The sequence below is a fragment of the Chenopodium album genome, chromosome 20, assembly GCF_948465745.1.
Source record: "Chenopodium album chromosome 20, dcCheAlbu1.1, whole genome shotgun sequence".
NCBI lineage: Eukaryota > Viridiplantae > Streptophyta > Magnoliopsida > Caryophyllales > Amaranthaceae > Chenopodium > Chenopodium album.
The window spans coordinates 5504874-5573400 of NC_137853.1; the positions used below are offsets into that span (position 1 = coordinate 5504874).

The 68527-nt window shown below is 33.7% G+C and overlaps 6 protein-coding genes across 7 annotated transcripts in view; 4 read left to right on the forward strand and 2 right to left on the reverse strand.

Moving 5' to 3' along the window:
* LOC145598676 (mitochondrial inner membrane protein OXA1-like) overlaps window positions 1-1929 on the forward strand; it is an 11419-nt gene extending 9490 nt beyond the window's left edge. Inside the window, exons 9-10 of the mRNA XM_081655057.1 lie at window positions 736-790; window positions 1270-1929. Of these exons, the coding sequence (XP_081511183.1) occupies window positions 736-790; window positions 1270-1538 (324 nt within the window). The 3' untranslated portion in view covers window positions 1539-1929. The remainder of the gene's footprint in view (window positions 1-735; window positions 791-1269) is intronic.
* Window positions 1930-3401: 1472 nt separating this feature from the next.
* LOC145599121 (uncharacterized) lies at window positions 3402-6800 on the forward strand. Of its 2 annotated transcripts, XM_081655531.1 has the most exons (3): window positions 3447-3505; window positions 3719-3783; window positions 5906-6800. In XM_081655531.1, exons 2-3 carry the CDS (start codon window positions 3770-3772, stop codon window positions 6537-6539), a joined length of 648 nt encoding a protein of 215 aa, XP_081511657.1. In that variant the 5' UTR covers window positions 3447-3505; window positions 3719-3769; the 3' UTR covers window positions 6540-6800. The 2 variants fall into 2 exon arrangements, with proteins under 2 accessions (XP_081511658.1, XP_081511657.1); XM_081655532.1 differs by lacking the exon at window positions 3719-3783 and having other exon boundaries at window positions 3402-3505.
* Window positions 6801-11376: 4576 nt separating this feature from the next.
* Window positions 11377-20536, forward strand: LOC145596502 (long chain acyl-CoA synthetase 4-like). Its single transcript, XM_081652678.1, has 19 exons — window positions 11377-11721; window positions 14004-14067; window positions 14173-14262; window positions 14634-14690; window positions 14955-15003; window positions 15212-15288; window positions 15586-15625; window positions 15706-15800; window positions 16466-16633; window positions 16737-16847; window positions 16958-17045; window positions 17124-17190; window positions 17397-17472; window positions 17569-17686; window positions 18563-18808; window positions 18901-19040; window positions 19522-19704; window positions 19790-19909; window positions 20123-20536. Exons 1-19 carry the CDS (start codon window positions 11567-11569, stop codon window positions 20156-20158), a joined length of 1980 nt encoding a protein of 659 aa, XP_081508804.1. The 5' UTR covers window positions 11377-11566; the 3' UTR covers window positions 20159-20536.
* A 501-nt stretch (window positions 20537-21037) lies between these two features.
* LOC145596673 (uncharacterized) lies at window positions 21038-29671 on the reverse strand. Its single transcript, XM_081652892.1, has 6 exons — window positions 29430-29671; window positions 23715-23869; window positions 22961-23178; window positions 22231-22840; window positions 21624-22145; window positions 21038-21513 (listed from the first exon to the last, which is right to left on the reverse strand). The coding sequence occupies exons 1-6, from the start codon at window positions 29606-29608 to the stop codon at window positions 21407-21409; spliced, it is 1791 nt and encodes a 596-aa protein (XP_081509018.1). The 5' UTR covers window positions 29609-29671; the 3' UTR covers window positions 21038-21406.
* A 5053-nt stretch (window positions 29672-34724) lies between these two features.
* On the forward strand, window positions 34725-37049 carry LOC145598925 (putative protein phosphatase 2C 8). The gene is made up of 2 exons (XM_081655328.1): window positions 34725-35318; window positions 36403-37049. Exons 1-2 carry the CDS (start codon window positions 34830-34832, stop codon window positions 36730-36732), a joined length of 819 nt encoding a protein of 272 aa, XP_081511454.1. The 5' UTR covers window positions 34725-34829; the 3' UTR covers window positions 36733-37049.
* Window positions 37050-38050: 1001 nt separating this feature from the next.
* LOC145599451 (endoglucanase 6-like) lies at window positions 38051-45247 on the reverse strand. Its single transcript, XM_081655834.1, has 9 exons — window positions 44802-45247; window positions 44377-44589; window positions 43010-43210; window positions 40753-40842; window positions 40061-40225; window positions 39650-39934; window positions 39183-39528; window positions 38961-39092; window positions 38051-38841 (listed from the first exon to the last, which is right to left on the reverse strand). The coding sequence occupies exons 1-9, from the start codon at window positions 44997-44999 to the stop codon at window positions 38543-38545; spliced, it is 1929 nt and encodes a 642-aa protein (XP_081511960.1). The 5' UTR covers window positions 45000-45247; the 3' UTR covers window positions 38051-38542.
* Between the last annotated feature and the right edge of the window lie 23280 nt (window positions 45248-68527).

Genomic DNA, 68527 nt, shown 5'->3' on the forward strand with positions numbered 1-68527 from the left:
TCTTGGGGTGGTTTTGATTTGTAGATGCTTCAGATAGCAATTGGTGTGCGACAAAAGCAACTGGGTTTATTACCTGCAGGAGTGCATATATTCATCTAGTGTTTGACTGTAAAAATGTTTTAATTTATATTGTGCTTTGTTTACTTGAAGCTATGCATAGTTCATAGCTGTTCTCTTAAACAGTACATTTCCCAGATATTTCTTTGGCATGTAGTGTGTGAGGTTCTTGTTAGTTATCTGGACTTGCCATGTTATTTATGTTGATATGTTCCGAGTACTTGGTTCATGCTTTACTAGTTTCTGATCTCCAAATTAACTTTCAAAGAAAATGGGTTTGGATTAATTACAAAAACCATTCATAGTCGTGTGGAATATACATGTTTGTCAATTTCTATACATCAATGAGATGTCTATATTGTATGGTGTATGTACTCTTTGATCTTTAGCTATCAAGTAGGCAACTATACTCACTCATCTTATGATTTATAATAAATATTTGTCGCTACCTTTGTTAGCATTCTGAAGTTTGAGCTTGGTTGAAGACATGTACAGTGAGTAGTTTTAGATGAGAACAACTACACAATTGTAATCTCAAAGATAATAACTGTCTTTGTTAAAGCTATAAACTCTAGTGTATTATTTATCTGGTATAAGATATCTACTGTTATGTATTACTCCGACATATCCATTATTAACGGGACATGTGAGTAATAAATTTCATGCATTTCTGAGCAGGCTATATTTTGTTATTGGATCACTTCTAATTGCTTCTCCTTCGCATATGGAGCTGGTATGTTTTCCATTCTTTTCTGTCTACTGTACAGGCGTAATGTATTTTTCATGTTTTTGCTCTTTCATTAGAATCACTTTATCTGGTCTAAAATCGATTGTCACATTGCCTTAATCTCTTTATCAAGGTCATGGTATGATTTATACAAAAAGACCCTTCATTGCTGTTGTGCTATATTTTTCCTCTCTTCTCCACTTAATTTTATTATTTTAGTGGTCACCCGTCACTAATTTGTTAGAAAATCTAATCATAAACCATTACAATAATATGAAAGATAACTTTTCTAGACCACCAAAAAAACCAAATAAGCATATGTGAGTATTAGATATACCACAGTGTAATCTCATACTACACTCATTATTATCTTGTTAGAACTATATAAGACTAGTCATTTCTTCTGTTTAAAATTGTGTGATAAATGTAAACTCTCATCTCATGACATAATCTTTGTGACATGTTTGTAAATCTAATTTCTACAGTGCTTAAAATCCCTGGTGTAAAGAAGTCCTTGGGAGTCCCAGATATACCAGTGCCACCTCCTGGCACAGAACAAAAAACATCTGGCTTTTCTCTCTTAGAAGCGCTAAAACAAGCCACTGCACCCCCAAAAGCTCCTGCTGCATTACCCGCAGCTGCTGATCAAGCAAAATCTATCGGTGAAAAAACATCATCATCGGCAGATCTGAGTCAACGCCTTAAAAGTTTAGAGAGAAAAGTGAAGCAGAAAAAGAAAAACAAGAAGCGATGATGGTGTTCTCTGCTCTAATTTCTGTCATCTTGATTTTTGGTATAATTTGAATTTTCATCCACCTTATACTATAGAATAAGTGTATCATTATTAGGGAGAGTAGCAAGATTTTGCCCTATAGAAATTAGAATACTACAGGCTTTCTTATTGATGGGTTTGAAGAACAAGCAGTCGGAGCGTATATCATGATGTATCTGTCTGTTGAGGTGGTTTTTACAGACAGCAGGCGGATATATCTGAGCATTTTGTTTTGGCTATAAATCTTATTATATAATTATTATTGCTGTTTTCTCTTCTTTTTGTTAGTTGTGTTTGGATTTATTATAGTTTTCAATGCAAATGAAATGTAACACTCTCGATTAATAAATATGAAAAGCATATTCATGTGTAATTTGATATACTTTTATATATTTTTTTAGGAAATATTGCGAAGAACTACCATATAAATGCCGAGTTTTGAGAACAACTACCATTTAAATCTTTTTTTTTTTTTTTTTTTTTTGAAAAAACTACCACAAAACATAAAAAGTTTGAATAGGACTATCTTATCAAGTTTTCCGGCTAGAATCTCAGGTTATGGGCCCTAATCTCTTCATTTCAATCGATTTAGGACGAGAGAAGAAGCAAAATTGTTTGGCAAACTCAATTGAAGATAATTTATATCTAACTTGCCTTGTAATTGACACAATTTCTCAATTGAATCTTCAAATTAGGGTTAATGGTAAAAAAAAAAAAATAAAAAATAAAAAGGGGGGGGGGGGATTTGAGGCAATTGTTTTGTATTATCCAATCTAGGGTTCATTACTCATTTTTGTTATGTATTTTAAGCAATTAATTAACTTTAACCATGATGAGATTAGGGTTTTAATTTTTTTAACATAAGCAACAAGGGGGAAACGAAGATTAGCAGTTATAAATAGAGGATAGAGAAATAACTTTAGGAAGGGAATTATTAATTGGTGGCCCCACAGTCGAAAATTCTAGCCGAAAAACTTGATAAGGTAGTGCTAAAACTTTTTATGTTTTTGTGGTAGTTTTTTCAAAAAAAAAAAAAAAAAAGTTTATATGGTAGTTGTTTTCATAACTCGTCATTTAAATGGTAGTTCTTCGCAAAATTTTCTTTTTTTACAATACCTGTGTAAAGATAGCTATGTTTACACTTGTGTAATGAAATTGTGCCTAAGTTGATTGGGACTAGCAAAAGAAATTAGAAATAGAGTATTTTTAAATTGGAAAGTAATTGTGCTTTTCTTAACTAAAAATTATACTCTTGTTATAATTGACATTCTCCCTTTGGCATGAATTGTAAAGACATAATAGTAATAGATGGGAATTATAAAATGAGTTGTTTAAGGTAAAAGTTAGTGAGTATGATAACTAAAATGTAATAATTGTGGTCTTTTGTCATTTGTATTAGTATGTCAATTATTCTGAACATTTAAAAGAAAAAAGTGTGTCAATTATTTTGAAATGAAAGGGGCTTGAAATTGATGTACATCGGTAAATTATGCTTTTAGTAAAAGAATAAAGTACATTACAAAACAAAAGAAGATACTTCATTCCCTAATTTTTTTACTACCTTTATTTTATATTATTTGCAACAATTATACAATTCTTTTTATTTTTATTTTTTTGAAGAAACAATTATACTACAAATATTCCAAAGTTGCGAGTAATTTGGACCGGAGGTAATACAATTTTTACTCACACAGTCAAACTTTATATCAAATAGTTGTACTGAAAATTATACGTAGTATGAGACGGAGCAACAATGAAAATGAAGCTGACCATTGATATTATCTAATCGACGGTTGATATTATACGCGTGCATTAATCTTCTCCTTATGTTTTCCTTTGAATCTTCACACTTATACGCTCCCTCTCCCTTCTCCATTGAAGGGCGTACTCTGAGTATCCCCATTGAAGTGGCTTCTTAGCTTCTCTTTTCCATTAAAGGAGCTTCTGAGGTAACACAATCTTTCTATTTTCTTTCAGTAATCGAATATCAGTTTCACAATCTAGGGTTTAATTTCTCACTGTCGTTGATGTAATTGATTGTATAGTTAATTTAGGATAAATGATGAACTTACGAAGGAAATCATTGTAATTTCACTTTGCACCTATAATGTAGATTGTAGAATTTGGATTATGGTATTTGATTGCAAATTATGGTTCTGCAGACTTTGAATTGAACTACCTACCTAAAATTTCAGTCCGCCAATTATGTGTGTATGAAGTATTTCATGTAAGTATGAATTTATGATAGATTTTTCATTTCTTTCTTTTTGTTAGGAGTTATATTTCTTCGATGAATTTTGTCTTTATTTTATTATTCAACTAATGTAGAATTTGAGATTGTTATTTGTTAGTTAGTTATTGGGATTGTTCGAAATTTCAGTGACTAGCCAATGAGTTAATTATGAAATGTTGGAGGAGTTTGATTGCCAAATTTTCTTCCCTGGTCATTTTAAGGAATTGGATTAAAATTTTGATGTCTTTGACATGCCACGCGGTATCGTTTTTGTTGATTCTTAGTTGAACCTGTAACTGTGTAAGTAATATGGACTATGGAGTACTGAGGCTTCTTGTGTATAAACGAGTACGATGATTTAAGACCATTTTAAAATGAAAATGGGTTAGTTTAAACATATTTTTATTGAATAGAAAAGGCGAGAAATTATTTTGGATGGCTTAAAATAGAATTAGATGGTCATATAAAAAATGGTGAATTTGAGTATGCCAACATATTATAATTTTTAGATTGCTAATTTTAAACCATGGTATGCAACTGTGCACGTCTTCATGAGGCATTTAGAATGCTGAAAGAAATGAAATCGGACAAAAAATTCTTCTCTTAGTAATTTATATAGTGGATTGTGAAGCTCACAACCTTTTGATGTCTCCAGCTTGGTAGTTGTGGTTGTTTGTATGTGCAAACTAAAACATGGTATGCACGTAATGGTAAGGGGGCTGGGAAGCTGAGTGAATAGTTTACTGAAGATGGTACCTGGTGTCACACTTAAGTTTCAATTGATGAAGCAGTATGTACATGTTTCACTTAATTCCTGAATAATGTGTGTCACTTGTTCGATGCGTTAAGGGTTAAAGCTCTTATAGAAATGTAAGGTCCGGGTTAATGTATACATCGTTTCAATATATGAAATTGATGTGATCTGAGGACTGAAGAATGCTTTGAAGCTTTTATTTGGTTTGATACTTGTGCTGCCACATGTTGCAGTTGTTCTTGCCTTACGGTTTTCAAAGTAGTGATTAGTTACGGTGTAATCATTGTCAGTTTGTCACTCAAGGGTCAAAGTAGGCTAGTCTATTAGTCTATTGCCTCTTTCCATCATAGGATTATTTTGCAAATGAATCTGTATGATGATGTAGCCGAATAAGAGCTTATCAGGTAGTTGTCTTTGTGTTGTCTGAATCAATTTGCTTGCTACTAGCTGTTGTAGGCTGCAGTAGCTGATTTAGCTATAACCTTCCATTTATTGCCAAGTTTATTAGATTTTAGGTGAGAGGCGAAGTGTTAGGAACAGGAAAGCTGCAGTTGTATTTTAAGGTATTGAGAGGTCTGGGATTCTGGATGTTAAAAATAGATACCTTATACCAATCTTGCTTTTTGATTATTTAGATATAAACATCAATGAGATTATGATACTCCTCTGTTTCACTGTACAATTGTTTCATGAGTATATACATGCTTATGCTTTCCAATATGGAAAATATAACTCTTTCAATCTTCCTGTGTTCTTTTTAGGATGTCTAAAAAACTGTGTTCCTACTTAAAATGGAAACTTAACTTAACTCCATATGATGTGGAACCCCCACTAACTCTCTTTTTCTCACACTCGTTTGAATCTCACATGATGTGGACCCTCTTACTCACTAATCTCTTTCAACCAATTTTTTTCATTCTTGTTTCCCCACTATATAACATAAACCTACCCTATGCAACTGATATATAATCCTCAAATGTGCCTAAACCTAACAAAAACATTATTTGTGGACAGAGGAGGGAGTGCATTGTTTTGCAATGATACTGTCCAATGTGGTATGTTATATATGAAATCATATGATATGTTTTGCTGATGCAGTAATTTTGAATGTTTTACTGTGATTGTGATTATGGATGATAATAATGCATTCCTGGTGTTTTTTGTTTAATTCATGGAACAAGTGGGTATGCAGCATGCAAAATCATAGGTGAATCTGTAGCTATGGGTCCTGGTTTTGCCTCTTGTTTGCTATAGTTGCTTAACGTCTTAAGATTATAGTGTGTGTGTGTGTGTATTTGGATGTATAGCTGTAAATTTGCTTTTCATTCTTGGTATGCAACTTAATTTGCCATAGCTTTTCAGGATGGAAGGAGAAGGAAACTTTATATCCAATCTTGATGATGAAATGAGGGAAATACTGGCGGAATTTATGGTGGGAGTTATACAGTTTGAAGAGCTAGTGGAAGTTGGACGGAAGTATCTTATCAAATTTCAGCAGGCGCTTGAGTTTCTGCGACACCCTTCAATATATGAATCATCAGAGCTGGTCGAGAGCATCATCAAAGCAAACAAAACCAAGAGGATTACTGTATACGTAGAAGCTGGGTGCATCAATGCTTTTGATAACACACATAATGTAAGTCAGCTGAATACAAGTTTGGGTGACCTTCGGGATTGTCTAACACAAGCCAAAATCATAATAGACAAACTTGAAAGTCTCATGGATAAGGCAGGCAGTGCTTTAATTATGAACCAGAGTTCAGAACAAGAGGTAGTTGCTTCCCACAAGCTTGATGCTGCTGGTTGTGCATCATATATAGCAGTAATCTACAGCATGTTAAAGCAAGACTCTGCAATGCAGTATAATATTGTTTCTTCGTTGAATTTTACAACTTCAAATGGTGAATTGGAGAGCTACTGTCTGATGTGGATGTTAAGGCCATATGTAAACGACGATGTTATACATCAAGCTTTGAGACATACAAGTATTAGATAACCAATTTTGCTTTAAATGTTCTTTCATCATCCATGTTTTTTTTTCCAGAGTACTCGGATTGTGTTGTTCTATTAGTACTACCAAAAGTAACTGTATATTATTAACGACTGGAGAAGTTTGCTCGGAAGTGTATAGTGAGATTATTTCTGATACGGAGTAGAAGTTAGAATTCTACAGGCTCACTTTCTGTTGATTTGTAGAAATTGTATACTCTGTATGTCTCATGATCCGGCTGCCAATCTAGACTCCATATTGAATTCAGGATGTATTTGTCTTTTGGTGAATTTTACAACGGCCAGCAGCAATCTCTGAGCATGCTTCGAGAATCGAGGCTGTAAGATACTAAGATGTAATATTGGGGAAATGATTTTGGCACACCTTAAATTGATTTTGGCACACCCCTATGTGAAAAGAGCATAGAAAACTGTGCTCTCACATAGGGGTGTGCCAAAATCAATTTCCGTAATATTGTCATAATATCTACAATTGTAAATATGAGATGGAACTGGTTTAAAATATTACTGTACTTCCGCAAGTTCGCATTTTATAATATTAAATTGCTAACATTTGAATTTTGTTTCGGGACTTAAAGTCAAATTCCGTTTACTACCTCCGTTAATGGTTATCTGCAACTTTAAGGTATTATTTGTGAGGTATAAAATATTCCAAAGTTGCAGATAACAATTAACGGAGGTAGTATATTATTTGTCTTTTACAATACTCTCTCTAGTGGCTACTCTAAAATGAAAGAAATATGCGCGGATTATACTTTGGATTAAAATCATTAAATGACGTGAATTAGACATTTCAAAACTAGAATCAATCAGTCTCTATCATTCAGAAGTGGTTGTTAATAAAAAAGATAGATACATATACATCAAGTTTTCATTGTCGAGCAATGAATCTATTGGGCTTAGATAAGTTTGGGTCAATTTTGTATTAATGTTGATTTTATGGGCCTGTGGATATGTCGTTGGTGGTAGCTGAAAAAGGTCAATTTGTTTGTTCAGGATATTAACTCAACCAATTTTATACGGATCAATTTTTGGTTTCGGTTTAAAGCATAATTAAGCATGTTACTTGTATTTCATCAAATTGGGATACTTGAAGCAAACAACAAATTTGTAAGTTCTTATAAGACTGTCCCAAAAAGGAGGAAGCTTTCAAGGAGATAACACACACATATTATATTATAAGGAGCAAATTGCCCGAAAAGACGAAAGCGATTAAATGTGTGCTTTCATCCTATAAAAGGGATTACTTGTTCATAAACAACTTGTTTTAACGGATTGAAATTTGTATACAAATTTCTTTTTCTTTTTTTTTTTTTTTTTTTTTTTTTAAGATTTTGACCCATTATTTTAAATTGTTAAATAAGTTGCTCGTAAATAAACTTGAAAACTTCTGTAGAGACGTTTCTAAAAATTGATTCAAAAATATAATTCTAATAATGTATTAATAATTGATCAAAAAAAAAAATGTATTAATAATGACAAGTCAAAATCAAGAAGTCAATTCTAAGCTTTTTAGGTAAGGAGTACTCGGGGAGTTGACCTAATGCCTTAATAAGAGGGGTACCTTAAGAAAGAAGCTTTAATGTCGAAGCAATTAATTTCTTGGACCTTATACAGTGGTTATTCCGCAAAATTATTGTTATTTAGATGAGAGATTGAGTGTGAATAATAGTGTTTCTATTAATATAAATTAAAAGCACATGAAATTCTGATTTAAAACATACGTGTACGAATGACATGGTTGAAGTTGTGAATGTCAAACATAATTGGATTTGAATCTTCAGCATTACATGCATTATATAAATTTAAACCTGATGTTGAAAGCCAATATTGATATTTGATAATTAGCTAGCTAGCTGTACCCTGTACATTATCACCTTCATGTGTATAATTTCTTTCAAAATTCAATGTTATCCTGTTATTAAGTGTGCTTAATCATAAGATGTAAACTGACTGTATGATTAAGCTATATAATTTTTATTTATTTTGGTGTTTCACCCGACTTACCTTTTGAGCTAATCCGGATTCGGGTATCAGGTTTGAGTGGTTAGGTATCAATCCTCTTCCAATTGTTGTTGCGGTGGATCAAACACGGGTCCTTCCTACCAAGTGCAGTCTTAATTACCACTGCACCAACAACCGATTGATATTCAGCTATATAATTAGGTTAGTGGCTCATAATTTTGTGTTTAATTTGTTACCTCAAAGCAAGGATATCTCCAACACTTTAAAGGAACTATTCAGCTAGAGCAGGACTGCAGGAGCATGTTATAATACCATGCATACGACATGCATGTAGAGGGGGCCAAATTGGCATAGTTGAAGAAGTGGGTCTAGGAAATGATCTTCACCAAGCATTAATAAAGGTGTACTGTATTTATGTATAATTCTCATTAAATTGACAAGTACATATTTCTGATCCGTAGGACCAAATCTCAGCTCATTGGGACCGATCCGTTTACATACGGCGGGAGTACTAAATGATGTTTGATTTAATTTGCATTTTGCTCTGATCAATCCATTTTTGGAGTGGTTTTAGGGTAGTTTTTTTTTTTAGAATGATGATATATGCAGCCCTTAAAGTTATATATATGTATTAAGTATACTTCCGAAAATGGGATTAAGTAGGAAATTCATGACAAAATCACGCACTAATCGGTGTAATTAATGTTAATTTATCCTCCATATATCTCTTTTTAGCTTTTTACATGTAGTTCTTATATTAGATGAAATTTGATCCTAATATTAGATTTTACCTTTTATATAAAATTTTAATCGATAATTTATACATGGCACAGAGTATATACTAGTTCTCCGTAATAAATATAACAACTCAGACTTTTGTTTTGGCAACTATAAACCTGACCTTTCTTCCAACCAGATAATAGCCCCACTCAATATAAAGGAAAGAGCTCTCTAAATGCTCATTAACTCATTACTACTGCATGAACATTTCAACATAATTTTGGAGTTCATATTAGTTTGGTCTCCACTAGTCCTTTACTTGGACATATAAGGATTGGTCCTTGCATATGCTGGAGGTGGAGGGCATGGCGGATTCAATTTCAAAATTATTTACGGTCAGATTTGTATAAAGGAGAACATTTGTAACAAGTGAACAACCAGGAGAGAATTTAAAATGAACTCGTCTTTCGTGTGAGTTGGTGCTTAAATAATATGTAACAAAATCATTAAGGAAAAACATAAGGGAGGTAATTAAGGAAGGGGGTAGCTAGGCAGCTAGACACTTATTTTGACTTACCTTTGGTGAAAAACTTTACGAAGATGTGTAGACATCTAAATATCTAATTAGTGTATTACAGAGTATTACGTTTCATTTATTTACTAATAATGGCTTTGACCCACCCCCAAATTTGATCTTATAACGACAACTCCTTATTATACTAATAATAATAAAAATAATAATAGAGAAGGGAGAGAACTTATCAGATTGTTTAATATTAGATCGGATCTAGTACTAAGATGAATACATTACATGATCGTTTCCAAATGTACAATGAGGTTGGTACGAAGATAAGTTTGATCTAAAATAATATCATGACGTTACATAAATAATTCATGTATTGTTAATTCATAGTGGCTGTTTTTTGACAACCAAATCCATTGTATAGATTGAATAACAAGTAGCTAAATATAAAATATTTTGGCAACTAGGTCAATACCTTTGTTTGACTGTAATCTTCTTGATTTTTTTATTAATTATTTACACATCAGATCAGCAAAAGAAATTTAGTGCATAACATGAAGAAAAGAAGAGGCCGTATCACCTTGGCCACACAATCAAGAACATAGGAAATTTCCAACGTTTTGTAATCGGACAAATGGAGGGGAAGAATAATATTCAAGTAGGGCTACGAAACATGGTAAGGATCTCTCTAATTAAATAGAACATTATATAGATTTGACTCGAACTTTTTTTGGATTAAGTTGTTTGGTTCTTTATCATAAATTTTAATTGAAATGCCCACTACCTAGAGATAGATAAAACAAAATCCTCGAGACAATGTTTGGTATCTCTAATACACATAAACGTAATGAGATTTGATAATAGCAATTGACTCTATAGATGTACATCTACTAGGCAAGATTGGTCAATATACACCTCGCATTCACATCCACTCCAATAAGACGGGCATGGGCAAGGGTTTGGTGGGTGCCTGGGCGGTGCCCAATTCCCACCCACCCCATACCTTTACCTAACCAATCCTTCGAAATATGTCTTTTTCGTATGTTTCATATAATATTTTATTTTTAATAATCATATTAAGTCCATATGCACAAATCTAAGATGAATGGAGTACTATTATATTAATTGAAATCTAATTTGATAGCGAGTGAGTATATATGCAACGCGGCAAGCAAGGTGCATGTTAACCAATATTGTCTGTTATGTTTACTTTAGGTTTATATAAAATCTATCCAAGGTTGGATAATTTCAGATATGTTCAAAGAAAACAAGTTTTAGTAAAATTTAAATACACAAATTTTATCAGATTTATGCCTAATTGCCTATAGATAATATAATTTTAAAAAATAATTACAGATAATTTTTTTGATATATTAAGAATTGTAATATATTTACCCAATAAATATATCTAATCTAATAAGAATTTTCCCTAAACTTATTATACGACATCCAATTAACCTAACTCGGGCGCACATGCACACGCGCGCCCACACCGAATCCCTAGTTCCCGGAAGTAGTTTGAGTCTAGATCAAATGGGTTCCTCATAAATGTCCCTGAACCCATCAAAATTCTGAATACTAGTCATCTATACTACCAAGTCATTATTTTGATTTTATAAAAAAGAAAAACAGCAGAACTCAAAACACAGAGTTTTGTGGTCCTCTCTTATTCTCAATTTCTCTGATTATCGCAACTGTTGCCACCAAAGCCTATACACCGCATTTCTCAACTTCTTCAATTACTCATAAAATCAGTTACCTTCTTTCAGAGGAGAGAGAAAACCAGAACTTCCAAGCTCTCAACAATGGCGGAAACTAAGAAATACATCTACGAGGTCGAATCTTCGAAACCTCCACAAGAAGGTAAACCTTCCGTTGGACCTGTTTATCGCAGTATTTTCGCTAAAAATGGATTTCCTCAACCTCCTCCTGGTATGGAGACTTGCTGGGATATCTTTAGGTTAATTTCTCTCTCTCTCTTTTTTTTTCCTTTGACTTTTTGTACAATTTTGATGGAGTTGATCGATTTTGACTTTTTTAATTGATTGATTTTTGTTTTCGATTGATAGAGATTTGCGTTTTGTGGTTTATGTTTATTAAAATTAGCTATATAACATAATAATGTTTAATTTGTATGTTTGTGGAATGCTAATTCAAGTTGCATTGCTTTAATTTTGTTTATATGTGTAAAATTTGGTACTAATGTTAATTAGCTTCAATTATTATAGCTTGATTATATTGAGAAATCATGCATGTCTGATTTACTTTGATTTTCATCCTATACTGATGCTGCTGTTTATATGCAATATTCACATACAACGATTAATTCTTTCAATTCAATTCGTTTCCTGATGCTCTTACTCTTCTGTTACGGTTTCGGTTTGACGGCGATTGTCTCACAAAAAAAAAAAAAAAAAAAAAAAAAAAGTCAAAACCATGAAAACTTTTAGAGGTGGAGGAGTTATGAGTAGTTCATAGGAGCTGGGTAGTCAGGAATCAGGAGGAATGGGTAGTTAATGTACGGAGTACCTAACAGTAATTGCTCGTTTTGCAGCTTTTATGCTGTCTCCTCCTTGTTGTATACTTCCTCAATTCTGTCATAATTGCTACAAATGGGTTTGTATGCAATATGTTACTCCAACCTATCGTGTTTTTATTTTTTTTCTCTTTTGTTAGGAATAATATAGTCAAGTACGAGTAAGGTTTTGTTTGATTAGTCTCAATGTATATTTTCATAAAATCAACTTTTTTAAAATAATTTTTTAATTATAGATGATTGAAAATTTTTAAGGTTAAAGTATTGCATTTAGATATGAAACTCCAATTGTCGCAATTAATTGAGAATGGAGGAAGTATTAAGGTAGTCTACTTTAATAGTTTGTTAAATACACAGTTTTTTTTTTTTTTTTTTTATATTCCAGTTAAATTACTGACATTGTGTCTGAAACGAAGGAATATGGAATTGAATCAATGTAGGGTATGTTTTCCGGACTCTGGATTGGAACTTAGTACCAAGGTTTAGTCATTGAGGTTCCATGATTCAGGTTCTAGATACCGGAGTATACGGCCAATATTGCCTTGTTCTGGATCCTTTGACTCCATCTTATCCTCATCCTTGCCATAGACTCTAGTCACATATAAAGTACATTAGTACAACCTTTGATTATCTAGTAGAAGACATTAGTTTTGTCTTGAATATCATAGTTGGGACTTCACTACAGTTTTCTTCTATGCCCTTTCCTACTGTTTTGTCTTGACAGTGTTATTTGGCCAAGAGGGTTTCCACAAGTTTATGTTTCCAGTACGTACAGAAGTGATACTCTGAGACTTAAATAAGAGTGAAAACTAGCCAATATATTTGAAACATGGCTTAATTCGACAACTTGCCATATACTTCAGTTGGGAACTTGTAACTGTAACTAATTCTGTGGACAGTGGGTTGCAAAAGAACACCCCTGACCACACATGGGATGGATAAACAGGTGCTTGGATTTCTGAATACAAGACCTCTGAAGCTTCTTGTCAAAGATTTTCCTTTTGAGGGATGCAATTGAAACAACCTAGGCTATGTTTTCTTGATTTATAGTTAAAACTACCTTGGGTTGAGGTTTGATGTTCTAATACCTGGATATATGGCTTGGACTTGAGTGCTTTGAGTGACCAACAGTAGTTGGGTTCTTCACCCAATCTAATCTATGTCACTTATGCTATTTGGACTTTTCATTACACCATTTACACCTCAGAATCCTGTGTGTCCTACCCTTGACACTTTGGATATGGGTAGGTCACTTGGACACTTCATTTGGACCAAAATTGTGGAAGGTTTTTTTTTACTAAATAGCCAAATTGGACATTGGGACATGTACCAGGGTTGGACATGGGTACCAGAGTCCGAGTAACATAGCATGTCAGATTATCACAAAGCACTTGTAGCATACATCCTCTCATTATCTTGTGGAAGACATTAGTTTTGACTTGTACTTCATAGTTCAGACTTGTATACAACTTTCGTATATGCCTTTCCCTTCTGCTTGTCAAGTATTGTTTGGCCTTTTACAAATTTACATTATGAACAGTTTACTGCCTATTTTCTATCTATCATTACTAGGCACATACTTGACTTGATTTAGTATACAGACTGAGTTGATGTTGTTGCAAAAGTTTTCGTCAAAATATTTTTTTCAGTACGAGTTCAAGCATGTAATCCGGGTCATAAAAGTAATTTATATGCTTCTACTGTAGTATGTCTGTGGAGAAGTACCCTAATAATCCAATGCTTGGTCATCGTCAGATTGTGGATGGAAAGGTATGCAATCCCTGCTTTCCTATTACTCTGTATGATATAAAGAGTAGAATATTTGTATTGCATGATATGAATCCACAAGCTCCACTCTTTGATCCGTCTTTGCAGGCTGGAGATTATGTATGGGTTACTTACAAGGAGGTTTATGACATTGTCATGAAATTGGGAAATTCAATTCGTCATTGTGGCGTCGGAGAGGTAAGCTGTCCCTGGCACAATTATTTGTCAGTATTATGGCAGCTCTGGGAGCTTTCATGTGTGGGTCTCATCTCTTTAGTAACAGTTGTTGAGCTAGTGTTTGATAGTAGGACTAGTTGATGGCTTCAACTAATACTTATATTTGGGTGGGGGGTTCTCCTCTCTCCTAAGGCTTTAGGTTGCCCTTTACACAGCCAATATCTCTTTCAGTGCGCTTTCATAAATAATGTCACCCCTAAACTTGTTAGTTGATATCATCATTCTGTACACCACACAGCTACTTGTTCATTGTATTGTGTATTTGTGCTCAATTCCTACCCATAAAAATGTTCTCCTGCAGTTCTTATAATAGTATAGTATATATTCCTCAGGGAAACCGCTGTGGTATCTATGGAGCAAACTGTGCAGAGTGGATCATGAGCATGCAGGTACATTTTTATTATTTTTACATCACTTTGTTTGTGCTCCTTCAAGATATAGTCTTAAACATGTTCATGCGGTTTGATGGTCACCCATCTTACTTTTTTTATACGTTTGATGTTTCTCCTGACGAGTTATAAGATCCCAAGGGTAATTAGTCCTCATCTGAACTGTGGTGATACATCATTAAAGATTGGAGGTTGGCTGGAACTACAATTTGTATGCATTGCTGATTACTTATTTTTTTCCCTATTATTGATGCAATTTTACAGGCCTGCAACGCCCATGGAATTCGCTGTGTTCCTTTGTATGACACTTTAGGTAATAGTTTTTCCTTGTATAAAGATCTTCAACTACGCCATCTATAATTTTGGTTCGTTTAAGGGATATAAAATGTCTGATTACCTGTAGCATACAACCATTATCCTTTCAAACTGTTTTATACAATGACATTGCACTTGACACATAATTTTATTAATTTTTATTATTTTTGTCAACTGTGTTTTCATCTCTCCTGAATTTTTTGTAGGGTCGGGTGCTGTGGAATATATCATTTGCCATGCAGAAGTTTCAATTGTGTTTGTTGAAGAGAAAAAGATTTCTGAGGTATATGATTCGCCTTGGTTCTTGATGTGATCCATAAAATCTTAACTATCTGAATATGTTTATCTCAAGCAGAACGAGTAACTTATATGGCCTCTTGTCTAATGATAGTTTTATAGTTATGTACTTTATTGACTTAACAAAGTTGTATAATTTATTTCTTTTTTCCCCTGTATATATTAGTATACGTTATTGACTTAACACAGTTCTATTGGGTATCTTCTCCCTAATTTAAGTTTAAGAATTTAGGAGCAATGTTGTGCTTGTATTGACACTACCTGTTTCTGTACTTTGCTTCAGCTGATTAAAGCTTTGCCAAACACATCTAATTACTTGAAAAGTAAGTTCCTCTACCATTTTATTCTATTGAACTTTTAAATATTATTAAAATGGAGTTTTTATAAGTGAGTATTCTTGCAGCTTTGGTTAGCTTTGGGAAGATCACACCTACGCAAAAAGAAGAAGTTGAAAAACTTGGTTTGCAGATTTATAGTTGGGATGACTTTTTGCAATTGGTAAGTGGTATAGTTTGATGCTGGAGTAGTAGAGTGTACTTTGACCTTTTGATTTTGAACTTTACTGCTTTCTTTGCATTTATTCAACTTTGTTTGTTTCATTTGCTGTTATTGTTGCCTTAGCTGACTGATTGATATAAATGTTGGGGTAAGAAATGTAATGTAGTAAAAGGGGTTTGACAAAAATGGAATAAAGTGAAAGTGCTAGATTTTTTTTGAAACGGATTGAAATGGAAAATGTTAAGAACTGCAAGAACAAGAGGGACAGGGTGCATCTTTGTATCTGTAACATTTTATGTGACTTGCATTAGTAACTGGGACTGTGTGCATCTTTTGTATAATCTGCTAACCTGTCTCGCTTTGTTGTGATAATCGACATGTGGATGCTTACTAGTTTAGTAGTTTAAGTCTTGGGTAGTAGTACCTAACACTTGGGGTCAAATTTTTCTACAACCATTGTCCCTTGTAGCTCTCCGTAGACCAAAAATTTACCCGGGTCTGTGCAATTTCAATTTAACACAAGTCAGAGTATTAATTTTATTGTGTGTGAGTGGTTGAATATGTTTTTTTTTGAATCTGAATGAGGTTCTATTGTTCAGTTTTGCTTCATCTAATTCACATGACTTGCAAGGGTTTGCCTTTTGATTTATGCCTGTTTACTGCAGGGTGGTGATAAAAATTATGAACTGGCAAAGAAGAGCAAGAGTGATATCTGCACAATAATGTATACTAGTGGAACAACTGGTGAACCAAAGGGTGTACTTATATCAAATGAAAGTATTATTACTTTAATCGCTGGTGTCGACTGCCTTTTAGAAAATGTGAATGAACAGGTAATTAAAATAGATTCTTGTGGTGTTTTTGTCTTCACTCATCAGCAAAATCTTGAATTTTCTGTCATACTTATTTCGGGCTTTTTTTATGTATTTTCTGCAGTTGGGACCAGATGATGTGTATCTGTCATACTTGCCTTTGGCTCATATTTTTGATCGGGTGATTGAGGAAGCCTTCATCGCTCATGGTGCACGAATAGGATTCTGGAGAGGGGTGAGTACTGCTTGCTGTGATGTTTCTAGAGTAATTATTGAGATATAATGCTTTACTCTGGCATGTTAGGAAGATGATTATTTTAACTTATGCTTGGTATTATATATCAGGATGTCAAGTTATTGCTCGAGGATATTGGAGTCTTAAAGCCAACAATTTTCTGTGCTGTTCCTCGTGTATTAGAGAGAATCTATTCAGGTACGTAGGGAGATGGGTTGTAGAATACTAGATTGAATTTGGTAATTTCTGAAAAGCTACTGACTGCTGCACTTGCAGGCTTGCAAGAGAAACTTCGGGCTGGTGGTTTGTTGAAACGTACACTTTTTGGTTTTGCATACTCACGGTAAACATTACTCTTCAAGTGTAACCAGGAATTCCTGGAATTGCTTTAGATTTTTCATTCACTAGCCAATGCTGGGATGTTATGATTTTTATCTAGTTTTTGTATTATCCCTTTGGTTAGCTTCTTGTTGATTAATGCCATCATTGAATTACTATCCATTTATCAATGACCTTTTGTTTTACAAAATACATCTATATAATATGCAGAAAATTGAATAACATGAAGAAGGGTGCCAAGCATTCAGAGGCTTCTCCAATGTTCGATAAACTTGTTTTCAGTAAGGTAGAACTCTTTCTATTTCTTCTGTTTTTTTGTACAACATTTTCCCCTTTATTTTGAACTATTGCTCTGTTTGTTATTGTATATGACTAAAATCAGGTTAAGGAAGGCTTGGGGGGAAAAGTGAGACTAATACTATCTGGAGCCGCTCCACTAGCTAGTCACGTGGAAACATTTTTGCGGGTTGTTGCATGCTGTTATGTTTTACAAGGATATGGTATGTTCTATAACCTTAGTCATATATGAGAAGGGTATCAGATAGATTGACTATTTCTGGGCTTCTATGCATCAGATAGTTGATTGGAGATACTGACCCCATTTTACTTGTCCAGTTGTTCACTGATTTGTTGCTCAGATAAGTTTAGTGCTTAAAAGTGCTGCCCAAGTTCGATTTTCTACTATGATAAGCTGTAATAAGTCAACCATAAATGACAATCAAGTGAAGAGAACACACCTTTAGGTTAGCTCAAAATTACACCTTTAATCAATAGTTATTGTGCGCAGAGAGATTTGCATCAATTGTCATGGGTTGACAACACTCAGATTGCAGTCTCTGTAGTTACTTCTATTCTATTTGGTTCATTTCTCAACTGTATCTCCTTTTCCTTTAAGATTCTTTGGCTGAAAGTGATAGCCACTTTACCAGTATACAAAGGCCTAATCATGCTGGATGAATGAAGCTTACCCTTTTGCATCTTGTTAACAATACTTTATGAAAGAAAATTACTTTATATGGAGCACAAGGGTTGCAAAACTTCCGCATTCCCTCCTGAAATTAATGGTCTCCTTGTCCGACTCTTAAGGATTGATCATAATTTCACGTAAAATAGTTGTCTCCTTTCCATTCTTTCTCAAGTCTCCACCATTCCCTATCAGTGGGGTAAGTTAGGAAATCAGTCATATTCTGTTTATTTTTTAAACAGCTATATTGGACATTCTAGAGTTGTATACAAGACTAATGTTTCCTTGTGGAGAATATACATGTCAGGGGATTGTTGATACTAAAATACTTTGGTGTCAACTGTTCAGTTATATACTGTACTAGACAATAACTATATCTTGAATTTTTATTCTCTTTGTAATAATAATGCAGGTTTGACTGAAACTTGTGCGGGAACATTTGTTTCACTGCCAAATGAGCTTCAGATGATTGGGACAGTTGGCCCTCCACTGGCAAATGTGGATGTATGCCTTGAGTCTGTCCCTGAGATGGGATATGATGCTCTTGCTAACACACCACGTGGTGAAATATGTATTAGGGGAAAAACTCTCTTCTCAGGCTACCACAAACGAGAAGACCTCACTAAGGAAGTCTTGATCGATGGATGGTTCCACACAGGTTCGTAAAAGTTAAATGAACTTTCTTGTGGTAGTTTGTTGCTAAACTCTACATCTTTTTATGATAATTGCTTATGAGGTTTCATATATCAGGTGATGTTGGAGAATGGCAACCAGATGGAAGCCTGAAAATCATTGACCGTAAAAAGAACATATTTAAGCTTTCACAAGGGGAGTATGTTGCAGTTGAGAACTTGGAGAACATATATGGCCTATGCTCTGCTGTTGACTCGGTATATTCTCAAAATGTTCACTTTGTGCTGAATAGTTTTTGAAATTCTCCTGTTTAATCATCTGACCAATCGGTCAAACCAGGAGTTAGCAAAGGATATAATCATCTGAAATGAAAAAATTCCATTTATTATGTAATTTGCTAATGTTTTAGAAAACAATAAAAAGTTACCCAAGATTTTAAAAAGAACTCTAGCAAAATACGTAAATGTTACGCAGTCTTGAGCAAAATACATTGAACTTTAGAGATTTCTATTACTTTTTTATTTCTTTCATGTCTTATCCAGCAAAAGGCATGTCCAAAAATGGAGAAGGAATGTGCTTTTTTTTTTTTGAATTTCATGTCTCAATAGTTACGGAGTACTTAATGTTATTGGCAATTCAGCTGTGACATAGATACCTCATACCTGGTTTAAGATAATGTTCATATACGTACATGCAATTGTTCATCTGCACACACTGATAGTTCCCTCTCAATTTCAGATATGGATCTATGGGAATAGTTTTCAATCATTCCTTGTTGCAGTTGCTAATCCCAACCAGGGTGCACTTACACGTTGGGCTGAAGCCAATGAGATAAATGGGGATTTCAACGCTCTATGCGAAAATCCCAAGGCGAAGGAATTCATACTGGAAGAGCTCAAAATGATTGGAAAAGAGAAGAAGGTAACTCAACCCTCTCCACCCTTTCTAGTTGGTAGTAAATGTCAAAATTTTTGAGCTCCTCTGACTTTCATTTTGCTGACAACAGCTAAAAGGCTTTGAGTTTATCAAAGCTATTCATCTGGATCCGGTGCCCTTCGACCTTGAGCGTGACCTTCTCACCCCAACATTTAAAAAGAAGAGGCCACAGATGCTCAAATACTATCAAGTGAGTCATTGATACTTCTAATTCCTAACTTTGCCTGCCTGCTTCCCTCCCTCCTCTTCGGTTTCTTTCCCCTTAACAAACCATTATTAATATGTAATTGAATAACTTACTCGAAAAAATTAGATGAGTTCCATCATAGACATAAATTCTTTGTAATAAAACAACTATGCAGAGTTTAAAGCTGTGTTCTGATCCTAATGCCATGTGATGCAGAGTATTATTGATGACATGTACAAGACTGCAAGTTAACCAAGGGCTTGAAGACCTGCTCTTATCACTTTTTATTTAGTTCACTTTGTGCTTCTTGTTTTTGCCTCTTGATCCCTTGTACATTTATGCTCACCTACAGTTGATAAAATTACAGGTTACAGTTGCAAGAGTGGAAATCGAATTGAATGTTTGGTGTCTTATTACTGATGTTTTTATGTAAGCAAATATGAATAGTAATTTATGTAAACATTATATATGTGAAATTTATATCCTTATTTCAAGGGTCGGATAAACATCTGATCATTTGTGGTACTAATTGTAATGTCTGACCAGCAGACTCACAATATGCTTAGAAAATAATGTATATTCCCCCTTGAATTATCAGGAGTTGATCTGCTGATTTTCTAGATTTTAATATTTTATGGTTGTATGTTGCTAGACAATGAGACTCGCTCATAGTAGACCTCCGCAAATGAAGTGTTCAAGCCTTCAAGGAATCGGTGTTCATGTTTAAGGAACCTGACCACATTATCAACACTTAGCACAAGTGAGGATATGGTTGGAAAATGAAAATCAAAGTACAAGTTAATGCGAGCTTTGCAATATTATTTGGAAAATCTTCATTGGTAATTTTACATTATGTCTGATTAAGTGATTATCACAATATGCCATTTGGACAAGTTAGGACAACATAACATTATTAACGGTTAATAAATTGATATAAATGCTGACTTAAACTCTCAAAAGTAACTATACGTATATCAAATCACCCATTTTCCTATCATATTTGATCTGGTAATTTTCCTCTTGTTGCCGCTTCTTACCCATGATAATGTGCGAGATATATCATTTGTCAATGTAATTAAAGTTAGTGGGGGCATAAACTATTGGGAAGTTACTGACCTTTTTATATTATTGTATTACCTATTCTAAAAAAGGTTTCATTGCATGTTAATCAAAACAACAAAGGTTAACGGTACATTGGTCAAAGTAAGCCCTAATACAAAGAATCATGAAGTTACAACATAGACATCTGAACAATACAAAATGGTATTTTGGGTTAGATTTTGAAAAAATTCCTTCCGTTTTAGTTACAGCGAACAAGCTTCGACAGATTCTAAAGAATCTGAAAATTGTGACCATTCCTCATGCAGCAGTCACGCCAGTCAACACTACTGAAGATGCATGATAAAAGTTGTTGCAATACTTCATTGGTCTTGGGTTATAGAGAATATTGATCATTGTAAACTTGCAGCGGGTGACAGATTGAGAACAAAACTTTGAGAGCTAATCCATATTTGGTGCCGCTATATCTATGCTTAAAGGTGGAACAAGTGGTGGTGATAGGTGCTGCAGAGTAATCATCTCCTCTCTGCTATACTTAATCCTTTGATCTACATCAAAATATTGATCAGGGATTAGACAAAAAAAAAAAAAAAAAAAAAAAAACCCATCACAAACTTAATGACTAGCTAAATAAATGCAGTAAGAATACCATACTTACCTAATGCCTCCTTCTTGAACAAGGTGGGTGATACGGATGCTTTTCCTTCTCTTTGTTTCAACTTCGAGACCTTCAAGCTCTTCTGTGACAGAGCTGCATTAGGGCTGGAGCAGTTAAGGTCTGCAGAAGCTGGAGATAGATGATCATGCCTCACTCTAATACCAGGATACTTCTTACAAAATGATGTCAGAGAATCAATGGTTAAAAGCCAACACCCTCTTAAATCGAGCACTTCGAGTGTTACAGGAGGGTTGAACGACTCAACTGCCCCATTGGTCAGAAGAGTGCCCTGAATGCTAAGACTCGCCAGTTTTTTAACTTGTGAGAGATATTCCAGGCACTTGTCAGTGAGGGCGGTGCTATTAAGTGATAAATAGCTTAGCTCCCCAGAACCTAGTAGTACATGGACAGCTGCATCATTCACTTTGGTCTTTTCCAAATTTAATCTTTCCAAGTGCTTCAGGTCCTGTAATGCAGCTAGCGAGAAGACTTCATCTTCATTGCTACTCGAATGAATAAAACCTGACAAATAATGCCATTTCAACTTTTTGCTCAACACAACTTAATACTTCATAAGTTCATATCAATAATCTGAATTCCAAATTACCTTTAATATTCGTATTGCTCAAGTCAAGTGTCTTCAGGGAAGGCATCGTACTCATGTATGCTATGGCAAAATCATCAATTAGTGTGTGAGACAATGACAGAGCTTCAAGGTTAGGAACATGTCCTGCCAAAGTTTCCAATCCGGCATTGCTGACTTTTGTGTTGTTCAGATTTAAGTGTCTCAAATTCGCACCTACACAAGAAATTGCTTCAACAGCATCATCTTGTATAGTGCAATAGCTAAGATCCAAATGTTGTAGAGCAACCATGCAATGCAAAAAACCAAAATTACTAAGAGAGGTGTTTGATAGATTCAAGAAAGACAGACAGCTTGCCTCAATAGTCGAAAAGACAATCTCGGCCTCCGGAAATGAGGACCCATGAGCAATCAGCTTTCTCAGGGTTACTCGATCACTTTTATCTTCCAATGAAGAAAGGATGGTGCAATCACTCATGTTCAAGCTTTGAATAGACTGCAGATTTGGAAACTTTGTAATATTGGTCCAAGCTACATTCAAGAAACTCAACTTGGGAAAGTTCTTTAAAGTAGCAGCCCCTTCATCAGATATTTCACTCCCCCATACATCAAGATACTCTAGGTTTGTCAAATCCTATTATTCGGAGAAAATAATGCAAAGCATCACATGTCACAGCATTTCTACTGTGAAAAAGAAGTATTGAAGGATTAAGAGGCCAGAAACATAAGCATCAGCAGCGGGATAAAATCCTACCTGGAGGGAACTCAATGCTGAATCAGAAACAGGCAGCCCTCCTAAGTCCAGTGTAGATAGATTCCGAAGTGCAGAGAGAAGCTTTACACCATCAGCAGTTACTCCTGTCTGTGAGAGGTGAAGTTTCTCTAGTTGTGACAATGATAGAAGATGCTTTATACCAGAATCAGTGACTTTCATACACCTTGAAAGGTCAAGCTGCAATAAGCTGGTCATTCCTGAAAATGAGAGATGAGCATGAGCTAGTTGAGCAGCATTCTCCATATACATGAAGTTCCCAACAGCAAGTTCAGCAGAAAATAACAGCTACTTATCTTCTTTCTTATTTTTATTCATTTTATTCCCTCCTCCATTACATAAACTTGTATTGAGCACAATCTCAGGCAAGGTAATCCATTTTCCTTTTTTTTTTTTTTTTTTTTTTCCCTTCCAAAGGGGCCAGATTAACAATAGACACATCATAAAAAGCTGCTTAGCCTAGCTACCCGATTAAACCAATACTGTACAGAACTTGACCTTTGTGGTCCATTTGTCCAATATACATGCATAAATACATCAAATAATCCATAATAACTAGGATATATACCCATCAAAGTGATTCTATTAGGACAATAAGATATGCCATATGACACCCGAGAATCTTCAAGAATATCATGGCTAAAGATTTTGTACACTAGCTCAATACATAATGTATAATCATAGTCACACAACTAAACCAGGAAGGAAAACAAAAGTCTCAGGAGAAAATGTACACCTGCAAGAGGCCAAAGCGCAGGGTTATTAATCCTGTAGCAGTCTGCCACATTGAGGGAACGCAAATACGAAAATGCTCCCATATACGCCATCCACTCCGCATCCACCGAGTTCTCCCCGCTTAAATCAACCTCCTCTACACTAAATTTGAACACCCTACACAAAAATCCACATACACAGAACAAAATCAAACTTCGGCAAAATCACAAATGTGAGAGCATAAAAGATAAAAATCATAAAACTAAATCACCCTATATCACTCTTGCTCTAAATTTCAGTGCACAATATAGCTCTAGATACACCCTAGGCTATGTTCTGCTCATTTTGAGTACGAGCTAGGTACAATCGCGTGTATAATAGAAATCGCTAACACACGTTCAATTGAACATCCTCAAAACTATTCAATTTCCTTAATCAAAGGATGTGAAAAATACCAAAAATCCATATCCTCTTTCACTATTCAACTAATTAGATTCCTAACCCTCAAACAATGATATCAGGCAACAAAAACAACAAAATTAAAAATAAAAAACCTAATGACAGATTTTAGAGAATGAATATTTCTGTGTATTGTATTAGCCTTTGCACAAGATATATATATACACCCTAACAAAAGAGATTAGGCCTTATAAACATAAATCGGCCCATTAACTAAATACAATACTAAGTACAATATTAGGCCTCAACACCCCCCCTCAAGTTGGAGCATGCAAGTCACAAATGCCCAACTTGCCTAGAAGATACAAGAATTGTTGCCTGCCGAGAGCTTTAGTAAAAATATCTGCGAGTTGGTCCGTTGTCTTCACATAAGACGGACTAATGATACCGTCCTGAATCGCATCACGAAGATAATAACAATCCACCTCAATATGCTTGGTACGCTCATGGAAAACAGGATTCTGCGCAATATACAATGCAGATTGATTGTCACAAAACAAACTCATAGCACGGGGATGCGAGACACCCAAACTCAGAAGAAGTGCCTTTAACCATTTCAACTCATCAGTGGTTTTAGACATTGAACGGAACTCAGCCTCTGAAGAAGACTTAGCAACGGTATCCTGCTTCTTAGTTTTCCAAGAAATAGGAGAACCACCAAGGAATACCAACCAACCCGTAATGGAACGTCTCGTCAAAGGACAACTAGCCCAATCTGAGTCACACCAACCTGTAATATGCAAATCACAATCTGCACTCATTAGGATTCCCTGACCCGGACATCCTTTCAAGTAACGCACCGTACGAAGGGCGGCCTCCCAATGATCCTGTCGCGGTTGTTGCATGAATTGAGACAAAATATGAACCGCATAAGCCAAATCAGGTCTAGTAAAAGATAAATAAATCAAACGACCCACAAGACGCCGATACATTTCAGGATCAAGAATAAGAGGGGACTCTAACTTAGCTAGAGTATGATTCTGCTCAATAGGAGTACCTGCCGGACGAGCCCCTAACAATCCCGACTCTGCAATAATATCAAGTGTATATTTCCGTTGGCATAAGAATATGCCTTCCGGACTCCTCGCAACCTCAATACCAAGAAAGTACTTCAGCACACCCAAATCTTTCATATGAAAACAGTCACTCAAGTATGATTTGAATGTAGAGATAGCAGAAGAATCATTACCAGAGATAATCAAATCATCAACATACACCAGAACACTAAGTTGAACAGATCCAGATTGCAAAGTAAACAAAGAGTAATCAGAGTACGATTGCAAAAAACCGTACCTCTTAAGAGAACCGGCTAATTTAGAAAACCAACAACGAGGTGCTTGTCGTAGACCATACAAAGACTTCCGAAGACGAAAAACCATACCAGGTTTGGTGCCATGAAAGCCATGGGGAGGCTTCATATACACCTCCTCATCAAGATCGCCATGAAGAAAAGCATTGTGAACATCCATTTGATGCAGTTCCCAATTTTTCGCCGCAGCAACAGCTAAGAAAGCACGAACGGTGACCATCTTAGCAACAGGAGCAAATGTTTCATTGTAGTCAACACCCTCAACCTGATGATTACCAAAGATCACAAGACGAGCTTTTAACCGTTCAATCGTTCCATCGAAATTATGCTTCACCTTATAAACCCATCTGCACCCGAGAGCCTTTTTACCCGGAGGTAATGGTGTCATGACCCAAGTTTCATTATCTTCCAATGCAGATATTTCTTTTCGCATAGCCTCTTTCCAACCTTCATGTTGCATAGCCTCTTTAAAATTGCGAGGCTCAACTACCGTATCTACAGCTGCAATAAAAGCACGGTGTCGCATAGAAAATTTATCACAATTCACAAAGTGTGCTAAGGGGTAAGGAGTACCTGAGGAGCTTGGAATTGGCGGTGAACTGTGAGAGATAGATGGACATGGAAGAGAAACAGTATGTGCCACATAATCACGGTGCCAACCTGGAGGGTGTCTATGCCTCTGACCACGATCCAAATCCAAAGAAGAGGTAGAGGAGGGGTGCGGAGCAGCCTGTGCACTGCTGCCCGAAACAGTGGTGGAACCGGGCTGGGGGCTGCTGTCCGGAACAGTGGCAGTCGCAGACTGGTGGCTGCTGTCCGGGATAGTGGCAGAAGCAGACTGCTCCGCAAGGCAGCTGCGGCCAGCAGTGGACACCGCAGGAGGGCTGCGCACCACGCTGCCAGAAGCAGCAGTTTGGGCAGCCTCGGCAGAGCTATGAACAGCAGTAAATGGCGGAGCAGGGCTGGTAGGATGATGAGTGTTATCGGGGTTAAGGGAGCCCACACCAACCTCTAGCACGTGCTCGAGATCGTCCAGAAAATCAATATCAACACTAACATTGTTGTTAGACACATCAGCCGTGCCCATATGAGTATCCGCAACCCCAACATTATCCACAAATGGAAACTCATGTTCATAAAACTTGACATCACGCGAAACAAAAATGTCACCCGATTCCAAGTCATACAATTTCCAACCCTTTTTACCGTGAGGATAGCCAACAAATACACACTTCCGGCTCCTTGGAGCAAATTTATCACCCTTAGCTTTTTGATTGTGAGCAAAACAAAGACACCCAAACACTCGTAAAGCATCAAAATTAGGTGGCTTATCAAAGAGTAATTCGAAAGGGGTTTTATTGGCTAGCAAACGAGAGGGGGTACGATTTATTAAATAAACCGCCCCAAGGACACACTCTCCCCAAAAACTGACAGGCAAATTACCCTGAAACATTAAAGCACGACTCACATTTAAGATATGTTGGTGTTTACGCTCTACCCGGCCATTTTGTTGTGGTGTACCAACACAAGAGGTTTGAAAAAGAATGCCATGTTCATCAAAAAATGGAATCATGTGTTTAAATTCCGTCCCATTATCACTCCGAACACATTTCACAGTTGCATCAAATTGGCATTTTATCATAGCAAAGAAAGAGCAAAAAGAAGAATAAACTTCAGTTTTATCATTCAATAAATAAACCCAAACACCTCTTGAAAAATCATCAACAATTGTCAAAAAATAACGTGCACCACAAGAAGAAGGAGTTTTATACGACCCCCACAAATCACAATGTATCAGCTCAAAATTACGACTAGCTCTACTATCACTAGTAGGAAAACTATCACGAGTTTGCTTAGCTTGCGGACAAATTTCACAAGCTTTATTCAAATATTTGCTACTAGAACTAGAACTAATAGCAGGAACTAACTTGACAATAGAATCCGACGGATGCCCCAGACGACGATGCCATAACTCAAAGGTGGATATCTCCGAAGTAGTCACCGCACATACTGTTGGTAGCCGCCGGAAGTAATATAGTCCATCTATCCGTTCACCGCCTCCAATCAGGCTCCTCGAGTGTTGGTCCTGTATAGCACACAAATAGTCAGTGAATTGGACAAAACAAGAAGAATCATCAATCATTTTCGAGACCGATATTAGGTTGCAATTTAATTGGGGAACAAATAGAACATTCTCAAGAGTAATTCTTTCGGTCAAATACACTCGGCCCTCCTTGGTAGCCATAGCTTGTGCACCATCCGGGAGCCCAACAGGACACGGAGATATGTCATGAGCAGCAATCAAACAAGACTCATTCCCTGTGACGTGATGAGAGGCGCCGGTGTCTATAATCCAAGGCAAAGAACAAGACTCACCACTCAATTTTTCTTGTGGACGAGAAGCTGCCATATTCAACAAAATTCTCACATGTTCAGGCTGAAGAGCAGAGAGAGCAGAGAGATTGTCTTGCGAGAGAGGAGTAGCATCACCCATGGAGCAGCCCACGGCATTAGCACGCGCCGTGGGTTTGCTCGAGTCCCACACAGCAGCAGAATGTGACGAGGCAGAGGAGCGGTGGGCAGGAACAGCAGCAGCATTAGACAAAGCAGGGGCTGCCCCCTTCCTCCCGTATTTTTCAACCCACCAGAGAGGGTAGCCGTGTAACATAAAGCACCCCGAGTTATCATGACCTGAGCGCTTGCAATGAGAGCAAGAAAGCTTTGATTTATCCACACGAGGGGTGGACTGAAATTGCCTACGATCAGCCGAAGGAAGAGCAAACACATGGGCATCCTCCTTTGCCGTATGTGCCTTAGCTTGAGCGATGCTACGAGAGTGTTCCTCTTGGAGGAAAGCTTGAAACGCGCGATCAAGGGTCGTAGGGGGCTGTTGAGATAAGAGATTAGTCCGCACCATCGCAAAACGATCATCATCTACACCAATTAAAAATTGATGTAATTTTTCTTCTTCCTTATCTAACTCATACTTGGCAGCCACATTGCAAGTACACTGACCACATTCACAGCCGTGTGGTGGTTTAAGGCGGGCAAGATCATCGAATAATCCCATCAGAGTATTGTAGTAGTCCTCGATGCTCATGTTTGGGGACTGCTTGCACAGAGCAATAGCAGACCGTAGCTGTTGGAGACGGGGGCCATTAGCCTCACAAAAACGCTTCTCCAAATAGTCCCACAATTTCTTAGCTTCATCAAAATAAGGCATGGAGGCAGCAAGTTTCGGTTCAACAGCCCTTAAAAGCCAAGACACGAGCATGGAATTCACAGTTTCCCAATCTAGCGTCTTCTTCTTTTCAATTGGTTTGTTAATTGTGCCATCAATAAATCCAAATTTCCTCCTAGATTTCAAAGATAAGGTAATAGCCCTAGACCATGCCAAATAGTTATCACCCTTCAAGATGACATGAGTTATCAAATTTCCGGGTTGATCACCCGAACCAAGATAGAAAGGAGACGAAGGATCAATTTTACCCTCTTCCCCCATTGTAGTGATGAATCCGATAGAGACAAATAGAGGTAATTAGAGATAAGTAGAGATGAGAGATGATTAGAGTAGATTAGAGATAATTAGAGCAGAGAATTAGAGAAAAAAATTCAGTGATTTAGGGTTTAGCGTTGTGTAGCTCTGATACCATGACAGATTTTAGAGAATGAATATTTCTGTGTATTGTATTAGCCTTTGCACAAGATATATATATACACCCTAACAAAAGAGATTAGGCCTTATAAACATAAATCGGCCCATTAACTAAATACAATACTAAGTACAATATTAGGCCTCAACACCTAAAATCATCATCAATTCGTCAATTGACACAACAATTGAACATAATTCAAACTTGATAAAACAAAATCGAGTTTCATCAAAGTAATCAGTAAAACTTGACTATGAATTGAAGATATAATAATCATCAGTTAATACAATTCAAAAGGAAAGAAAGAGAAACAAACTCGAGCAAGGAAGGATAGAGAAGACGGCGATGCAAAAGGCGGTGGAGAAGAGCGGAAGCGAGCGGCGAAGGGAGGCGTTCTAGAGATCGGCGTTGCATCCGCCATTTATCGACGGCGTATCTGCTATCAGTTGCAGCATCAATGCACATCCTTGCAAGTCTGCTGTCGATATCCGCCATTTTTGTGTCTCTTTCTCTCTATTCATACGGAGACCTCCGGAAACTAAATCACACTATTCACTATTGACCTCCGGAAACTTGACTCGAAAATGTTGTAGTTTAATCCGAATTAAAGTAATGCTACATTCACTTCACCTTATTTTTGCTGAATATAAATTATTTTTATTATCAAAAATTATTTTTACTGAATTTAAATTAGTTTTACTAAATTAAAATTAATTATTTTACCGATTTTCTAATATATATTTTTTTGAAGTTACTAATTTTTACTGAACTGAAATGAACTTATTTTTAATAAAGTGAAATTATTTTTACTAATGAGAAATTATTTTTACTAAACCTTATTTTTTTAGGTGAACTGAACAAGATCTAACTCAGAAAATAATGTGTCAAGTTTAATCAAGTAACTTTCATCCTCGTTAATTGATTCATTTAGTTTTAGATAATAATCGAGCATTGTTTGACCCAAATTCGATCATAATGTAACAATCTAAGGGCATGTTCTCTTCAGCTTAAGTTCAGTTCAATTGCTAATTTCCTCCTCTCATAAAATATTCAGTTCAATTCAATTCAGTTTAGTTCAGAAAATAAGAGCAAGCCCTAAATCTCTAAGATGACAAAAGTCAAAAGTTATTCATCTTTAATACAACTATATTATTGACAAAAAAAAAAACTAATGTGTTTGATATGTGTACTTGTAGTTCAACTTTTAGTGCTTTGAAAGCAAGTCAAATGTTTAAGGTTTGACTCATTATATTTTAGACATATTTAATACGGAGTAATATATACTTATACTGTAGTACTCCGTACTTAGGTATCAACTAAGTACAATCTACTAATTTCGAAAAAACTACTTTACTCAATTACTCCAGCCTCGCCCTAATTCTTGCATCTTTCTTTCAAAAACAAAAATTGCTTACTTATACAACTATGCCCTTTCATGCATGAAAATTAAAAATTGCTTACTTATGCAACTATGCCCTTTCATGAAAATTTTTATTCATTAAAAGTGAAATTCTTGTTAATAACCAATCTTGCAAGACATAATATATTATGTATATGCAAACACTAATATAATGCAATCAGCTAATCACATTACAATACACTAGCTGTACACTAATATTTTTTTTGTTCATGAATAATTGACACGTTTAATCATTTTTTCTTAGCTATAATTTTTTATTTTTCCTATTATATAAACAAAAATGTATAAATGCAAAGGGATATGAGAGATGATGAATATGGAGTAATAAAAAAGTATGATTGAAATGAAGATCATAAAAAGAAGGATATATGATTTAATAGAAAAAAAAAAATATCAACTTTTTTTTTATATCTATATGATTACATCAAAAAATTTATTAATATTAGATAAGTAAAGATATTCTTCATTGTTGAAATTTAAGCATTGCCGATAAAAAAATTAATTTAAGTTGTGATCTTTATAAATTGAGGAAACATATGGATAGACTAGTTAAAGTCAGATTATTTAAGTTTAAAATGTGTCAAAGTATAATTGAATTTGAAGCTGCCAAAAAATGAACTTCTCAAAAAATGGCAGCTACCAAAAATTCTCAGGTCCAAGTAACCGCGGCATCCTTAAACGACACGTTGTCCCAATATTGGGGCGCTATATACTTGTTACCTTTGATGATGAATCATCCACCGATTAAACTTATTTTTCCACCTTACATCTGTACCCTTTACTTTCAATCTCAGCCGTCCACCTATCCCCCACCCCCTCTTTCAAACTCCCCTGAACTCGGTCACCAAAGTTTGCGATATACCACATTCACATTTCTCACTAGCATATACTACATACTACGTATACACTTTCTACCCTCATTTTAAAGTACCAGTCACCGTTTAACTTACATATGTGACTTATCGTACATAGACCCTCAGTTATAATCAATGTTAAGAGGCTATATTGGTTCTTAAACATGTAACAAGAAGATGATTTGATAAAATATCAATACTGAATGAAGTTGCTTGAAAATATATAAACATTGTTTTGTGGATCATCACTACTTTGTACATACGTGTTAAGTAAGGTGACAATTGTTTTAAAGTCCTAGACGGTCAAATTAAACTTTGTCTAAGAAGATATTTATACGTGTCAATGTAACAAGATTTGTACGTCGTAGTAGAACTATAGACGGACTGAGTAACCCGAACTATTGAAATTGTTGAATTCAATACAATGTTTACAAGGAATGAGGAGATGGAAGGGTGGAATCCCTCCATCTCCCCCAAGGGTGGAATCCCTCCAGGCCATCTCCCCCCATGTGATGAGGGTTCGATTCCTCATAGCCCCCTTTACTGTGATAGGAAGGGGGCCCCTCCCCGTAGTTTACCGTGCAACAAAAAAAAAAAAATGTTTACAAGGATAGACCCTTTACAATGAATCATGCATATGTGTCCACCTTATATAGTATACAATCCTTTCTTTTTACATACACTTAATGAATCACCTCTTGCCTAGTTATCATGCCTATTTATACATTTACATAGAAGGTTGTAGAAACAATAAAAACATCTTCCAAACAACCGATGAATCAACTTTTCTTCTATACCACTCTTCTTTCTCTTCTTCATCCTGCTTTTACTAGTGAAGAAATGCATCACCCTAGTAAGTCCATCAAGTTAAAGACATCTAATAAACTTATGATAGGTGTTATACATAACCGCCGCCGCCAGCCGAAGAAGACTCTTCGGGGGTCAAGGAAAGTTAACCATAATAAAAACAACAAAACCACCGTGCCGTTTTTGTGTTTGGTTAATGGTAAGGAGGCGAGTTTGAGTAACTCGGCCGCTTCGAGCAGTCCGCAACTAATCAGCTACGAGATGTCCTCGTCGTCTTCATCGTCATCACCATCGTCTACTATGACGACGTCTGCTCAAAGTAATGAGTTGTATTGTTTATGGAAACTTGATTACGTGTAGTGGTTTGCATGTTGATCCCATGTTTATTTGAGGATTATTACGAACTGCTATAATTATTTTTGTTAATCAGTCCTTTTGTTCCTCTATATGCTTATTATGGAGCTATATATGGTAATTGATGTGCATGATATAGGAGTTTGTTGATTCAACATACAAAATAAATGTTAAACTTCGAAAAAAAAAAATTGTTTAACTTATTACATATTCCTTACGTTTTTGTTTTTTTAAATGCATCACTTAATCTTAGAGTTCATTTGACATTGATGTGGTTTTCTGTTTTTTATTTTTAGTTTTTGAAAATCATATGATATATACTCCCTCCGTCCCAAAAAGAACGACCCATTTGGGTTGATTACGCGGGTATTAAGGAAGTTAAGTAAAAAGAAGTAAAAGTATATTGGAAAGATAAATTTACATGGGGTTTGTAAAAAAATAGAGAGAAAAAGTAATAAAATAACATAGAAAATCAAATTTTTATGTGGAGAAGCTAATTTTGCACAAATATTATAGCAAATTGGTGGGTGTTTTAATGCAAATGGGTCATTTTTTTTGGGATAAAGTTTTGGCCAAATGGGTCATTCTTTTTGGGACGGAGGGAGTATCATATAATGAAGTCAAACTTATTAAAATCGTGACGAAAACTGCCAACAAGATAGTGAAAATATTTTTTTCTTGTTTCCTTTTTTAAATTTTTTGTTTAAAAAAATGAAAAAAATAAACCATGTGAAACAAACCCTTAACTTTTTATTTTATTTTTCCCCTCCCAACCGTACTTACAAAATATTTTACTCTATTGAATTCACCTTTCTAAAATTATGTGCTAGTTAAACTGATATATTTTATACATTGAAGGAATACTTTCCTAATTTTTTTTTTAAAAAAAAAAAACTTATTTTTAAAATTTATTTTTAAAATTTAAAGCATGCATCGTGTGTATTTATATCTATACTTAATTAATCAAGATTGGAGTCAACAATGGTAGATAAATATAAAAACCCTTATTTATTTTGTGTTCACGCATGTATGTCTACGTCAACTTAATAATGAATTAATACGACCATGTATATTCACGATGTATTTATCAACAATTTTAAATGGTAATATAGTGATGATTTGTCTATGAAGTACAATTCAAATTTCTCATATACTTCGAAAGATACAGATTACGTTGTATGCTTGTGCTCTCCAAATATACTTACCTACCTAGATCAAAGTTGATAATGATAACGAATTAAATAATGAAGTATATATGAAGAAAGATGTGTTTGTGGTATAAGATTCTAATTTTCCAAGACAAGTTTTGATATTTTATGCATTTAAATCATTTAATTTTTGTACAAATTTATACTTTCTATTTATTTATTTACTTATTCATTCTATTACCTTATACTTCTTAGCTATCATAACGTACAACAAATTAAGGCTAAAAATAACTCTGTAACATCGATCTCCCTAGAATGAATCCCTTCAAGAATGAAAATATATACATGTAGAAGTTAAATAATTGGATTTGTTTTCAATCTCTCTTCTTCTGAGCTTCTAGTCCATGCTTAATGATGATGCTGATGAAGCTAAGGCCTATTCACTACTATTTATATGTTATATGTATCATGGAGTATATTTTATTGTAGTGCACGCGTTAATTAATTAATAATAGTACTTTTTTATATGGAAATAATAGTACACGTTTGTTCTCTTGTTCTTCCTTATTTTGTTGGGTTACAAGGAGCCAAGACACACGGAGGACAATATGTCAATATATATACATAGACAAACTTTCAAACTTCCACAAAATTTAACAATTGAACTACTACCTCCGGTCCAAGTTAGTTGCAACTTTGGGGTATTATACTATTATTTGTGAGATATATAAAATTCCAAAATTGCAACTAACTTGGACCGGAGGTAGTAATTGACATCTCGTATACTACGAGTATGTTCTTATCCGACAAGAAATAATAGTTGGAAATTTGGAATGTTGTAAGCCAATAATAATATAATTCAAGTGTGCACATGCTCCTCATCAGGGGGGTAAGGGCCAGTTTCCTGACATCAAAGTCTTTGACCTGTATATAACTAGTAGGAGTACAATTTTACAACCAACAACTATACAAGTTGTAGTATAATAATTAACCAACCAATAATAATAGCTAGATACGGAGTATCTATGTACTAATACTATAGTATATATATTTATATATATGCAGATGATCATCATAACAGTGTTAGTGAAGGGGAGCCAACATTGGGTTTGGTTAAAACTGAGGAGCAAACCATGGATGCACCAACAAACACCACCATCTCTCACGGCGTAATCTCCGTGATCGGACGCCGAAGATCCATGGAGGATGCTGTGACTATTGCCCCTGCCCTAGTCCAAGTCACTAAATTCAACTCTACCAGCAGGAGAAACAGTAGCTTGTCCGATGAGTTGATGAGTTATGATTTCTTCGCCGTGTATGATGGACACGGGAGCTATAAGGTAGCACAAAGGTGTAAGGAGAGGCTCCACCACGTCGTGGCGGAGCAACTCCTTAACGCGGGCCGGGTGGATCAATGGGAGAGCGTTATGACAACCAGCTTTGCTATGATGGAAGGTGAGATGGCAGCGGTGGATTTTGAAACTAACACCGAGGAGGCGGTAGAGTCTACCGCATTGGTGGTTATGGTAGGGAAGGAGGAGATTGTGGTGGCTAATTGTGGTGATTCTAGAGCTGTGTTGTACTGTGACGGCGCCGCGTTGCCCTTATCACGAGATCGTAAGGTTAGATCTCGTTTCACTTTCTATTAAACAACCATAACCTAAGGTTTCTGCTTATGCAAGTTATTCTATTTTAATCATCTTTGATTCCCCTTGTAAAGTTGTATGTATGATTCAACTTATCTAGTCATGATTGATATATTCTTAATTTTCTACTTTTTTTTTTTTTTTTTTTTTTTTTGAAACAAATTTTCTACATATTTAATACTTCATACATCGTAAAATGATTCAATTTATCTAGTCATGATTCTTAATTCATACATCGTATAATGATTCAACTTATCTAGTCATGATTCATAATTTGCTACAAATTTTATACTCTGTAGATTGTGTAATGATCTTATCTTATCTATTTATCGCAAAATCCACGTTTAAATGATTATTCATCACCAATTTATATATTTGTGGCTAGGATCATTGTGTCGTGGCTGGATTCATGGTGTTCTAATATCACCTAATTTATAATTCCCCCTTTTCAATTGATTATTCATTTAACTGGATATTAAAGGGGGCGCATAAGGCTAAATGGCTAACATGTTAGGTATTATACTACCTCCGTTACATATTATTTGCAACGATTAGACATTTTTCCTCTCTACTTTATGTTAAATCGTTGCAAATAATATATAACAGAGGTAGTAATAGGTTTTTTTTTCCATCCTCTATTGGGCTCCAACTTCATTTTAAATATTTTTGGACAAATGTGTAAGTTATTAGAGCTTTCCTTCACAGAAAAGGATATGATCTTGACCCTTGAGGGTTCTATCGCGCTCTTCTGCCTCTATAGTTGGGAGCAAGCTAGCCACTCTTTCATGTTTACATTCGCCTTAAATGTAGTTTCTCTGTTATGTTGTACATCCTTTATAAATAAATGTGCAAGGTTTATCATTACAAAATGGATTAATTGTAGTCTCATGCTTTTACATAGCTAAAATTTGGCCTTATATTGAATTCCTTAATTAAAGAGCGTCTTTTTTTTTTTTAACATTTCTCATATTGAACCTCCAAAATTTCAATGACTCGAACCATATGATATCTCCTTATTGATTCAATCTAATTAATAATTTCTTCCTCCTTGTGAATGCAGCCTGATGGACGAGATGGAGTAGTCAATGTGATATCCGTTCCTGAGGTGACAGTCCAGAAGCGCAGCACATCAGAATACTTCATGGTGATTGCTAGTGACGGTTTATGGGACGTGGTGTCTAACGAAACAGTCTGCGACTTAGTGAGGAAATGCTGTTCGGGTGAAGTTGTTAGTAGTAGAATGATGGAAGGCTCAATAGGCAACTGTGCAGCTGCTTCTGCTGCCATGCTGGTGGAGTTGGCTCTTGCTCGCGGCAGCCAAGATAATATTAGTGTCATAGTGGTTGAATTAGGCAAGGCTCAAGGCAATGCCGGAAGCTCAGCTACTTGATTGATAGTCTGAAACTTAGTTGTATGGCTAACTATATTTTAACCCTTCCCTGAATTACATTATGCACTATACTCTTACAAAGTGTAAGTGTGCATTTGTAATGTTCTTTCTTGACTTACTAAGAGCAAGAAACGTTTTGTTGGGAGTGTTAAAATCATTTCCCGTCTTTAGCATACGTGTATAATATTAGACCTGAGGTACTTTCCTTGTTTTATTGTGTTTTTTTAACTGTCGATTACTCTGTAGTTCGATAGTTTTAGCATGTAGAAGAGAAGTTGGATGTTTTTCTTAAGACATAAATCAGTAACTGGTTTATATTTTCTGAGAGTTATACAATGAGATTTTTAACCAATTGTATGTGATTTTTGTCTTAACATAATTATCGGTTAATCAACAGTTTTCGGCTTTTATCAGCCTGGCTCGTTGATCAACAGCTTCATTTTGTTTTGCCTTGTAGTATCTTGCATCTCCATATACCTTTGTTCTTTCATGGTGTATTGGATTCCTTGCAGTATCATATTTTCGAAAATGGTTATCCAGTATATATTGGAATCCTTGTATGTGATTTTTGTCTTAGCATAAATAAACTTGTCCATGATTCATAAAGCCTAATCTGATCAGACTAAGCTAAAATTGTTCTTTCCCTTCAAGCCTAAGGCGTTAACCGGTGACACATTTCTGCATCTAACTATCTAAGGAGTCATTGATATTCAGGACTAGTATACAGAAGAGGCCCTTAGTTATTCACCTTCATATAAATCTTGCCAATCAAAAATTTGGATAATATATAAGCAAAGCAATTGCCCAAAGCTAGCAATTCCTCGACAAATAAAAGTTCAGCACCTATACTTTGGTCTGATTACATAGTGTTAAGCGATCAACTTGGCTCAACTAGAACCAGGCCCAAAACATGCATCGCGATGACAGTAAGTCATTGCATCAGTAACCTTATCACAATGTGATCCCAAACACTTGGCTTGATAAAAGAACAGGAAAATTTCAGGGCATATTCTAACCTCAAACCCGAAAACCAAGCCAATACCATACAGTCGTACACTAGTCCAACATCCCAGCTCAGTTGTGTATACATGAGAGAATAATGTAGGATAAAATGTGGTTGATAGTTGAATGTCAACTAAAGAGCAAACATTAGAAATTGCAGACTAACAGATTACAATCTTACTGCATCAAAAATAAAGTATGACATTGATTGTCAATTCTATAAATAATGATACCAAGATTACCAACAAGTAGATGAGCATAAGAAGGGGGGAAATAAAATCTTAAAGAATTAGAGCCAGTAAACGATAACACACCATTACACAAATGCTGAAATCTATACTCATTCAAACCAGAAAAGGAAAGAAAATGTTGTAGAGTTTACAACGTCAAACACAAAACATGACGAAAAAGTCACACCTTAGAAGCACTCTCTATAGAACTACATGAAAGGAACTAAAAAAAGACTCCCAACAAGTTTCTCACTCTTCTCTTTTTTACACATCTTACTCTTGCAAATTCTATATATATAAGCAGCAAAGGCGAGGAGAAAGAGGATGAGCACTCATATTTGATTCGTCTCTTCACACCTTTCGTCCTCCAACCTTAACACTCTTATTTACCCTAAAGCTTTCTTCTCCTACAGCCCTATCATCATCCAGTGATATATGTAGAACTATTAACTCAAAAAAGAAAAAGGATAATAACTTGACTGGACTCTAGTATACGCTGCACAATTGTTACATCAACCCCAAGTTCATGAAAAATAAACTTGTGTTCCTGTTCTTGCTGAGCTTACAGCCGTTTTTCCTTAGGAAAGGTTGTAACTTGAGACTGAAACACGAGCAGGAGTTGAAGCGTGGATGTAAACAAATTCAAGGCTCTTTCCAGCTGATAAGCCACTCATCCATGCTGGGAAGCCGTAAGTATTTCCATACTTTGAAAGACCCCAAACAGGACCATAAAGCTTGTTAATAGACAGCTTCATGTCCTTGATTGTTTTGTTAGACTTGTTAGTCACTGTTGTGGAGTATCTGTAGTATGTTCTTCCTTGGTGAACCCAAGAAGTTGTGACCTTCTGGTTGATTGAAAGGTGAGCAGATGATGAAGCTGAAATGGAGAAAACACAATTCGTTAAAGGTGCAATAAGCCCTGTACTTTGCTGCAGCGACCCAAGATCAAGTCTAATTTGCTTCTTAAGAGTCATTTTAAGTAAAGTAAATTAGTACCTGGAGCATGAACTGGTTTCACATGTCGTGCTGGAGTAGGATAGAACTTTCGCACAGGAGCAGGCTTTGCCTTTGGTGCAGGAGTTGGTTTGGCCTTTGGTGCCGGTGTTGGCTTAACATTTGGTATTTGAACTGCAAATTGTTCAAAGTCATCATTAAACACTCAGATTCAATCCACTTTATATATTTCTGAGTGTTCTAGATTGTGGCCATTAGATTTACCTGGGAGTAGCTGGTTGTAACCACTGTGACCAGTCAGACGAGCCAGAACACCGATAAGAGGAGCATTGTTGTAGGTAGCTGGCTCAGTTTGTTCGTAATTGTCTCTTTCATCAGCAAAGTTGTCATAGGCATCAGGCCCACCAACGGTAGCACCAGTAAGAACATTGGGATCACTTGATTTCATGCCATACCAAGTTGCATATCCTCCCCTGCAAGTGACAAATGTGGGGTTCTTTTTGTAGGAAACAATGGATGAAGCTCGGTGATGAACATGTTGTGGGTAGTTGCTTCCATATCCAACCATATAACTTGTTGCTCTTGGGTTGTCTCCAAGGATGTAATCAATCTGGAGTTTAAGAAATTAGCAAAAGCAGTCTTAATCAGTGGTGATTTCTCAAAATAAGGACAAACTGATCAAGCCTCTCGCATAATGAAAAGCACAGTAGCCAAGAAGCACAAAATTATACCTGAGACTTGGCAAATGAGAAGAGCTCAGTTGGGGCAACACGGCCAGCAGAACACTGCATGCTTGAGCGAGCAGAGGTAAGGTAGTCTGAGTAAACGGTAGAAAGGAAGGATGCACCAGTAACAAACTGCAAGTTGTTCCACCTCTGACGGAAGATTAGACCACCGGGTGTTTTCTGAACATTTTTGCTTCCCTTTCCAAGGCATGCACACAAAAAGTACTCTGCCTTCTGCTGATACCTCTCAAATACTGCTCTGTAGGGTCCTGCCTTGCCTTGCATCAAGAACTGCAACACAGAATTTTCCATATCATCACTTTGAAATGTACATTAGCAGGAGTAAAAACTGTATTAAAGCTGTGAACTTCGTCTATAAGCCCATCAATTAATTTCGGTCAGATGGGAGGAATTTACCTTGGAAACAAGGACTTGAACACCGGCATACTTGACATCCCACCCAAATTCAGTCATTGCCCAACCAGTTCCACCCAAAGCTTCAGCATTTTTGGCAAGGTAGCCCAAGTAGTATTGGTCATTCGTTGCCTTGTACATCCATGCAGCAGCCCATAGAAGCTCATCCTACACAAATTACAAACACCACCATCATTATATATTGGATAAAATCTTTAAATTGTACGATATTGCACTTAACAAAATTCTCGTATAATCATCTCTTTCTATCCCAATTGAAAGTTTATAACATATACATAATACTCCAATATCTCCGTATCAATTTTAATTTGTTACTTACAAAGTACTACTTCAACCAAGCTACAATGTTATAGTGTTATAAGTTACACTTTATGTCAATTCTCTTACACTTTATGTCAAATCCGTTGTAAATAATATGAAAGTGAGGTAGTATTAGATATTAGTGTCATACATTTAGCCAAATAACGGCCTAAACGGGTATACAATTTCATATCCTTCATCGGTATATTAACTAACAAGTTGTTAACCATTAATATAGAAGTTGGTTAAGCTTAAGCATCATTAGAGTAGGTTTGCATCACTATTAATATTGATAGTAATGTACATTAAATAATTCTACTAATGACTGTACTGAATACCAAATTTAATTTAAGTAGGAGAGAGAAAATCCATACCGCATAACCACTGACTGAACGATAGTACTTCTGAGCCACAGTAATACTGCTGTCATATTTGCCCCTGTACTTGTCAGCAAACTCAAACAACTGCACAACAAAATTCATTTCATAATCAAACAAAGGTACACTAACCAATGGCATGCCATGTAATTATGAAAATAAGAGAAGGGTAATTTTGGTAAAAATATGTTGTCTCAAATTTGTTAGGCTATTAAGCTACCGACAGTTGATGTCACGTGACCCGTTTGAAGATTTTGCACTTTTATCGGATCTTAGAACATACGGCTGTGATTTAATTTGGGCCTTTTTGGGCCATCGTAGAATCTACGGTACAGATCTGATCTGGTCCCAAACCCAACCTCTAAATCTGTACGGCTTTGATACAATCACCGTGATTTAAGGAGTTTTGTATTCGATGCTCCCATATACCCGCCGAAATTCATTCTACTCGTACTCTACCAATATTTTATTTAGATTTGTTTTCAAAATTTTAATAAAAAATTTGATTGAAATTATTCGTATGATTTATATGTCTACATACTACCATGAGAAACATTGTAATACTAGTTTTGTTCGATTAAATTGAACTAAACTAAAGTGAATTAAAAGTAAAACAATCAATTGAGGGCCTTATTTGATTGATTAAACTGAGCTGAATTGAACTGAACTGAATAGGGCTGTACACAGTTTGGTCTGGACCGTAACCAAACCAGACCAAACCGTACTTTAATGGTTTGGTTTGGTTTATGGTTTATAAAATTATGATTTGGTTTCGATTTTTTTTTTAAAATATGGTTTATGGTTTGGTTTGGTTTTGCAAAAATTATAAACCAAACCGTATTTTAATATTTATATAATTTTTAAATGAAAAAATATTTATTATATATTAAAAAAATTAAAGAATAAATAAAAAAAACATGAAAAATAGATTAAAAAAAAAAACTATACGGTCAATATATACTCTATTATTAATGACTATAATGTACCACATGAATATTTTATTGTTATGTATTATTTTTATCATGTGTTATTAGCTCTTGATTAGTTGATTGTTATTTGTATTGTAACTTTGTAGTACAATTTAATCCGTTTGGGCTAATTATTTAAACTTTATTATAAATTAATAAAGTATTATTTGACAAATTTAGGAAAAAAATGTCATCTCATCATAAACAGCAAACCAAACCGCACCAAATCGTATTATTACGGTTTGGTTTGGTTTGGTTTCAAAACTAATATGGTTTAGTTTGTTTGGTTTGGACTCAAACCGTACCAAACCAAACCATGTTCACCCCTAGAACTGAATATTTTATGAGAGAAGGAAATTGAATTGAATTGAATTGAAGATAACTTGAATTGAGCCAAACGGATTGAAGAAAAATCGTAACGATAATTGTATTCATCCCGAACTATAGTAAAACTTGGAGAGTAACATTATTATAATTCGTAATTTTGCCACTTTGTAAATTAACTGAAAGTTAGTCAAAGTCCAAATTTAAGATGACACCTTGGAATTAGATATGCGTGCTTAAAACTCAAATATCGATGTATTCAACACAAAACTTTCATTAACATTTTCATAAAAATCATGCGTGGTAAAATGAATTATTTATGACTATAAAAGTATAAATTGTAAATTTGTTTTAAATTTAATTTTTTTTTAAAATAATTTTCTGTTAATAGTTGACCACTTTAAAAAAGCAATAGGGCAAGCGGTTAGAAAATAAATGTATAGGGGTGATTTTGCAGAAGTAGCCCACGCTAAGCAACACAATACCCTACGCTATGCCTGACATAGAAAGAGAAAAGTGTTCTGTCACACTAACCGTCTCATAACTTCCTCTTTGGCCATTTATTGAAAGTGAAACACACACACTCGTATACAGTCACACACCACTTTCACTTATTTATGTCGCCCACTCTCCTTTTATCGCTTTCATATTATCGGATCACTTAACTAATTTTCAACGTTGTTGATATTGTTATTTGTTCGTTCATAATATAAACTTCTATTTAAGTGATGTTTATTAAGAATTGGGTAGCCATAACTAGATTGTTTTAATGAGATTTGTGTTGTCGCATTCGCGCCATTAATGCAAGCATTATTTGGCAGGTTAGTGGCCTAGTACCGGACATACTGAAAATGGCTTTTAATTTACCAACGTTGTTAATCAAGTTATTTTTTATTCTTAACCAACTGAGTTAGATGACATACATTAATTAGCTCGTGTTATGGATGGAGTAAAAAGTATACCTGACGAGCATGAGTAAGAAGTTCTCTGGCGTAAGCAGGGTTAGAACGGTGGAAGACGATGGAGGCAGCTGCCATGGCGGCGGCTGTTTCTCCGGCAAGATCCGAACCGGGTCGGCTTGGGTCAATCTTGTAGGCGGATCGGTCAGTGGTCATATCCTCTGGCCTTTGCCAACAGTAATGGTCAGTGTTACCATCTCCAACCTATATTTGGTCAAATATAAAATTACATAAATTTTTGTTAACATTCCACTTAAAATTTGCAAAGCCCTAAATAGTGGAGCATTTAAGTATATAACCATTTCCAATGCATTCCAACTCAAATCAAACTTTGTTTTTACTTTTCAAATTTTAGTTAACTTATTAATTAGTTTACCTAATTTCAGTTAAGAAAACAGAAACAATAATAATAAACTAACAAAGAGAATACTTGTGATGCAAAAACTCCTCTGGAATTTGGCAGCTCGAAAAATTAACAATTATATTTAGATTACATTTTTTTATTAATCAATGATTTATGATATGTACTCTTATTATAATGGGGTTAAATTGTACTCCAAATCTAAAGAAAAGTATTTTAGCACAACAAATAGAATACTTTGTTGAGCATTTTGTTTGGTTCCTCTCAATTGAAGTAAAAACAGAGCACTCTGTTTCACATGAGAATTATTATATTTTAGAGTACAATTTGCACAAACATTACCAAACAAGAAAAGTTTTGTTCAATAAACTTGTACTACTATCCCTTTTTTCATAGAAAACTCAATATGCCTTGCATACAACACGTCAACCAAAAATCACACACTTTCTCCATTTTCGCAACACTTTGACTTTTATCCTACTCATATACGAGTACATGACTGACTTAATTCTAACATGGAGTAATTCATAATTAAGAAAAAACAGTCACATGAATCTTATTAGGTTTATCTTATGCCTATTTTCATAACTTTTGTAAGATTTGTAACAACCATAATTTTATATACGGGTACATTAACAAGTATGAAAGTCAAAACGTTAAATCAGTTATTAACCAGGTTTATTTGTTATAAACAATCTTTTGTAACATCAACAACCATAATTATAAGGGTAATGCTATATGTAGCCCTAAGGGCTATATATAAGCATTAAATACACTCTTGAAAATTGTATAAAATTGGGAATTCAAGACAAAAACACGCGTAAATCAGTGTAATTAGTGTTTATATTTTGATGATTTCTTAACTTTTTACGATTTTTAAGTGTAAATTTAATGCTTATATGTAGCCCTAAGGGCTATATATAGCATTTTCCTAATTATAATAATATCATTAATAATAATAATAATTAATTAATAAATAGTAGGTAAAATACAAAATAAAAGAAATTACCTCTCCATAAAGAACATTGGGCTCAGGGTGGGCCTTAATAAAATAATCAGTACCCCACTTAATAGCTTCAAGAGCATGGCCAAGTTCACCATTAGAAGCCATTTGTCCTCCATACTCAATAACACTCCATGACATCATTGTTACTGTAAATGCCATTGGTAGTCCAAACTTCACATTGTCACCTGCATCATAGTATCCTCCCACCAGATCCACCTATACCATCACCATTTCATCTTTAGCACACAATTCTTTTTAACAATTTAGTCAATATTCTGATAAACTACCCATTCACCTAATTACCACCTAGTCGACATTACATTACTTTACTAGTTCAAATTACATTATTATCACGTGTTATGTTGTATGTTGTAACGTTACATTACTAGTTCAAATTACATTATCGACGTGACTATATTGAGACTTACCCCACTGGTCTTGCCGTCATTTAAACCGGAATGAGATCTCCAAGTGACCCTTTGATTATGGGGAAGTACCCCAGATCTTTGGGCTTCATAAAACAGAATACCCTTACTTAAGGCATCACCATAGTTATGAGCAGCAAACACCATTGGAACACATAATAGTATCAAAACAAACAAATTCCCCATTTTCATTTTCTCCATTGATTAATCCAATACTATACCACTTCTTCAAATTCTGGCAAAAATTCCCAGAAATTTTTTTACCAAAAAAACAAAAAAAGTGTAATATTGTTGCTATACTTGTGAAATTAACACAATGTTGGTGTGATTTATCACTAAAAATTGATAAACCCACCAAGAAAATGAGGAGAGATAATTGAAAAAAGGAGTAAATTTAGTGAGAGAAAGAAGTGAAGAGAGAGAAAGAGAGGAAGAGGAGTGAGGGAAGCAAGGAGGAGGTGAAGGGGTCTATATAAGAAAAGAGGGCTAAGGAAGGAAGGTGCCAATTGTGCAGAAAAACAGGCAAAGATTATTTAATGTCAATTCATTTATTTTTTAATTTTATTTCATGAAATTAGTATTTTCTTTTTTATTTTTGGAAATGAAAATTTAAAAAAAATGAAAAGAGAAAACGGTTGAGAAAAGGGGCAGAGTCATGTGGGAATGGTTCACTCGTCTTTACTGGGAAGGGTCGGTGTGGACTTAACTGAAGAAGGAAAGGAGGTAAATTTTATTTATTTTTTTACTGTGGTTAATATTTGGACAGTTTTTTTAGGTTTTACAAGTATGATATGGACAAATAATGATCCAAATGAGTCATAAATTTATGTTTGTTTTACTCATTTGAGTTGAATTGGAGCATTTAATTTTACCTCTGTTGGTGGAGAATTTATTACTATTGTCAATGGAGATGTGGGATGGGAACTCATGTTGTTTGGACTTTGAGGTTTCATACTACGATTGTGGCTGGTCAAAACAGCTCAAAAATAGTTTTAAGGGTAATGCTATATGTAGCCCTAAGAGCTATATATATGCATTAAATACACTCTTGGAAATGGTATAAAATTAGAAATTCATGACAAAAACACGCGTAAATCAGTGTAATTAGTGTTTATATTTTCATGATTTCTTAACTTTTAACGAATTTCAAGGCTAAATTTAATGCTTATATGTAGCCCTAAGGGCTATGTATAGCATTTTCCTAGTTTTAATTGCTTTTACTTATAAGCATTAAATACTCTCTTGAAAATTGTACTCATACTAAATTAAGAATTCGTGATAAAAACATGCGTAAATCAGTATATTTAGTGTTTATATTTTATTGATTTTCTAACTTTATATGATTTTCTAGTGTGCATTTACTATTTAGTGCTTATGTGTAACTTTAAGAGCTACATATAGCATTTTCTTTTATTTTAAAGTACGAAGAATAACCATATTGAACCGCTATATGAGTATGTCACATGTCTATCTAGTCCATCTTAACTTGTAAGACACATCGGAAGATGAAATTACATTTGTAGTTAGTTCGTACGGAGTAATTCATAAAATGGTACTCTCTGTTTTTTAAATAAGTTTCCACTTTTATTTTGCTTGAAATTTACATGTCGAATGTTGACTTGTATCTTTTAATTAATCTAATTGCTTGAATTCACTTTTACCTCATTGTACACATCCCACAAATATACAAATAGTATAATAGCATAATACAACTAACAAAATTTAGGGTATGTTCTAATTTACTGAATTGAGCTAAACTGAACTGATTGGAGCTGAACTGAACTAAATATAGCTAAAATGAATATTTAATGAAGGAAGAAAATTATAAGCTGAACTTAACTGATTGGAGCTGAGCTGAACTGAACTGAACTGATTAGAGCTGAATTAAACTAAAATTAAGCTGAAGAGAACAAGCCCTTATTTGTCGTATTCACGTCTTTAATTGTATTACTGGAACCAACACCATAAGCACAATCATGACCTTATCTTATTTACAATTACAATTGTACCCAAACTAGCTATTGATTTTAATTTTGGCTGATAAAGACGGTGCTCTAGAATTAGAGGTGATCAAAAGGTTGGATTGGGTCAATACTAGGATAAAAGTTCGACTTTCGAGCCAAGTACTCGGGTCAAACTTCACGTCGAAGGAACTTTAGCCTAAAATGTTGAATTTTTGGACTAAATAGGTTAGTTTTTAGACTCAAATTGGAGTGGGCGAGGTGGCCTATTTGGAAACAACTTTTTGAAAATATTTTAACTCATTGATCATCAAGACCTATCAGAGCGAGATTTCACCATTCTAAATAAGCTAATTTGAGAGTTTGGTAAACAACTTATTGAAGGAGCTTTTAAAACATTAATCATTAATACCAATGTATAATTATGTCATACAAATCAAATTAATTTAAATTACAGAGTACCATAAGTTAATACTCCGTATTTTATAATTGCATGAGGTTAATAAAGATTCAAAAGGGGAGTAAATCGTGTGATAGATAGTTAGATACATACGAAGTAAATTAATACTCCATAATAGAAGTTTAAAATCAAGTACTCTAGTGAAAATGAAAATTGAGTAGAATTTTATTATTAGTCGGAACTGAGTATACAGACAAAGGGAGAACAAGTACCCTCGTGTAATATACTATGCAAGACCATAACACAGAAACAAGAACGCCTGATCTAGCCGTATTGAGCATCATCAACAAAAAAATGGCCTGAAATTCGGATTCGAAAACCCGACAGTCCGACAAACAATACTTCAACAAAATCATATAAATTTCCATTATTATACGTACCACCGACAGTGTCCATGATTTCCCATTTTTGTTTTTTACTCTATTTTTCATGCTAATCAAATAAATAACGAGTATAAACTAACATGATTATTAGAGAGAAACAAAAACAAAAAAAAAAAAAAAAAAAAACTGTATAGAGTACAAGTTTTTTTTTTTGGTATTTTGGTAATTAAGTTTGAAAATGATGGGGAATTATGAATGTTAAAAAAACAGACAAACAAAAATAAATAAAGAGGTAAAAGTAGTGTAGACGTGGTCAAAAAGGACAGAGAGCCTCAATGTCAGAAGGCCGCTTTATTCCTAACCGCAATCAACGGCCTTCCTCCTTAAACCTGATTTTTCCTTGATTTTTTTTAATGTTTTTTTTAGATTAAAATTTTTGATACGAAGGTTTTTTCTCCTTTTCTTTTTCTAGCCAAAAGGTTTCCATTAGCTGATTAAAGAAAAGGAAAAAGGTTGAGAACCAAATGATAGTGATCTTAAAAGTTTGAACTTCAATTTTGGTGGGAGATTTTCACTTTGTTTTGGCGGTAAATTGGTAATCCATAATCTATGATGCATATCACCAAGATACTAAAAGAGATTGTTAATATAGATAATCACAAAGTTTTATACTCCCTCCGTTTTTAAATACTTGCTTCACTTTCTTTTTCCGGCCGTTTTTAAATATTTGATCCATTTCTTTATTTGGAAAGCTTTTACAATATTTAATTAATTTCTCTCACCGAGTGGACCCAACAATATCAATTCCATATTCTCTCTCCTTCAATTCTGAGAATTGGAGCAAATATTTAAAAACGGAAGGAGTATGTGGCTAGCCACATGGTGTGGCCACTTCACAATAAAGCAATTAATTAAGCATTAGGGGGTTACGATGATGAACAAATGGGGTTACCATAAAGTACGTGGGGTTACTTAAATGAAAAAAGGGGTTACTTTCTTAAATAAGTGAATAATTCTTTTAATTTTTAAAACAAAAAATAGGAGTTACTTGAATGAACAAATAGGGTTACTTCTTTATAAATTAGTTGATATTACTCATATAACGAATTGGAGTTACTTAGGGCCTGTTCACATTTACTTAATTTAAGTTCAGTTCAGCTCCAATCAATTCAGTTCGGTTCAGTTCAGTTCAGTTCAGCTCTTAATTTCCCTCTCTCATAAAATATTCAGTTCAGTTCAGTTCAATTCAGCTCTTAATTTCCCTCTCTCATTAAATATTTATTTCAGCTCAATTCAATTCAGTTCAGTTTAGCTCAATTCAGTAAATGTGAACAAGCCCTTAATGGATGAAATGAGGTTACTCTTATGAATATATAGGGTTACTCATATATGTTAATAAGAATTATTCTTATTAATCAACGTGGCCACACTGTATGGCTAGCCACATACAAGACTACTTGCTCTTTATTTTGATAAATTTAGTTTAAAGATTAGTTTATCTTTAGATTTTAGAATATTCTAGAGTTTATTTTACCGATACAAAAGGGCTTTAGGTTTTAACGTTTTGGCAGAGATTTTGAATTTTGATTATCATATATAAAACGTGAGCTTAGCTTGTGTTTATGATTTGTTAGACCATGCCATTGTAGAAAAACGAATATATATAACTATGATCATATATTAAACATATACATATTAACATCCGAGAAAGGTTTTATTCAAGAAACTCAAAATAGCTGCGTATATACGCGCATCAATCTATATCTCAAATAATTACTATGGAGTACCGTGAATGTGATCATAGATAGTTACCTTAACTACTTATATCACTCAGAGAGTGAGGGATAGCTCAAGTGATTAGAGCTCCTTTTCCGGTGTTAGGTGATAATGAGATTGATTCTCATCATTCACTACTCTTGTTGCTATCTATACACTCAAATGTTTTTTGAGTTATTTAAATTGTGCACATTTGTTAATAAGAAACGGAGTTAAACCCATGACATTCATAATTTGTTAGAGCTCATTTTTCCTAAAAGTGAAACTCAAGTTCGAATATGTAGAATTTTGAATTCATGATCAACTATATATACTATAAATCAAACACAATGAACAATGCTTCGCATTTAAACTGAAACACTAGGATAAACTTAAAATGATGGCGAGATACACACAATTTGTCATATTTCTAATATGAATCCAACATTACATTATTTACAAGCACTACAACCATCTCAAGCACCAACATGCACATGGTAAATTGATAATCACACACAATAGAATTCCATTCATTTCCAATTACAAATTTTGCCCACTCCTCATATATAATCCAAAATCAAATTCTTCCTTCATTTAATTTGTAATAATAATTCATTTCCATATGATTCAATACGAATATAAAATATTTCACCCCACGCTCCACCGGCATTTAATTTTAACTCAAAAAACAAAAATAGGAAAGACATTAGGAAAGCGGGCGTCAAACAAAGTCAAACGAAGCAAAACTCCGCAATGACCGGCAATCGACAGTTATGTTACGTCCACGCCACCTTGCGCCGTCACCGCTTGTCCAGGTCATCCCTTCTTTTTTCAAATTACACCACTTCATTTACTAGTCTAGTACTCATTATTATTAAGCTCAAAATTTGATTGCCTAATGTTTGCTGGCAATTTTTTTTAATTTATTTTTGTATAATTTCTGACAATATCAGGGCCAGCTTATACAAAATTAACTAGGCTATTTCCATGATGCTGCTTTCTTAATAATTTCTTTTTTTTTTTACATCTTATAATTCGGACATTAATTCGAAATCTGAATTTACAGATATTTATTTTTATTATTTATCAAAATAATTAATAGAAAGTTCGAAGAAATTAATTGTATGATTCCTGACTGCGCGCTTCCAAGTTCCAACATATTTGATTGTTGGTGTCTTTGGTTCTGGCAAATCGTAATTACATTAATTTTAGAGTGTACATTAATTTTCACAGCTCATTATTTTAATTTTAAATGTAATTACTCAACCCTAGATCTGATTTGAGTTAATGTACGTTTGACAGTTCAAAATTCCAATATATTGATCTGGCTTTTGTATTTCAAAAATTATGGAGGAGTACAAGTTTGTAGAAAGCCTCTTTTATTTGATTACAATTTACAAGTATTATGATATCTATCTATTGTTAGACTTGTTACATTATATTGTTAGATATTGTGAAAATAGGTTAAAATTCCGTTGTTAAATATTTTTGACAATGATATTACAAATACTACATAAAGTATATATATGATGTTTAGAAATATTTCATTTAATGGGTATATATGGAATATAATTGTCAAAGTGGTAAGAAAAATGTCATACAAGGATTTGCTTTTAGAGTTTTAGTAAGGTTAATAGATGGGAATATAAAGAGAACTACGTTAGATCCCGTGCCACGCACGGTAATTTTTAGTATTATTATCAATTCAGCTATTCTACACTATCTTAGTTCGTGTAAGAAAATTGTCTAATAATATTATTGTGAAATAAACTACCAAAATTTTTATTGAAATAATCACAGAAGAACTAATTAAAAAACTTAAGGACACACCAGGAGATGACACGTATCATTGTTGGTGTGTCTTTTAGTATATTGTTATTGATGACTTCTTAACTTCTCAAATTTTAGGCAACTCGTGTAAACAACAAGAACTTTCTATGCTACTCTAATATACGGAGTCTATATTATATATCACGTGCTAAAATCCTCGATAAGACGGTAAATCCTAAAAGTCTTAAGTAGTTAATTTAAGTTTGAAATTTTAAGTTAAAAAAATTAATTAGTCTTAACTTATTATTTGGTGAAATTAATTTATTACTTGTTAGGAAATAAGAGTGTAATTGTGTTTGATCAATGCGAAACAAGTCAATGGAAAATAAGAACGAAAAAAGCAATAAAGAAGATAAACAATGAACAAAAGGATTTATGTGGTTTGGTCAAATAGACCTACATCCATGGGTGGAAGATTCAAGAGCTTATTCCCTGTAATGGAGAAAAAATGAGAAAATGATACAAGGAGTCCTAAATCTAATGGCTCAAAGGTATGATAGATCAGAGCACTCCCAAATTCCTAACATTACTGTTATAGTTAATGTGAATATAAAGAGTGTTGGGTATTTTGTATTTAGGCCCTGTTCTCTTCACCTTAAAATATATTGTTAAGTGAAATAATTTCAGTTCAATAAAAATAAGTTCAGTTCAGTAAAAATAATTTTAGTTCAGTAAAAATAAGTTCAGTTCAGTAAAATTCAGTTTTCTTAAAAAAGAATTATAATAGAAAATCAATAAAAATAATTACATTTCAGCAGAAATAATCTCAGTTCAGTGAAAATTATTTAAGTTTGGCAAATATAATTTTGTTTTAGTAAAAACAATTTCTGTTCAGCAAAAATAAGGTAAAGAGAACGAGGCCTTACTACATAAGTTATTATCATAGACTAATCTCATGTTATTTATTCACTATGGGCATATTACCTCGTTATAAAACCTCTTTTTTATATAAAAAAGAAATGCAATGCAAATCCCTTGGATTTATAATTTAAAACACAACAAAAATGGCAATGGCAAATCAGAAGGTTTTGTGTGAGTATGTTTCACGTGAGTCCAGTTTATAATGCATACTCCCATCCCCTACCCTCTGTCAGCTTTGTCGGCGGCAGACGACCTTCTCCTTCCCAACCCCCGATGCCGACGACCTTCTCAACGTCAATGGTTTTAAATTCTCATCATTGCTACTTTTCTTCGTTCTCATCTTCACCATTTCCTTCACTTTTTAAGGTTTTTTCTTTCTCCTATTTTCTGCTATAACTGCTATTTCACGCATTCATTTTCGATTTGTATTAGTTTTATATTTTATGCAATGAAAAAAGGGGGAAATTACCTAAAATTGGCGAAGAAGAAGATGTGGAGCCGAGCAATAGTATCTAATTTCTGCTACTGCTAGTGTTGGCTACTGCAAAAAATGAACAAAACAACCTGACCAATACTATATAAAATCTGACCAATATTATCTAATTTATGATACTTATTATCTAATATCTGACCAATATTATCTAATTTCTGACACTTATTATCTAATTTCTGATACTTATTATCTAATATCTTATCATTATTATCTAAAATCTAATACTTATTATCTAATACCTGACCAATATTATCTAATTTCTGACTAATATTATCTAATTTCTAACATTATTTTTTTTTGTATGATTGGACTCACGTGAGTCCGTTCTACACAATACTTTTCCATGGCCAATATATGTTGATTGTTATTGAGTTATCCACCCCACAATATACATATTCTAAGGGTTTGTGTTGTTCAATTTAGTTACTGAGGTAAGTTTAGAAAAAAATAATTCAAATAAGTAAAAATCAGGATAACTTCACAAAAAAAAATAAATAAACAAAGAAGATACATACGATATATACAAGTATACTCTAATCCTCAAATTAATAATACAAGTAACATAATTTGTTGACATTGTACATTTGTACATTGTAAAAGACTAAAAGCCAGGACAACCAGAAAACAAGGAATGAGAAGAAAAAAAAATTACAAAAAAAAGTTGAATTGCCTAGAATGTTGACATTGTAGAATGTTTCTAGTTGTCGATCTGCCATTCTGCCCCCACGCACAACTCCAACACTTGATAATTTTACTTTCATTTTGACTTCTTGGCAGTTATAATTACAATACAGTGTTAAGATCTCATCATATTATTGGGAGAAATAATAAAAAGTAAAGTTGAAAATATATTATTTCCCTATAAAAAGAAAGTTGATTAAAATCTTCCACCACGTACTACTTTATGTACCTTAAAGAAACATTCTCTTTTTTCTTTATGTCAAAGGTGTGTCTCTGTGTCTACATTGTGGATTTCTGCCTTGTGGACTTTTGTGGATTTTATTTGGATGCCTTTTACCATTCACACTACTCATATAGCTAGGGAGATCTTTATAAAATGCACAAGGGTTTAATGTTCATTATTTATTTACATTCATTAAGCATAATAACCTAATCAATAATGATTATTCTTATGATTTGTCCGTACTTTCTTAAAAGTCATGTTGATAACGAATTTAAAATTCTATTTGGCAAAGCATTATAGATAATTATGCCAAACAACTCAATCAATCAAATCAATTACTTTATCAATATGACTATTAAGAAAGTACGGATAAATCATATGAATAATCATTCTAGTGTCGCCACGTATAAGCGGATATACTGTAATGTGGGTAAACTAGAGAATCTACCTTGATAATATTACATAGTTGTTTTGGTTGTGATCCTTGTTATGGTGACTGTACTTACGTATTTCCATTTTTCTCCTTAAATTTTGAGCGTTATATTAGTTTTATAAATATATACACTGCGTATGAGCTTCCACGGTATATATCAATATATGTAAAAAAGTTGTATTTTATTTCTCCGTATATTTTTACTTTGTTCAATTGTTCAGTCAAGGGAATAAACCGATCATTTTTATTTTTTTATTGTATGTACTTATTTTTTTCCCCTTCTTATGACTAGATTATAAATGCTCTTTTAGTGATATAATTATGTGATTTATGTCAATCCTATTTGAAAATCCTGGGCATGCTAATGTAGTCAAATATAGTCTAGATTTGTACTTGTATGTTATTAATTTCTTTTTATAAAAAACTATAAACTAAATAGACTCTTACCATAAGGGCCAGTTCTCTTCAGCTAATTTTCAGTTCAGTTCAGCTCCAATAAGTTCAGTTAAGTTCTTATCTTAATTTCCTTCTCTCATAAAATACTCAGTTCAGTTCAGCTCCAATAAATTCAGTTCAATTAAGTTCAGCTTAGCTCATTCCAATATTCCAGTCAATCAGAAGAGACCCTAAGTCTCCACCCTAAAACAAGGAGTAATACAAGGTCAAAGCCAAAGTGAATTGAAAGGGTTAACTTAATAATAATAGTTGAAATTAATTAATTGTTAATTATAAGTTCAAATTAGCGGGGCATTATCAGCAAGTTGAGGATTGTTGTTCCATTATTAGTGTACAAGCACCAATACCAAGCTTCCACGAGCAAACTGATGGACAATTATTATCTATATTGTAATTAACTACGCAATTGTCCTTCTCCTGAAATAATTACTCGTTGGAGTGTATTTAACTATTTATAGTTTAATTTTATGCTTGGTAGATTAATTTATTTACTTACTTCTTTTTTAAAAGTTTGAATATGCATGATTATTTTTATCATATACTTGTAGTTCTTTATGTACAACGAAAATAATAGTAGTACGTGCGTGGCAGCATCGGTTTTGAAGTAACGTTGAATCATCATTTTTATTTAAACCATCACTTCTCATGTTTCCACGTTATATGGTTGAATTCACGTACAATTTTTTTTTTGGAGTTAGAACACGTAGATCAATTCTTTTCTTCTCATGTGGATGATCAATTGATCATTATTATTTAACGAAATTAATCATTAGCCCACGAGCCAAAATTATTGAGGAGCTAGACCAATTAAGGGATCTACTTAAGTTTTTTTATAGTATAAATTCTAATTCTTTGTATATGATATTCTAGTTCTAATAGTAAGATTAAAATCCAATTTTAATTTTTAGCTGAGACTTTTAAGGCACAATTCAAGACTACCTACAAGATGAACGTTCGATATATGATGCTTTTATCACCTAATTTTCGTTTATCTAAACTTATTTTACACCTTGTTAACTAAATCAGGGTCGTAGCCTTTATTAGCTCTTATCTAAACTACTTATCTATGTTTATAATTCTTAAAATAATTGGTAAATAAAACATCCTCGAATCCAATTTATATTAGCCCTCCGAGCTTATTTGTGATGCAGTTTCTAGTATCAATTTACATCTTGTAGGGTAAAATGATTTAATTTATCAAATATTAGACATATCTAAGAATTTTTTTGTATTAGGTAATGTACTTTCGTATGTAATATAACATTATCATCATAAGTTTGAACAAGAATAACACTAGATTGACAAAAATGACTGAATTCAATGTTTTGAGGATAAAATTAAGCTGCCAAATGAAGAACTTTGGATAGAAAAAGTGTGGACTAAAAGCATGTGCAGCATGACAAATACAAAGATAAAAAAACCACATGAATAACTACGAGTACTGTTTAATTAAATCCAAATTTACATACACTGGACCGACATACATAAATCCAAATTTACATACACTGGACCGACATACTTCACTTAATTAATTAACTTATCTCTTCAGCCTAAATTAGTTAATATTATAACAAAAAATCAATAAAACAAAGCTTAAGAATTTAAAATGATCATAAATAAAAATTAAAAGTCTTTAAAAAAAATTACAAGTGCCTCTAATTTGTCCAAGTGTGCCTACAAAATGAAGTGGAAAAACAAAATGACAAAAGTATAGTTAAGTTAGGCCGTATTTAGCATTCCAAAACGCCTATATAATTGACGCTTAATTTCTGGGGTGTGCCGTAAGTTAGCTACTTGTCACACTTGTAAAATTTTCATGTTATTTTGTTCAGAGATTAACTTATAATAGTAATGACAACCGTTTGAAGTTACAGGATTCGGGTGCTCGATCACGTAAGTACTGTAGTTTCGATCAGGTGACCACAAGTCCACAATATATAAATGTAATCTCTTGTGTTTATCCAAATACTGAATGTTATTCAATAACTATTTTTGGACGTGCAGAAGGCGTAAAGAATAAATGATATATATGAGATTTGATCTTGGGTATTAGTACCACTTAAGAGTTAAGACTACAATAGAAGGTCTTGTATATCACTAGATAGTAAGTTGGTCGAATTACATAAGATATTAATTAGTTACAAATGAATTTACTAGTGAGCAAATTACTCGAGAAATTACCCTTTTAATCATCAACTTTTATACTGCGTAATATAAGAACTAAGTGTTTGATAAAACAATTTTGACATTGTACCATGATTAAATACATTTTTCCAGCTAAAGTTACCCTAGTTGATTACATATTCACTATCAAGTGTATGTAAGTATATAGGAAGTATTCAAATTAAAGACACCGTCTCATATAAAATCTTGCCAAGTATAGGCGTTTGTGAATTTGTTTAGTTGTGCACATCAGCACATGTATGTAGTAATGTCTGTATGGAGTACTACTACAGATGTGTAAACATAGTATCATGCAATTGTTATCTGTTACTCTTTTATCGTGTAAAAAATTTGATGAGCAACAAACTCCGCAAGAAAGATTTGATAAAGTTAGAATCAAGATTTGTCAACTTCACATATTTATTACTATCAATTATTCCATTTAATAAAAGTATTTTTTTGTCAAAGACCCCGTTTCACATATAACCTAGCTAGCCAAGTGTAGACTTTCACGAATACTATATACAAGTATGTGTGAACATAACTCGTAACTGTCTTTCTTTGTTACTCTTTTTAAAGTGTGAAAATTTATGAGCAACAAGTCCGTAAAAAAGAATTGGTTAAGTTAAAATCAAGATTTGTCGAGTTCACAAAACAAGTACTACTACTTGAGGTGATAGAGTGATTTAAAGAGCTAAAATAAGTAAGGGTCTATTTTAGAAGTACAAAAGCGAGTAGGATAACATGATACTTTAGAGTAATCGTAAACTTTAAGTCTTAAAATGCACAAATAAGATTGGGCAATGGTGGTTGCAAACATTTACCTACACAAATTTTGATTCGGTTTTATCATATTGGACCACCTCTTCTTTAAGATGCTGTCCCGAGGTCGTAACTTTGATGTTCCCCTACTTAGTACGTACTACGATTATTATTGACATATCAAAAGTGATAATGGAAGTTTTGAGACTAGAAAAGTACATTCGAGAGTGAGAATTGGTGATTGTAAATTTGCTACGTAACATTTTTTGTTTGGTTTGCGGTAACATTTTCTCGGTTGAGAATTGGTTTGCAGTAGAGGAAAATTTGACAACAAACAAACTTAACAGGGTTACTTTTACTATCGATTATAATAATACAAGAGTCAATTCGCATAATTTTAGCATGATATAATTGTAAGAGATGCGTGGTGATTTCCACCACACTTATCCAATGACAACATCCTTCATTTTCTTTCTTCATACAGGTCAATTAGTCTCAAATCACATGTGTGCCTGCTAGATTGTACTTTGTACTTAAGAACAAATTTACTAAGACACCCTTGCACATGCTATCTAGTCTCTCATAGTCTATACATCTTCCAACCAAAAAGTTAGCTTCATCTCTATTCACACTAAATTACTACAAGTCTCAATCCTCCATTAAACAAACATAAAAATTCCAAAAGTTGACCATTATTCTTACAATTCCCTATCTCAATTCCTTATCCCCTTGAAACAAACACCCCATAAATTTACAAATAAGCACAAGGACAATCTCATCCACTAAATCATTTCTCAAGCGTAGGCGTATATGTGGTGTTGTGTGTGTTACCTCTGATTCTTGGGATATCAGATCATGCTATCAAATCCTTACGGGTAAAAAACACACCAAGGGGAGGATTTTAGCCAGCAAGGCCATAAGCATTGATAAAAAAAAATAATGCAACGGATACAATAACAATTTTTCTCGTGAAGAGATTCTCTTAATATGTTGTTTTTTTTTTCGTTTCCTTACTAAAAAAAAAAAAAAAGCATTACGAAATTTGCAATTACAATTTACAACACTATCTTAGTTTTATTTTCACATTAAAAATAAAATACAACAGATCAAGTTCATTAAAAATTATGTGCCAAATACACTTTAATATATTGTAGCTTCATATATGTCAATACATAATATGCTTTATTATTGATTAGTACGTCATAAATATATGTCCTCTATTCTTTAAGTATTGAAATGTTTACCTCTTTTAATACATACATAACGTTAGTTGGTACTATAAGTTTCACCTCATGTGGAGTATAAACGAAAAAGATCGAGCCACCATCACCATTGAATAATCATTAATGAAAAAGCTGACGAGGTCTCCAACAAAATAGGCCACACAACAAATGAAATCCGTGAGTTACAACATACAAACAACCCTTACCTATGTGCACACTTTTGATTGGTTCCCTTGCAATTGTGTAGTAAATTATAAAATATAAAGTAGAGAATAATGACACAAATAAATGGTCATCTACTTGTATTACTACTATCAAGATGGTCGTAGCAACTAACAAGCATGTCATTGAGGCATGCCATATTGCCATGATGTATGGTACTAATTATATACTTCATTTAGCCCTTTCTTTTCTACAAGATATCCCATACATTATTTGCTATGACACCAAAACTCCTAAAGTGTAACCGCATGCACTACATTATACGCAATGCCAATAAATCTACTACTTTATGCCTTCAGCTTTTTCGCGTTTATTTTCCCATATCTTTTACTCCTTTAAATTTTTGGGTTATTTACACCCATGGTTAAACTAGGCTTTTTTAATATATATAATAAAATCTTTGTTTATATGTATTAGAAAATTGATAAAATTCTAGCATCATTTACATTTAAATCACTTATCCTTAATTAAAAATATTATCTATAAGGCAATTATTAAGCAAAACATCAGTCATAATAAAATGTAGGTTGGTTGTTAGGAACTATAAGGTCCATGTCCGTGGAATTAATTTTTGAAATTTCCAAATTTAATCAAGTTAATAAGCTATGCCGTAATGATAACTTATATACTCAATGATATACCCTAGTTTCTTTATGTCTCATACATAATAATTAAACTACATCGCCACATAAAAAGCTCTAACATATATTGTAAAAACTTAAAGAATTCATGGATGTTTGTATTAAATTAAATTTTCATAGATATTGGATTTTTAAAGCAGAGAAAGCATGGATTAACATAGATACATCTAAAAAAAAAATTTAAAAATAAAACACATATATTATAGATGGCAAAACCCATAGATATAAATTAAAAATTGCATTAATTAGTTTTGCAATTTGAGGGTTTAAATAAATTACCCGATGATTAGATGGAATCGACCAACAAGCGAACAATATTAAGCTATACGGAATTACGGAGTATATTAAAAGACTAATAGATTATTGTTTTGCAAATAAATACACGTCCATGAAAATATTAGAATAGAGTTTATGCGTGTCATTCACACTGGCACATGTCATACACATTGATACTCGCCAGTATTTGATGCTTTAGGCCTCTAAATAGACACTTAGCTATGTGCACGTGAGAATCACATCATTCAATTAATGAATCGAATCACACTTGACCGTTTTCCATTTAGAAGATATTCGGTGATATTTTTTATGACCCCATCAAAAAAAATGGAGTGTATTATCTTAATTGTGGAAGGCCCTCATGTCCCAAATCATCCCCAAGTTACTTCACCAATCCAATCGAATTTATAAGACATAATTAGTATTGCAATCAAAATCAAAGTAAAATTTAAAGGCGCCAACACCACCGCCAACTAACACTATCTTAATCTTACTATACTTTTCATTGGTGAAAATTGCATTATTAGTTACCAATAGGATTGATTTAAATGTCTTTGAAGTGACAGCAAGTAGTAATGTGTGTGTCAAAAAAAAAAAAAAAATAGTAATGTTACAAGCAAAAGTTTTAAAATAAAAATATTATACAGTCTTTCATCTAAGGGCCTGTTCACATTTACTTAATTTTAGTTCAGTTTAGCTCCAATCAGTTCAGTTCAGCTCCAATCAGTTCAGTTCAGTTCAGCTCTTATGGCCTGTTCACATTTACTTAATTTCAGTTCAGTTTAGTTCAGTTCAGCTCCAATCAGTTCAGTTCAGTTCCAATCAGTTCAGTTCAGTTCAGCTCTTAATTTCCCTCTCACATAAAATATTCATTTCAGCTCAGTTCAGTTCAGTTCAGTTCCAATCAGTTCAGTTCAGCTCCAATCAGTTCAGTTCAGTTCAGTTCAGCTCAATTCAATAAATATGAACAGGCCCTTAATTTCCCTCTCTCATAAAATATTCATTTAAGCTCAAATCAGTTCAGTTCAGCTCCAATTAGTTTAGTTCAGTAAATGTGAACAAGCGCTAAGTTATCCACCACAATTATTTTACAGTTTTAATTAGTGTTTTACTTTCTAAACTTAGATTTCCTGACAATTATAAGAGATCGAATAAAACATGACATAGTCACATACTCACATTACCGTCATGTATGTTGTAGAATACGCCCTAAATCTAGAGGGTAAATTGAATTACTTCTATTTCCTCCGAATATTTTTTTTTTATTATTATTTTTTTTTATAAAGCAATTCAACTCTATATTTAACTTCATCATTTATTGATGAGTTTTACTTGGTTCCCAACCAATCAAAATAAATCTCCTTTTTGTGATCGAGTAGTTTCTTTTATTTAACTCTTTGGCCAAAGTCAAGGGTCTAGGTTACATATATATTCACTAGCATTATCAACTCGAAGTGGAAGTTCACCCACGAGCCAATCACGGAAATATAACACAACTTTTGACCAAACTTTTTCAAATATTATTCAAATCAAATAATATAACAATTATCATCATGTTACGCCTAAATTTCAGTATAGTGCACTATTTTCTACTTCCAACTAATGTTTTCTTGTCTGATTCTTTCGTTTGTCGTAATTTGATGATTGTCAATCTTATACTAGTGGGTGTGTTCCTTTATTTCGTTAAATCACTATTGCATGCACTTTTAAATTTTAATTAATTATTTTTCATGCACACACATTACCCACATAATTATTTGAATTATGCATTGACGTACACAAGCACTCACAAATCATAATAATTAGAGGTCACTCTCTTAATAATTATGGTCATTGATAAAAAGGTAATACATATATTTATTTTTCTTTTTTGAACTCAATTTGTCTTAATAAACACCAAAAAAGTACATATGTACAAAGATAATTTATGTAGAGAAAGATTTTGATATCTTAACTAACCCCCCAAAAAATTTATGATTTGAACTACTAATTATATTGTTTCTACTTAAACAAATTAAATTTGATCATGCATAAACATCATCATCATCATTATAGGGTTTTTTAGGGTAAAGAATTAAAGTTTATTAACAACTAAAGTTCAAGATGTTTGTAGATTGTAGAATACAATGTCGACGTAAGTTTTTTGATAAAATTATTAACGTTACTATTGAATTTTTCAGAATAGTTAGCCCTGATAGTATCTTGTATACAATGAGTATAGTTGTTGTATAAATTAAAACAAAGTTTTTCAGATCAAATCACTCGAAAATCACTTTTGTATTAAGTTACGAGTTAAGGTAATAATTTTATGTGATTTGCAACTTGTAATCGATTAGTCTTATGTAAAAAAGAAAAAATAAGTTGAATGAACTTATAGCAAAGTTCCTAACAAAAATTGATTGTTTTATATATGAAAGGTAGGAAAACTTTAGTGAACCATTCCCAAAAGGAACCCCCCCCCCCCCCCCCCAAAAAAAAAAAAAAAAAAAGGTCATAACTTGGAAAAACTATTGAAAGCAGGTATATGCTCGAAACTCTTTCGAAGAATTTGGCGTAAATTTTGAAATTAAGCAGGAAAGTGAAGTCATTTTCCAACTAACACCACAAAATTATTCCATAGGTCGCGCCACTGAATTATAGAAACCATATAACAGTCATTATCACAAACATGCATAGTACTTATTGTATATAACAAGTAAACAACTAGAGTTATTAAATTGAATTGAGGAGCAAAATAATTTACTAATACTATTTGGCAAATTTATCATTTACTTATAAATTCAACTTTTACGGTGTGTTTGGATAGAAGAAAATGGAAGGAAAAGAAGGGGAGAGAAATGGAGAGATGTGATATCTTTCATTTGGATAACAAATGAGGAAGTAAGGGAATTGAAGAGGGGAGAGAAATGGAGGGATTAAATTGTAGGAAAATAATCCCTCCAACAATGGAGAGATTTGGAAGGAAAACTCACCATTCTTCTCTCCCCTCCCTTTCCCTCCCCTTCTTTTCCTTCCTCTAATGCTATCCAAACACACTGTTAATGTGCATCTGAAGTTTAACGGAAGGATTTTTCCAACCCCCCCCCCCCCCCCCCCTAAAAGTGAACATTTTTATTTGTTTATGCTTGTTAATTTATACTCCCTAATTACTTCACTCAACTAGTGATACACTGATACAACGTCCCAAAAAACAAAAGATATTATTAATATTAAGTTATTAACAATGGCATTTACGAGAATGTTGTTTGGGTGCAGAGACTAGTTGGTCTTAGACTAACTTCTTTTATTGTTAAAATATGACTAGTGACTAGTATTATTAGGGTAATTACCTTTTTATACATGTATTGTCATAAAGACTAGACAATTATTGATAAGAATGAGAATTGATCGAGAAGGGTGACAACTTACCCTTTCAATCAACCTAATGAAACCTCTATTAGGGGAGTTATAAAATATATTGTCCAATACTCCAATACCTACCTAAAATTGAAGCGCGAAATAATTTTGAAGAACATCAAATAAAAGTTTTCCACGCACCTATTAACTTTTGTTCAACAACAACAACAACAACAACAACCCAAAAAAAAAAAGAGATTTGACAAAAATAATGAATTCCACTCAATAAATACATATATAGTACGGAATGCAGAGTATATAAACTTATAATTCATATGACCCAAATTAGACTATCTCGGACTTTAAATAAAAATTGTTATGAAGGAATTTACTAATAACATCGTTTTTCTAAGCTAATGTTTTTCATAAACACAGCTAATCAAGAGAGCGGCGTACATTTATTTCATACTCAATCGGTATTTCGGTCAATAGCTCCTCCCTACTATAGCTAGGGCTTGATTAAGCCTTTGACTATAGATAGCTAAAAACTAAAATTACTCCAATATCATGAAAGAAAGTGTTTGCCAAATAAAGTACTTCCTCCGTTAATGGTTATTTGCAACAAAGGAATATTTTATATCTCACAAATAATACCCCTTTGTTGCAAATAACCAGTAACGGAGGAAGTAAATAAATTAAACCTAACGATCTTAACATAAAAAAACAAAGGCAAAGTTTGTTACCAAGCATGCAACGTTGATGTAGTACGTAAATGGGGATAAGAGTAGTATCAATGGAAGAAAGATCGACTGACATATGAGAATCATCAAGACTTGTTCAATCTTGGCCTCATTGAGCCCCACAATTTTTGTGCACAACTACACCCATGATTCTCTCCACTCATTTTGTACTCGCCTATTAACTTATTTGCCAAGTATTTCTCCATTTATAAAATTCATTCATTTTAAAAACTATTTAAAAAACATAATAAAATAAAACGGAGTATATGCAACCCAAATATTCAAACGGAAAAGCTTAAATCATTATATCAAACATCTAATAACATTGATTAATGCAAAATTTGGTTGTAAATTCATATAGTTTTCGTACCTGGCCTTGATAGGCTCAAAAGTATAACTTATATGGAGGAGATATAAATATGGAGTAGTCTTTAGCTAGAACTGCAACTATATTACTACGTACTAACGCACTTGTATTTTATTTTTGTAAGAGATTAAAAAAAAGGCCGACACACAAATCTTAAAGAAACGTATGTGTAAACTGTAATGGATTTCTGGGCCCGAGTATAATTTGTTTTAAGTCCAGTTTTATTTTGTTAGATTTTGCGTGACATAAAATAAAAGTTAAAAAAATAAAAAATAAAAGAGATTATGCAACGGCACTTTTTGGATTATCGGGCAGGGGCATGTTACCAAGATAACCGAATCCTATTTGGACTGTTGTGAGTTGTGACACTTCAAGCTCCTTGTTTAACCCACTATCCAATCAGTGCCTTTTTGTTGCAGCAGGCCACACCGTGTGGCATGCTGACTTAATTAACTGACCCATATGCGCGCATAACATGTTACTATTTATGCACATGTAAGAGTTACTGGTATTGTCAGGGTTACTTGTATTTTTCAATTGTTACTTGTATTTTTTTTTTTCAAGACTTACTTGTATGATTACTTATCTAGGGGTTACTTGTATTTGTTTTTTCAAGAGTTACTTGTATAGATTACTTATTCAGGGGTTATTTGTACTTTTCAAGGGCTACCTTCTTTTTTTTTTTAAGGGGTTACTTGTATTTTTCAGGGGTTACTTTTTTTTTTTTTTTTTTTTTATTTTATTTTTTTTATTTTTATCAGGGGTTACTTGTATGGATCACTTATTCAGAGGTTACTTGAATGGGTTAATTAAAGGGTTACTTGTATGATTATTTATTCAAGGGTTACTTGTATGAGTTACTTATTCAAGGGTTACTTGTATGGGTTACTTCAGGGGTTACTTGTATGAGTTACTTATTCAAGGTTACTTGTATGAGTTACTTATTTAAGAGTTGCTTGTAAGCCCCATACCAAAACAGTAACACCCTACAAGTAACCCCCGACCAAAACCAGTAACACCCTACAAGTAACCCATGACCAAAACCAGTAACACTGTACAAGTAACCCCCAACTAAACCAGTAACTCCCTACAAGTAACCCCCGACCAAGACCAGTAACACCCTACAAGTAACCCCCGACCAAAACCAGTAACACCATACAAGTAACCCCTAATTAAACCAGTAATACTCTACAAGTAACCCCTGACCAAACCAATCGCACCCTACAAGTACTCTATAATCTGCTCATACTACTATCGGTTATTCTGTTGCTCATTTTTTGACTAAGAACGTTCGATCGAAGATTTCACAAAGAACACAAGCTCACATTTCTCCGGTTCTCATTGATTTCACTACTTCAAATGTTGTTGATGATCTTAAGCTTAATTAATCTCAATTTTCATAGCAATTTGACACCCAAATTTTGCAATTTCGGGCTTTAATTGCATCAATTTGGCAAAGAAGAGAAAGAAAATGGGTTGAGTATAGATATGCTTGTCGGTGATGTGTGATATGACTTGAAGAAGATACTTAAAAAAAAGAGGAGAGAGAAAATGGGTGGAGTAGAGATATGGTTGTTGGTGATGTGTGGTTTGGCTTGGAGAAGAAGCTAAGAAAAGAAGAGAGAGATAAAGGAGAGATAAGACTTATATTTTCTTTTTTTTTAAAAAAAAATAAATAAAATTGTGGCTGGCCAGCCACATACAAAAATTTGTGCTATCCTATTTTTAAGTTTTCATGTCTCCCTATTAGGATTTACCGGAGTAATATTTACTTTATGTGGTCTATGTGCTTATGTCAAAATAAATAATGATCGTATCTACATTCACAATTACGGAGTATTTATAATGCAAAGTATTACGTAAATTTAGGTTATAGTAATACCCGTGCTAATAAACGTACAATAATGTTCACAATCCTAAACATACTTGTATCCTTTCCTAACATCTTTCGTTATTCGTTGACTACTTCTTTTGTAAATGTCTGCTCGTCTATACGCTTGAACATACAAATATTCCATTAATCCATTTGTCAAGCTCATTGCATATTTATATATGTTTGTTTAGTTATTGTAAGAGACTAAGAGTCATCTATTATTCACGCACTGATCGATATATATTGGGATCTTGTTATATTCAATTCAGCTCAATAATCTTTGAATGAAATAATATACGAAGTAAGTTTTCAATTTACATCTATTATAATGTTTGGTTAAGTATAATATTTTTAATTAAATTGAGGGTTTTTTAGTTGAATCTTTTAAAAAGGAAGAATAAGTTACAATCCATTTCCATCAATATTATTTTTAGACTTTTTAACTATAAAGCCTCATATCAATTAGAAAGTTGTGATTCTACCCATGGTCACTCACTCACTCCCCTACAAAATTCTATACCCATCCCCACCTCCTAAAATTCACAATACATATCTTTGACGAAATGTAAAAACTATTCTAGCAAATAAACATAACTTTAAACTTAGGGCTTGTTCTCTTCAGTTTAAGTTCAGATTAGTTTAGTTCAATTCAGTTTAGTTTTTAATTTCCTCTTCTCATAAAATATTCAGTTCAATTCACTTCAGCTCAATTCAGTAAATCAGAACAGGCCCTAACATGAGATTTTATTTTATTTCATTCTAGAATTTCAATTTAACAAACAAAGTAGTTCCTAAATTATCTAATTTATGAAAATCAAAAGAATAAAACACAATATAAATAATGATCTTCCAATGTGCTATATCATCAAACCATTGTAATACTCATATTGTTTAACACTAGTTGTCCTAATCGTATTTCATGGTAAATTACGGCCTGATAAACCGGCGAATAAACGGAGGTGCCACGTTACCGTGCTCATAAAAGTTGGCCCCTAACCCACGTGTTTCCTACTAGAACACAAATTTGTAAAGCGACACCGTTGCACGTGCTACAAACACACAAAGTGCCACGTTCACTACATCACGTGCTGCTAATTAAGCATCAACCGCAGCGTTTTGGCAATACTATTTAAAAGTATATCAGTGTAATTAATAAGGCTCAAAATATCCTGTTATTACTATTTTAGGAAGTTTTACAATCTACATAATTACATAACTTTTGGCTTCTTAATGAAACTTAACTTTTAATGATTTTCTTGCTCATGTAAAGGAGACAAAGAGGAGAGGATGAAAGTTTAGTACAATAGTTAATTATTTGGTAAAATGCAACGTGCAAGTATTGTGTTTCCAAAAGTAATAATAAAGCTAGCTAAACTAGCGTAGTACGAAGTACGGATTAATTGTTTGATCACGATCTTTACATGTTACTTCCAAGTTTCATCGTGTTATATTACTAATTTAATCTAAATTACTGTGGCATATATATAATCAACTATAAAATGATTTCTTTTCAAGAGTATAGATTTAAAATCCAATTTTGTGTGTCACATCAATATTTAAAATTTACATGTATATAGACTTTTTTTTTTTTTTTTTTTCTTTTGGATAAAAATTGCATAAACAAGCATAATTGCGTAATTAATAGCAGATAAGAAGAGTTTGCTTGCAATTCATGACAAATGAATGAATGATAGTTGTAGTGTACTAGAGTTGTACTAGGTATGTGAAGCAAGCTTCTTAAAAAAAATAAAGGAATGTCAAGCTTAACGTTTACTTAAAAGATTAAATCAAATTTTAGTCCTCTTTGTTCTCTTTTAAATTAATCAATTTGATTTATGTGTATGAATTTGTTCCAAAAATTAGTGTGTATAAATTTTACGCACTAATTTCTAAAAAATATGTTGTACATTTTTTGTTTTAGGATAAAAAAAACTATTATATTTGGAATTTATATATGTATATATTTTTTTTTTGAAAGAATATATGTATATATAATTAACCTTGTATTATTAATACTGTATATTGTGTATTAAATTACTTTTAGCAATTTTCGGTAGGTATGGAGAAATGTTCAATTGGGTGGGTTGAAATCTCTCTCAAATGTTAACTTGGCGTGGGTTAACGGGCGAGAACAGTTGGGAGTTGGGGAGGGGTGTGGGAGGGCAAAAGGAATTTCCGCCTCAAAGTGCCTTTGTATAGGGTTATTTGTATCCACAACTTGACTTCATGGTTGTGGACTTGTGGTTTGCATATTTCCTACTACACCAAACTTTACTTGGTTACTTCGATCTTATTAGTAGCTTGCATTGCACGGATTTGCTAGTAGTTACTGATGCAAAACATAGATTGTCATCTTATCTAAACTAATTAATCTGTAAATTAAACTTCTAAATTTGAGTGCTCTTTTATAAATATATATTTTTTTAATTTTTATTATTATTACTCCATATAATTTATCAACATCCTTGTATAAACTTATTTTTCTTGAATTAAATAGATATAAAGTGAACCTAAGGACGGAGGTGTGAAGTTTTTAGTAGTACGTACTTGGATGCATATCCAACTTTATTTACGGCTTCAAAGAAATAGTGAAAATTGATTGATAAGTTTACATTATCAATATAGTTGCGTGCTAAATTCAAATGCTAAA

Bases quoted from the DNA above. Each gene is read 5' to 3' on its own strand.
- LOC145596502 (XM_081652678.1), top strand. From the start codon at position 11,567: ATGGCGGAAACTAAGAAATACATCTACGAGGTCGAATCTTCGAAACCT. The intron at 14,068-14,172 runs GTATGCAATCCC...CCGTCTTTGCAG, and splicing joins GTCAGATTGTGGATGGAAAG to GCTGGAGATTATGTATGGGT. The intron at 19,910-20,122 runs GTGAGTCATTGA...CATGTGATGCAG, and splicing joins AGATGCTCAAATACTATCAA to AGTATTATTGATGACATGTA.
- LOC145596673 (XM_081652892.1), bottom strand. From the start codon at position 29,608: ATGGCGGATATCGACAGCAGACTTGCAAGGATGTGCATTGATGCTGCA. The intron at 23,179-23,714 runs GTGTACATTTTC...TCTCATTTTCAG, and splicing joins TGCGCTTTGGCCTCTTGCAG to GAATGACCAGCTTATTGCAG. The intron at 22,841-22,960 runs GTAGGATTTTAT...TCCGAATAATAG, and splicing joins CAGCATTGAGTTCCCTCCAG to GATTTGACAAACCTAGAGTA.
- LOC145598925 (XM_081655328.1), top strand. From the start codon at position 34,830: ATGGATGCACCAACAAACACCACCATCTCTCACGGCGTAATCTCCGTG. The intron at 35,319-36,402 runs GTTAGATCTCGT...TTGTGAATGCAG, and splicing joins CCTTATCACGAGATCGTAAG to CCTGATGGACGAGATGGAGT.
- LOC145599451 (XM_081655834.1), bottom strand. From the start codon at position 44,999: ATGGAGAAAATGAAAATGGGGAATTTGTTTGTTTTGATACTATTATGT. The intron at 39,935-40,060 runs GTAAATTCCTCC...TCTGTGTTGCAG, and splicing joins TTCAAGTCCTTGTTTCCAAG to TTCTTGATGCAAGGCAAGGC. The intron at 39,093-39,182 runs GTAAATCTAATG...AACAATTTGCAG, and splicing joins TTACAACCAGCTACTCCCAG to TTCAAATACCAAATGTTAAG.